This window comes from Meleagris gallopavo, chromosome 3, assembly GCF_905368555.1.
Source record: "Meleagris gallopavo chromosome 3, MGAL_WU_HG_1.1, whole genome shotgun sequence".
Classification (NCBI taxonomy): Eukaryota; Metazoa; Chordata; class Aves; order Galliformes; family Phasianidae; genus Meleagris; species Meleagris gallopavo.
The window spans coordinates 7,624,766-7,696,854 of NC_139406.1; the positions used below are offsets into that span (position 1 = coordinate 7,624,766).

The window sequence follows — 72,089 nt, forward strand, 5'->3', positions numbered from 1 at the left end:
GAGTGATATAAAATGAGAAAAAGAATTGTATTAAAGCTGGATTCAAGCTCATTTGCCTAGGAAAGGCTTACAGAAAAGAGTATTACTAATGCACTGGCAAAGCTAATGCACATGACCAAAGCATGGTAACACCCTGCAGCAGCAGAATCTGTGGTAAGAGACTACCATGTTGCACAGCAACACCAGTGATCCTACTGCACTTGCCAACACTCACCTTAGAAGCACCTGACAAACACCATACGTTGTTATCACCCAGGCTGCCTAATATTTTCTGGTGCAGAAGAAGCAAGGCAATGCTGCTCCTGGCACCCTCTCTGCACGACTAGACAATGCTTTCATGGTGGCACTACTTCTGATTGCCCCAGTGTTGCTATCAGTGCCAGTGGTACAATAGCAGGAGTTTTCTCAAGCAGTATTATTCCACTATTCAACCTCCAGAATCTCTGTTTTCTTCAATGCAAGGGTTCATACCGTGAGATTATTTTTTTTTTCTCCTCGTTCTTATTTATTTTTTAACTGAATTAGCATTTAATAAAACATCCCCTAGAGCTGTTGGGTGAAGAATAGGTATTTTGGCTCTGGCTGGAGATAATGCTTTGACCACTGTGGAAAGGAAGTGTGCATTGAGCCTGACATCTGTCACAGGCTGTAGCCCTCTGCTTGCCTTAGCCAGGAAATGCAGCCCAATTTCTACGCTCCTGTGGTCTAACTGACAAGCTGATTTCTCAAGCCCCTTCATAAGTCCTGATTGCTAACATCCTTCTTTCTCAGGGACCTTTCTTACAAATAAATGTGATATCGCAACTCTGAGGCTGTTGTTGTAAAGATGATAGCGGTTCTCTTTCTGATCTTTTTGTCCAGTTGTTTTTTTTTTTTTTTCAAAACAATAGCAGCATTGGGGATGTGGGCACACGTTGCTACTGCTGCTTCTCTCACTTGCATGGCAATCAGAAAATAGCTGGGGTTGGGTGGCACCATAGTAAAAATCAGACTGCCCTGATGACCTCAGGCCTCTGAGCGCCACTGCCATCCACACATCTAGATGGGAATTAATGGAGTAGTCAGAAATGAATATATGTGTTCATTGTATTGTATTGTATAACATTAGTGCACAAATTGCCCAAGTGACCTCGCTGAGCATTCGTGTGATGAGAACACCCTTGTGAAGTTACAGCTGTTTTGAACTATTAAGCGTTCATAAGCCAGACATGATTTTCCTGCAATGCTGCTGCTAAATGAGCGGCTGCGTATTGCATTAGCATTCCCAGATGTCCTACCTCAGCTCAAAAAGCCTGGGGGTAAAAAGACAGGAAGGCTCTGAGATGCACTTCTGTGCCTGAGAACGATGGCGCAAATCACCCTAATTGTTTGTTAGATGAACAATGATCACTAATTAACATTGTTAAAATGTCATCAATGATCACTAATTAACATTGTTAAAATTTGTTAACAAAGGAAATTTAACAATATCTTAATTAGGAAGGATTTCCAATTTGCGATACAGAACATGTTAGACAAACAAGGCACAAGTCTCCCTTTGTTTTTCAGCTCTGCAGCAGGAGATATTACACGATACGACACAACGCCTTCTGCATTCGCCATTTATCATTCTACGTCCTCGGCACAACTCTGCTGTATAATTACAGCTGGGGCTAATTTTACCTGTGTTATTGTTTGCCCTGTAATTTAGAGAGAACGGGCCGTGTTGACGCTACGTGATGTAGTCTAGGGCGATCAGCTGGCTCTCTGCCACAGGACTACCGCTCACATGCTCCTGTAATGAAGGCGCATGTGTTGCGAAATAAAAAGAACCTTTCAGTGTTTTAATTTACTTAATGATATGGTGCGAGGGTAAGCAGCTTTCTTTGGGTTTTCTTTTTCTAAACGTAATTTATCAGCCGCTAACCTTTCGGGGCTGTACTCTGCTTCAAAGCTGCCGTACATTGTTGGGAAAAGTCCCCTCCTATTATCTATTACTTAATTATTAAAAAGCTTCTACTCTGTTTTCATAAATTATCTATGTATCAGGGAGGTTGGCATACGAGGAAGAAAGACGTGCACGCACACATGCATGGAGGCTTGCAGAGGCTGTGAAGTTAATTATTTCTGATGGGAAAATAATAAATAAATAAATAACTGAAGAGATTTCATACGGTCCTGGAGTCAGGCACCAAAAAGATTTTGAGAACTTCCATAGCAAATTGCCTTTAAAAATAGCGGAGAGAAACTGGGACAGTCTCCTCGGTTACGCTCTGCCTGGCAGAGTGCTCCAGAAGGCTGAACTGTCTTGAAGGGAGCCCGAGCGTATCTCTACTCAACTCCTGTCACTCGATCAGAGGGAACATCATTTGCCTATTTGTTTTGGTGGAACTGATGCACAAACCTTTCCCGTAAGGAAATACAGCCTGTTGGTTAAGTCTCTGCTCGTTTTCAAACCTAGCGATATAAACACATCCTACTTCAGCAAGAGCCTGCCAGTCTGGGCTCTAATTCGGAGTCCTATGTGGTAATCATCTGGTAAGGGTGATGGATCATCTTTTCTATTTTGCTTTTTTCATGTGCTCCTGTGTGCTTTCATCCTCTAAACTCCTTTTTTTGAAGGACAAGGAAGATTGGGATTCAGGTTTGCACAGAAATAGTCTTCAGGCTCCTGTCTTCTCCCACACACTCAGCAACTCTTATTCCCAAAAGCAACCCAACAGGGCGTCAAGAGACATTACTTTTCCTCAAATCCACTTCTCACATTCAGATAGCCCTGGAAGGCCAGGAAAAGCTGTTTTCTTCCTCGGAGAACCCCTTTGTATTCATTCTGGTTCTCAACCATGGAGGCAGGATGTGCAGCTTATGCTGGGTGTCGCTTGGGAGGTTTCGGGATGGAAAGGTTTCTTCAGCCTCTCCATGAACACATGCAGACACAAGAGTGTCTCACCCCCCACACCAGTTCTTTTTTCATTCCCTACTCGCTTTGGGAATAAAATTATCAGAAGTAATTGCTGTCAAGGTCTTGTCTTGTGTTCCAAAAGCATTACTGGAAATCCAATAACATTTATTTTCTTAGGAATGACATTGTTTGGCCCATGTTATCTAAGGACACTTACTTCATCCCTCCTCTCTGTTCTCAATACACTCTTACAAAATGCATCACCTTAATGCAGAGCTTCATGAAGCCATTCTGACATTTGTTCTCAGTGTTTCTAAAAAAGATCCTGCTTTTTTTTTTCTTTTTTCTTTTTTTCTTTTTTTTTTTTTAAATCAGTATTGCAGTTTTTAAGACTGATTTATTTTCTTTGGATGTTTCATTTATTCAGACTCAGGTACCACATTATAATCAGAGGTTCTTCTAAAATGATACTCATGCATGAGACAAAATGTGTTTTTAGTCCTATTAGAGTCACCACCTGCTTCTCAGAACATTCTATCCAATTTTGAGAGCTCTCCTCTGACTCCCTGCATTTTGGTTTGTGACTTCTTCTGACTCTACCACACGTTCTCCATTGTGTTCTGTAGCTGGGACTGTCACCTCTCTCACCATACACATGATGGAGATGTTCATCTCTCCAACTTAATGTGCTACCTTTATTTAAACCCAAAGATCCTCCTCAAATTGAGTTATTTTTTTTTTCCACAACACTTTGTATTAAGTCATTCCAACTCCTGTGTACTACAGATGAAGTTTAGTGCTGGCTCTTGATCTGCTGCTACATTCAGTACAACACACAAATGTGCATAGAGGCATCTGTGAATGTCACACTGATTTTCCAGAACTCTGCTGTAGAAAGGAAATAGTTTACAGCAGCTGCATGACTAGCTTACTGCAATACAACTTTGCTTTTCGTTTACAAATGAACCATTCTATTTCCAGAATTTTACTTGGTCTCTTTAGTGGCCAAAAATACACCTAGATTATGTTAGTGCATAAAGCAGCAGTCTCTAAGAGTAGGCATCTCTGATCTATACAAAAGTAATAGAGTGATGCACATAGCTAAAACTGCATAATGCAGTTCAGATTCTTAAGAATTCAGATAAAATAATAGTAACAATAATAATTTAAAAAGTAACTACTGAAGCTCTCAATTATCTCTACCCCTGTCCAAACAGGCAGTGAAATGGGACAGCCACAACGGATTTTTTTCCTTCCACATTGTTAACTTTTCCAGGAATTTTAAATAACTGCAGTTTACCAGGAAGAGGTGGACGAGGGCACTGGGTAAAGGTGAATTGTACTCAGAAAGGCTGCAATGAGCACACTGCGGTCCCCCTCCAATGCCAATACATGCCTTTGGAAGAGAAGTCCATAGTAGCAAAGTCAGCATTGGCAAACTTTCTTCAACAGAAAAAAAAATGGGAATATGTTTCAACACCTTTCACCAAACACTCTAGTACCTCAAAACATATTTATATTCATAGGGGTGTACTGAAATACAAGAAAGCATGAAGACAAAGGTTAATTATAAGATGATGAAATTACATAAAAATAAATGTAATTTATTTTTATTTAGAGTATGCATGTGTTGCAGACAGATGGGAAAAAAAACATTGTAAATAATGGAAGTGGTGTAGGTTGGCAATAAAAGATCACTGAGGTCATCTTCAGGCACAGATGGTAAAGAAATAGGGAGGCAAAGGAGATTCAGGTGCAATGGACTGAATTCCACTGAAGCAGGAAAGACAACAACAGAGACCAGTAGGCTCTTAAGAAATCACAAGAATTAATGACTTCATTTGCTTTTTTGTTTATACATTTCTTAATGAACTGCAACAATCTTAGTAGTATTTGTTTTCAAGCTTCAGTTCATGTTCAGGCCTGTTTCTAACATAAAAGGAATTAGCTATATACCTTCTCTAATAATTAAGACAGACTTCTGTTAACTGTCATTCCATGTTTTTATTGCCTCTCTCTCTTCTCTCTCGGCCCTCCTTCAGTACATTCAGCTGCATGTAAATCTCTTGAATACCTGTCTCTTCTGTTTTGCCAAACCCAAGGCTTACATCATCTTTTTCCCCAAACTCCTAAGAGCTGTGATTGCACCCCTTCCACACTGCTTTCCAAACACCAATAATTGCCTTGAGTTATCAAGTCCTACGCAGCAAGAATGTTTTCCAAGGCATGTCGGATGTTGAAACTCTTCCAAAAGCCACTCAACCTGCAACTTATTTGCTTTGCCCATCAAGCCAACTAATTGCATCAATGTTTGTCATAAATAAAACATTTGAGAATTAGCAATCAATCCTTGGGCTCTTGGTTGCGTAACTGAGGTGGTGGTGGAAAAAAAGCAGCTGGAACATTTGGGTGCAGATCAGCCAGAGGAGATAGGCAGATAAATAAGAGTGTTAGTAAGGATCAGCAAGACTTAAATGCCAGCTTACCTGCACGACAGTACTGTTCATGACTAACGCTCACTGTTAATCAATTTTTGGGGAATCACCTGTGCCCTTTTATTTGAAAGCTGGTGAACATCTAGCCTTCAATACTTTTTGGACCAGTTATCTTCACAGATAAACCACTTGTGTTTTGCATTGTTTTTAATGTGTCCGCGTTTCTGTTTATTGATCTTACACTAGATTCCTCCACTTCAACACAACCACAAGCTGATGCAAATTCACTGTTTGACAATGTTGATTGTATTTCCATCTTTTTTCTAAGGATAGTCATTTTCTTGTACTTTTAATTGATATTTTCTGTTAGGGCTAAAGCACTCTTTTTGTGTGCTGCTGGTCTTTTACAGAAGTTGTGTGCTGAAAGACTGCAAAGCAAAAGAAATCTCTTAGGCTGCACAAGCACATGATTTGAACACCAGTAGCCCTTACAAATTCGTATTTCAACCACAACCTGTCTTGCACTGCTGCCAAAGTAATTTGGTGTGCAGTCCCATGCTATTGCAATTCTTAGCATTTTGTTGATTGTCTTTTTTCCTGGATGACTCCTAAATTCTACCTACTGCTTGCAAATTTGGTAGCAGGGTAGGAAGGGAAAAGGGATTAGAAAGTAAATTGTACGGGTGTGAAATCAGCAATTTGGAGAGACATTTTTTGGAGACATTTCTTCGGGAGCTGCAGGGATGTGAGTGATATGCTGGGTTTGCTGAGCACATAGCTGCTGTGTGCTGTTAGGATAGATTGCTGAATGTGCAGGGTAAGTTAATGGACAAAGAGCAGAAGTGTAACTGCCTCATTTCCCAGAATGCCCCCAAACTAATCCTGAATGGAAACTTCTTCCAAGCCAAGACTTCTCCCCAAGCTAAACAAGAAATAAACCTAATGGCGAGTCTGTGTGAGAGGTCATCTTCTCTACTTGATTCTGATCCTTATAAATCAGCTAAAGTTTGACTTCTAAGCGGAAGATGGAAGTGGACTTTGAAAGATGACTGCTATTAGAAGAAATATCTGAATTCTTAGAGGACTTTCCAAACTCTTTAAAAATAACTATTTTCTGATGATTCAGCAACCTGTCCGTATGGGACAATTTATAGGCGCTTCTTCTGAGCAAGGTAGAGGCACAGAGGAAATACTACTAAGAAAATAAAGTATGTCTCCTGCACTTTACATGTTGAAAAGGTTTGACTGTAAATTCCATTTTTGACTTTCATCCCAGAGCCACTTTAAAAGCAACCCAGACTCAACAGGGAGACAGTAAACACTAAATCATAATTACCTCATAAAAGGGGAGCTTGTTTCCCTGAATGCCTGAAATCTGGTTTTTCTGCACAAAAATATCATAAATCTATTGTTCTACTCTGTTTTATTTAAGGCCAATTAGTGTGTGTGTTAAAAGAAAAAGAAAGAAATACAGAAACAACACTTTCCCAACTTTATTGTCATTCATCAACTGTGAAACTCTGATTCTCTGCTCTCATTAAGGAATTGTTCATTAGAAGACAGCATATTCCGTGAGAGCTGAGGTCTTACACTAACAGTGAACTATGGAAAATCTCTCCCATTTGGCAGCCCGCATTAACATTTCTTCAGCAAAGACATTTCTTTTTACTGCAATCTAGTGCTGTATGTGTTACTGGACAGACAAAAACAATATTTTTCAACAAATCTTGACTTGGTTTTAATATCCTACAGGGTGACATCTGACACTGTACTGAGAGAATAACACCTCTCTGGGTAATCCTTCCAACAGAGCCTGAAAATGAGCAGTCTGTGCCATTAATATGGCCAATGTAATTAGCAGAGCAGTATGACTGATCTTTTCTCTTTTTTGAACCAACATTTCCTAAAGCCATTTCTCCAGCTGAAGTGACTTCAGCCTGTGGAGTCAGGGGAAGCTAAAGTTGAGCATCCTCAAATGGGTCTCGGTGTCAAAGCATAGGTATGGAGGTCAAAGATAACAAAGCTGTCAGCCTTGGACATGATTTCTGAAGAAAGATCATCATCCAGTTACTAAAAATTTTTTTAAAATTGTTTCTAGGTGAAATCAGATGAAATTTTTCATGCCACAATGATGTTTCATGTCAAGGAAGCTTTTTATTATATGGGGGGGGGGGGAAGGGGAACAACTGAAAGGAGATTGAGGAGAGCCAAAATTCTGGGGGACAAGTATCCGAATTATATGCTCATGTACACTGGAACTCCAGTAATGACTAGCTTTGATACAGTCACAGGATAATCTTACCTCTACTCATTCTGCTTGTGTAGGAAAGGCTCCTATCCTTGCAGATGATCAGAAAAACCAGAACCAGCATTACAGATGTGAAGTCACCAGAAATGCTTTTGAGAAGGTCTGATATCCACCAACTCATGGCCCTGCTGCAGTGAAGGCAGACAGGTTTTGATCTCGTCTCCTGGGAGAACAAAGAACTGTCAACAATACCTCCTGGCATGCTGAAACCACACTGGCTCTTTGCTAACAACAGAGACCCACTTCCCCACAAACCACAGAAGCAGTGTTGCGGGGTCCTCTCTCCTCAGAAAATGCTCAAGCCTCTGGGGTTTGCACTGTCCTTCCACATGCAGTGTAGTTGATTCAAGGCTAACAGGTCTGTATTTGGAAGTACGGAGGTGCAAAGTTATTTTTGAAATATAGCTAATGAAAGACAACAAACTCACCCAAACGAATGAAAAAGTCTTGACTCGAAAGCACCCCATCACAGCAAAAGACACAGCTGTTAAGAAAAACCTAGTAAACATCCTAGTATACATTACTAATAGTCACTTTATCTTTCAGCCGGCAGAAATGATCATAAATAGGTTCTATGTTGCACATAAACAGGGCAAAGAGGCAAAAGGAGCAACATCATTAGGACTGTGCTGATCATTAAGTCTTAGTACTGTTCTGCAGGAGCATTATATCAAGGCACCTGATTTAGCCGTAGTGTGAAGCATTGAATAAAAGCTCAGAAAAGGAAAAGATCAGTTGTTGAAAATAGTTGCATACAAGATGGATTTAAAAAGCAGGCTGGATTTGACACTGGCACAATAATAGGGAAGTTTCAGCATGCCACGGAGAACAAACAGATAGCAACAAACAAGGCTGAAGCCCCTCCAGCAGAGTGGCAGCAACGTATGGTGGGCCCAGGCTGGGATGAACAGAAGTGAAGTTCTGAGGTCCAATAGACTGGTCCCAGAGGCAAAGTCAAGGGAGGTATTTCTTCTGAATTCCCAACAGTAGATGGATTTGGATCTACTTCTAGTTCTACTTTTGAAAAATGTAGGAAGGTAGGAAAATTCATTTACCCACTCTGTAAAATCAGTGTTGTTCTTGTCACATATCTAATATTTTACCATTCAAGGTGTGGTTTCTATTGAGTTCTGGATGAAAAATATAGAAGGAATACCATCTGCTTTGATTTCTTATTACTGCAGTTCTTGGCCCAAAATAGCCTCCCAGAAAACAGAGTATTACAGTTAGACTGAAATCAACTTCTCTCTCTTTATCTGCCTTTCTCAAATAAATAAATAAATAAATGTGTGTCAACTTCGATTCCTTAATTCAGCAATGGTGCAATAAAGCAAGCTCTATTTAAGCCATACTGAAGGCCATATTCCTATGTTTCCTCCTTTATCACTCCTTAAAAGAGCGCACTGGAGAGGGAAAACTCTTATAATTTTCCTCAGCAGTCTTATAAATCTTTATCAGTTAATGTTTTAATGTTTATCAGTTAATTATAGATCTTTATCCACATAATCTTTTAAAATTAAGCATTCTAAATGCAAAAAGTATTACCACATATTCAAACCACTGAGTGTTAATATGTAAAATTCCCCTAAAAGATTTATTTTTAACATTTTCATTTAAAAAAATAGTATATTCGCAAACACCATCAATATCATTTTTGCTCACACAATGGCATCATGCTGTGATTAAAGTCCTTGGTTTGAAACACCCAAGGAACTGACAGCAGCCTTAGAGCTGTCATCCTGGCATTGAAGGTATTCAGAGGAGGGAAGGTAAGGAGGAGGAAGGATGAGGAGAAAATACACATCTCTGAAGAAGGAAAACCACGTCATTCAGTAAGACAAAAAAGGCTATGCAAATACACGCTTATCAGCAGAGGAAAAAAACCAAACCAAAACAAAACATGCATTGCTGTATTCAGCCACCATTGGAAGTGTGACTGATCAGTGAGTAATGACTTAACTGAGCTTAAAGAAAAAGTGCTAGGCTATTAACAAACAATACTAAAACCAAACATGAACAATTACAGTTGACTTGCCATGGTCACTAAGATGCAGGTGAGAAGAGAGCCAGATTGTCTACGATAACAGCATCCTTCAGAAGTCCCAGAACAAGAGAAAATGCCATCAACGACTTAGCTGGTATCTGCCTACAAATTAGAGAGAGCAGTCTATTTTTAACATAAAAACTCAAAAAAGCAGATCAAGTTCATAGGACAATTCAGTGTGTAAGGAACCCAGGAGGCCTCTAGTCTTAGCATTGCTCAAGAAGGGCAGCTATGCTATCAGGCCAGGCTGCTCACGGCATTTTCAGTCTAGTCTGAAAGCCTACAAAGATGGAGACTGCACACTCCCTGTGAGTAAGATCTTCCTCTCCTTGCCCATCCTTGTGAGGAAAAAGCTATCCCCATGGGATCTAAGCTCTATGGGCCATTGTTTTTTTAAATGTCTAGCATAATGGTGTACTTGTCTACATCCAAAAGCTACAGTAATCATAGTAAAACAAGGCAGAATACAATCAGTGAAGATAGCAGAAAAGTACACCAGTAATACTACAACACTGTGGAGCTGAGTGCTCATCCTGTTAGCAGGAACATGAAAAAGCCAGCAAACCTTGTTTAGACAGAAGTTTTGAGTGTGAGGATGAGAGCCTGGAGGCCACAGTGCAGCTCCTCTGCTCTTCTTCTGGCATGTCCAATGAACTTGCTCTGGATGTTCAATCCTCTCTCCCTTGCTCTCTTCCAACCACGGCTACATCTCATCTTCTTCCTCTTTCTTCTCTTGAGGACAACCTGGGAAGAAATACACACCCAACATAGATGGTGCTACAGAAGTTATCTTAAGGTCCTGCAGGTCACAGCTCAGTAACATCCATTTGGAGAAGACGTTGTGGATATGGAAGCTTAATTATAATGGTGGCTAATTACGTCACTGCTGAAATAATAAACCTCTCATAAGCCTTCATTGAAACTGAGTATCTTAAAGACTAGAGGAAGATGTTACCCCAGTGGGTATATGCCTGCTATCTCTGATAGATTTTTCCAGAATTGTGCTTGCTTCAAGATTAAACTATTTCAAGCAATTAAGTTCCATGCGTTGTCTTTCAGTGGTAAAAGTTCTCCCAGCAATAAATTGATTTTTCTACTACTTTTCTTGCTAAAGGTCGTAATCGGGATTGATAATCATTCTACTAGACACCACACAACTTCCAGGAGTTATCTTGTCTGGAGATTTGTGCAATCCACACTAGCATTTAACAAACGTAAACAGCCATGCTAGAGACCGTGCAAAAAGAGCCAAGTAGTGAGCAGGGCTGCCTCTCTTGCTGGCAAAACCAGTGTCCCACCTGTCCTTATTCAGAAATGTGATGAGCACAAGGAGTACCTTCATTTGCTGATGGAGGACAACAGAATCACAAGCTGCAGGAGTACAACCCACCAACATAATTAGCCCACTTGTAGGTGCCCCTTGATTTCACTGTTGCCCGCAGCAATAGCCACTGGCCCCACGCAACTCTGCAAGGACAAAGCAGCCACCAAGGCTGATTCTCAAGCCCTGTCCCCACTTGGCAAGTAGCAGCATTCTGCTCTGCTGTTCCTCCACAGTGCCCTGGTCCCATGGCCCCCATGGCTCCCACAGGCCCAGCATGCCCTCCCAGCCCTGCTGTCCGGCAGGCATCCTTCGCCACTCCTTCTCTGCCCCTGGGTGAGGCTGACAGGCCAGGCGTGCTGCCAGCAGTTGAGGCACGATTACGGTCACAGATGCTAGAAGTTGAGAGAAAGCATGTGGGATTTATTTTATTTTAGGGGGTGGGAGAGGGGGGAGAGGCACTGGAAGGCTTTTAAGCAGTCAAGGCCTCTGACAGAACAGGATTGAAAGCTATGCACCATATTTCACATAATTCAAGGCTGGACTGCATGCATGTGTTATTAGTTCTCAAAACCATTGTGTATGGCAATTTCTCCATCCCCAGTGAGCTTTTCTGACTGCAAAGCCAAAGGAATAGTTGGTACCAAGCCAGAGGAGTTCAAGAATTTTTCCTGACGGAGGGAGGGAGGGAGGGAGAAAAGGGGGAGAATGTGGGGTAGAAAGCAAGAAAGGCTCTTCTAAGAGGGCACTGTGATGATATTTTCTAAGGTTTCCAGTGCCTTGCCCTCCAAACTGCATCTCCCCCCACCCTGTCTCGCCAGGTCAGGGACAAGTTCACACTAGGACAGCATGGTCTGTCCCATGATGGTGCCCGTCCTCAGCTTCCCAGGGACAGCGATTGCACAGCCATGGGGCAGCAGCAGCCAGGGATGCTCTGACAGACTCCTGGGGTCCTCACAAATCAAGATAAATTCATTACCACAGCTTTGACAGATGTCTTACACTCATCTCTAGAGCTTAGAAAGGAGGTGAGGGAGGAGGAGAAAAGAGGAGAGCTGAAAGATTTTTCAAAGACTATTCAAACAGAGGCTTTTTTTTCTTTTTCTTAAACAAGGCAACAAATCAAGGTGGGGAAAATATTTCATACCAAAACGTTTTTAAATTTATAACTTTGCTTTAACCACAGCTTTATTTCTCTGTTCGTCTCACACATGTTTCCATTATTGTCAAGAGAATGAACTACATGCATGCCAAATCAGGTCATTCACAAATATAGAACGAACGTCTGTCATTACAGATTTACCACTCTGACTACGGCATATCCCTTCTGTCTATAAAAATCCTGATCCATTAGCAGGGCAAGCTCTTTACATGTCAACCTTTTAGCACTGCCTGCACCTCAGCAAACAGGAGGTGCTGCCTTCCTTCGATAGGCAAGCTTATGCATTTGGTTAAAAATGATGTCAGGGTGTGTGAGTCACGTCCATCTGCTCTACAACAAAACCAGATTTCTTCATGTGGATATTTACAGCGGGCTGAATCTTGGGTCAGCTCTTCACAAATTCTGGGTAAGACCCAAAGCCAGATCATCACCGCTCTCATCTTCCTTGAAGATGACATAACATCTCCAGATCACCAACTCTCTGCTTTAGCCTTGGACCAGCCAGTGCCTGAACTCAGCCTAGCAGTTAGATGATTCTTCCTACCTGTTCAGCTTCAAACTTATAGCTTGAAGAAAAGAAGGCTCCAGGTGGCCTTGCAGTACTTAAAGGGAGCATATAAACAGGAGGAGGAACAGATGTTTTCGAGAGTGGATAGCAATAGGACAAGGAGGAATGGTTTTAAACTGAGATGGGAGATTCAGATTAGATATTAGGAGGAAGTTTTTCAGACAGAGGGTGGTGAAGCACTGGAACAGGTTGCCCAAGGAGGTTGTGGATGCCCCATCCAGGGAGACATTCAAGGCCAGGCTGGATGTGGCTCTGGGCAGCCTGGTCTGGTGGTTGGCAACCCTGCACATAGCAGTGGGTTGGAACTAGATGATCATTGTGGTCCTTTTCAACGCAGGCCATTCTATGATTGTATGAAGAAATACCTGCACTGTCTAAATGCAGTCTTGCCAACCGCTCTGCCACCACACATAACTTCAAAATGACAATAAAACAGCAACAACCTCAGTACAGGATCTGATTTTCACTGTTGAAACACTGACAGTCAGGAATCAAATTCAGTCTGGACAAAGCAAGTTTTCATGTGGAGAACATACGCAAGGAGAGACTAATGTCCAAATTTCCAGACTTCTTGGGAACTTGACCTGTATCTTACTGAACTGCCTGAGGATACTTGATAAACAAGGGATTTTTTCCTATTCACATAGGAAATCTGAATTAGAGCACATCTTCCAACATGTCCTGGTGATTAAACAGGCTTCTCCTCTGTGGTCACGCCAACTTCTCAAAGCAATACCCTAGTGTACAGTACCTGCTCTCTATATTACAACACACAGTATTCTATCAACAATTGCTCTAGTTACAGAAGACAAATAAATACATATCAATTAAAAAGGGTAATGCATTGTTTTGTCCATGAAATAAAATTATTTCACAAAGAAATGGATGCATATACAAGCCTGTATTGTGGAGACAATGCTTTGCAGTGTATAACATGGCTAGCTCAAAATCCGAATTTTAACTTGAAAGCCTATCTGGATTTATTTGCCATCATGGAGAGCAATTAGACTTTTACCAGCAGACAAAGCATCACTGTTAGATTGTCACAAATGCTAGTATTCACAGTTCAAACAGTGCTGTGGATAAAGTACCTGTTTAAAGCACCACAGTTAAACCTTTGTGCATTTGTAGTTTTATTTCACAGCTTCAAGGGATTTTTCATTTTTAAAAGGAAAAAGAAGAAAGCAAGAAGCCTGGGTAAAGTGTGCATTTACTGATGACAATGCAGCTGACAATGTACAAGATTCCTACTAAAGCTAAGCCCCTTTACAAATCACTTATAATCTAATAGGCAGACGTGCAGAATACTGAAGGGGAAGGGGGTGGGCAGAAGACTCAAGAATTTACTAAGTTTTTCCCATTTCCTGAGGAAATCACAGAAGAGCTGACTCTTTAATCGGGATTAAAAAGGAAAGGACAGTAGCATGGCAACTAAGGAGGGAGGCAAATATTGCCCATGGAGAGAGTATTACAGGAAAAGGCAAGGGGAAGGCAAACAGTCATGGTGCTGCCCGCATAGCAACATCTTTTATGGCCATGTGTACACAATGTGAAGAAGGTCTTTGGGTTTCCTCCTTCCCTTTTGTTCCTCAGTGCCAGGGATTAACAGTGTGGCTGCTCACAGGCACGTTGCCCTCTCACCAGCTGATTCTTAAAGTGATGGGTTTCAGGCAGGCTGCATTTGGTAGGTGAAATGCTCAGTGTCAGGGAGGGGAAAGGAGGGCAGAAAGGTTGTTGCAATGGGCCCTGGAAGGATACTTTCCCATCCTGATGCTTGCCAGAAGAGAAGGGAATCCAAATACATGCACTTCGTAGAAATTAAATTAACGTGTCCTTAAATGTAATAAGGTCATGTAATACAACCACCTAAGCTGAAGAATTCAAAGGCTGCTCTGTATTCCAGAGGAGAAAACACAATGATAAGGGTAAGAGCGAAGGACAGAGCTGTCAGCTGAATCATTGCAAGCCTTGATTTAGTACTTCCATGCCAATGCCACTCTTCCATGAAAGGCTTTGGAAAGCCACTAAATTTGAGATTGCTTATCATTATCCCAGTTAAATAGCAAAGTACAGTAAACAATATTAACAAGCTAGTTAAGCCAGCTGCAGCTCTGGTAGGCTTGTGAATGTAAACAGGCCACTAAACCAACTGTCAGGGCTGCTCCACCAAGATGAATGGGTGCTGCCTGGAGCTGATGACAGATGGTTTTAGAGCAGGTCAGGCATGTGGTATCTATGTAGTGCCTTGTATCATATGGATAGCAAATTCTCTTACACACAGTTTGCTCCAGCTGAAGAAAAAAGAATAGTTTTGATTTTATCACCACATCATCTTCTGAATATGAAAGGTGACAATGAACCGGTGTCCCGTTTCCTCTCAGTTTACATACCCTTCCTCAGAAAGGCAGGAATGGATGGTGAAAGTCTAAAGTCTTTTGCCATATTGGTCATAAATATTGGGGCCAGACTCTTCAGTGGAGTGCAGCAGTAGAACAAGGGGCAGTGGGCCCCTTGGGGAAGTTTCATACGGACATGAGGAAGAACATCTTTACTGCGAGAGTCACAAAGCACTGGAACAGTCTGCCCAGAGAGGCTGAGGAGTCTCCTTCCCTGGAGATATTCAAGACCCACCTGGACATCTTCCTGTGCAATATGCTATAGGGAACCTGCAAGGGGGGTGGTCTCGATGGTCTCCAGAGGTCCCTTCCTAGGCTATAATTCTCAAATTCCCAAATTCCGTGATTTTAATTAACTTGCAAATATCTTTACTTATGAACAACCCTCTCACTCTGGCATGCTCTCCCACTCTGTAATGTCCCTCAGTAATGCCAATAAGAGGCTTTTTCCATGCCTCTGGGCCACACAGGTAGCTTTGTTGCAGGTGACAAATAGTGAAAAAAAAGTGGAGGACAGCCTGTGCACTAAGCTCACACTACTTGGCCAGTCTGCCTTGACACTGTCTCTGAAAGGACATTTTCTAGCTTTGAGTGTCTTCAAAGCCGCTTCAGAAATTGCCTAGAAAACCAACATTTTGTGCTGGGGAGAAAAGGGACATGTTTGCCAGAGACAGGAAAGAAGATGCCCAGCACAATTCAGATACTAATGTTTAGCCAGTATTTGCTCAGGTCAGCAATGAACTGTTGATCTAGAGGGCAAAGGCTCTGCAGCCCTTTTTCAATCCTCTGAGCTGCTCAATCCCATGATAATGTCATTTCTGAAACAGCGCCAATGGAGCATAAAGCAGCAGGCAAGACAGAAGGCATCAAATGTTAATAGCCGCTCCTTCACAGAAGAAAGCGCCTAATCCCTGGCTTTGAAAAGCACTCAGCCCCCGCATGCTAAAATGAGGTATGCCAGAGAGCTCTACCCATGTGTGCCAGAGGACATAGGACAGCAAATACATATGTACCTGCAAATATCCATTTTCTGAGTGCATGAGGAAACCGTATGTTCCCTACATTTCAGAGGCACAATTGAACCAGACCTTTGTTTCAAGGGCATTGCCAAATAAGTGGCTTGTTTGAACTCAACCCAATCGGGGATTGAAAACAAGGAAAAGAAAATAGGAGTAAGCAACCGGATGAGACTCTGCAAGAGAACTGAAGTCTGACAGATTTATGGAAGCCTTGTTTCCATATGGATCGACACTGCTGCCTCCAGAGCTCCAGCAGCAGCAATCAATGAAAACAATGCTAGCTCCGGCGGATGTCTGCATGTTTAAAAAAATACGTATATGTGTTTTTACATAAAGGCTAAGTAAACAGAAGTGCAGACCTCCGGTAGCTTCTTTGCTCATTTGCCACGGCAGGCATCCCACGCCGGGAGACATGGGACCCTGCATGTACAGCTGTGCTGGTGGGAGGAATCAAAAGAGCGGGCTGATTTACACAGTTATGAGATGGGGACATACTCTGCATGAAAATGAAAGGAAATGTATCCGGGTAGGCAGAGAGCATTGGGAGTGAGTGGGAAAAGGTGGCATCATTGGATGTGCAGTTATACAGTTATAAATCCAAAAGGATTTACACCATGGTCTAGAACTCTATAGTATGAAACGTACTGTAACTTCAACACCTGGCAGTAAGTGGAGCCATTAAACACTACTGTCTCTATAAATCACTCTGCATGTGTGCTTATGCACACATATGTACATCTGAGAAATGCTGATCTTTGTCAAAGAACCACAGTGAGGCTGAATTTGTGCGTGGAACAAATACTGATGATGCTGGTGGAGTAATACTGAGAACAAAGCTGAAGAGGGTCATGGTATTCTTCTCCGTCATCCACACTAGGAGGGACAAACCATGCCCCAAATGGCATGGCCTGCACTCTTCCTTCAATTGCCCTTTTCTGAATCTAGCATCTGCAAGCATCAAAGAGGAAGGAAATTGCATTTCTCCTGACTGGACTGCTGAGTAAGATGGAAAATCTGCAACTGAAGCAGAAGATAAAAAAAAGAAAGGGTGGAACTGATGAGTTCCAAGCAGTGTAAGAAATCAAGTTTTAGAAAAATGCTTCATCTTTACAGGGAAAAGTTCTTCCTCCTGTATTTGGGCCTTTAATTATGCCCCCATTCCCTACCCTTGGCATCTGGCCATGTCTTATCCTGCAGAGGAGGAAGTGCCATGTCTTCCAAGAACAGTTCTTCCTTCTGATTAATTCAACAATGCATCCATGGCTTTCCCTAGAGTTTTTCCACAGTAACAGACGAGCTGTGCTCAGAGATAACCTGGTACATCTCTGCTCCATACTAATCAGAAGCTGGCATCCACAGCTGCATTAGACAATAAGCAAATCTGACAGTAAACGAAGGACAGGGAATGATGCACGTAACACAAAGCATACATTAAGCACGAAGACTGAGCATACGTTTGTTCAAGTTGTTACAAAATGCAAACTAAACCAAATGAATCTGACCAGTCAATATCCCTGGACAGGGATGGAGATATTAAAACCTGTGACACATCCCTTGCCTGGTACCAGTAGGCAAATTTCATTTGCAGCAGAAGGGGAGGCAAAAGCTGAGTGGGACATGGTGAACATAGCACCATCCCTCAAGAAAAGAGTACAGGTCTCATGCAAGGCCAATGCTTACAGCTGGAGTTACGGAAGCCAAGATGGGATATGCAGGCTTCCGTTGGTTAAGTGTTTGACAGGAGATATTTTACATACTTTAGAGTAACAGGAGTCCAACAGATGACAAAGTCTGGGACTTCTGAGAGCCAGAATGAACTTCTTTAGGTATGGGGAAACTATCTTGTGTCCTCCAGATCTTTTTTTTGTCATGAGAAAAATGGGAATAATTGCAATTCTCTTCCTCAAAAGCATGATGACATGCTATAAATTGGGATACGATTATGTTTATGAGGGCCATATGATAGGCAGGCACTCTATATATCTTTCTAGCTTATATAAATGGATCCCTGAGGCCAGTGAGCATGAATAACTTATGAACTGTCGATGCATCTGCTCCATGAAGAGAAAATAGCATGAGTTTGCCTCACTGTAACCTTCCGCAGTCAATATTCCATTTGCAGCACGGATGATCCAGTTCATAATGGGGAAATTAGCTTGTAGGTGTACATATGACTGTGGGAGATGTTTAAGTATGGGGAGAGGAAAATAGGAATTCCCACCTAAAAGAGAGAAGCCTAGATTCCCTATTCCCTACCTTACATGGTGCTACAGGATGCAGCGTTATGACTGTTTGTCCCGAAAGTGAGTTCTGATAAGTGTGTGACAGCAACACATGCATATAAATACACAAACTGACAAGAAAGGAGGAAGATAAACCATATTTTTGAAGGATCCTCCTTCTCGCCCCCACAATTACATTTACATATGGTGGTTTTGCATTCATCTAAGTCAAACATTTGCAAATGGGTAGACCCTAAGGCTCTAAAATAACCCACGTGGAACAAAAACATATGAATGCACATGCAAATGCTATGGTAAGTAGCATATGTTTTAGATACCAGCGAGATCATATGCTGATATGAACTAACAAACCTCTGCTATCTATCATAGACTGTACTCACTACACATAGGTAGTCTAGATAAAAATATGGCATGGTTTGGATCTGTATGAAATGCATATCATCTGCACATGGCAAGTATTCAGGAGGGCAAAGGTTAAAGACAGAACATATGTGGAATCACTGCTACAAAATGGTTTTCCCTTTGTAGCAGTCTCTCTCACCTTCCCTTCGTCTCGCAGAGCACATCAGGTTCTGCTATCTCATGTAATGTTCCAGTTGCTTTTTTAGAAAAGCTTATTTACTTATTAATGATTGGCTCTAGGATAACACATTTCTCCAGAAGCCTCGGAGCAGAAAAGATGGTGGCAAATCACCGAACAGAGACTTGTAAACTAGTGCTAAGAAAGGGAGAGAGGAAATGCAGCTGAGGAATCTGATCTAGCTATACATGTCTGTGTTCATTGCAGGGGAGCTGAACTAGATGATGCTTCAAAGTCCCTTCCAACTCAAATGATTCTGTGATTCTGTGACTCTGTGATGTGAAAACAGCATCATTTCCTCACACAGGACTGCATGCTGCCTGTCTCACTGTGTGCATGTAGTTCAGTGCAGTCAGTGCAAGTTGCTCTAGTCCAGAGAGTGGAATTTAGCACAGAGACTTTTCCTGCAAGGAAGTTTTTTTCTTCTCTGCATGGTGTAGAAAATTGCCAAAATAAATTGAGTTGATCTCAACTGAATACCTGAAGGGGGCCTACAGGAAATCTAGAGAGAGACTTCCTACAAGGAAACGTAGCAATAAGATGAGTGGAAATGGATATAAACTGGAAGAGGGTAAATTTAAACTAGATGTAAAGAAGGAATCCTGTGAAGGTGGTGAGACAGTGGAACAGGCTGCCCAGAGAAGCTGTGGGTGCCCTGCTCCTTGGAGGTGTTCAAGACCAGGCTGGATGGGGCATTAGGCAAGCTGGCCTAATGGGAAATGCCCTTGCCCATTGCAGGGGGTTGGAATTAGATGATATTTAAGTTCCCTTCCAAATCAAATTATTCTATGATTCAATGATTCCACGATTCTATGATCTCAAGCAGAATTTAGATGCCAAATCCAAGCTTCTCCATCCTCTGTAGATATTTTAATCCATCTCCAAATCTTTTGTATTAGTCTGTGCTATGGTCAGAGTAAGAGAATGAAATTGAGTCACCTGATTTGTAAGAAGTCCTATTTCAATGGAATATGAAGCTCTGCAAAATGAAAATATTTCTAGAAATCAAATATTTTTTTGAAGTTAACATTAGGAAGAAACATAAGAAAATATGTGACAGAATTCAAGGAAGTCATTTAGACATCTTTGAGGAAACTGTTACCTTCAGGCACCCTCAACTTGCTTTTTATAGGGTTTTCAGGTTTTCTTGCTCTGGAGAACAACATTAAACTCAAAATCCTTAGTGAAACAGCATATGCATCTTCTAGCCACTTCTAAGAGTAGAATAAATAAAATACTGCAAAGAACACGTTTGTGTATACTTGTGTAATACACAAAACTCTTAGAACTCAGAACATGATAAATTAATGTGACACTACTGGAATTGAATGAAAGGTCTTATACTGCTTTGAAGTTAGTAAGAGCTTATATGCATTTTTTTAGCAGAGGTTATGTTACATAAAACCATGTTAAAGCATTACTTCAAATACTCATTTTTCATTTAGGAGAGATGGATATAGGCTTCCTGAAGTGACTTTCAGAACACCACTTTTCCAAAATATCATGCTCAGATAATTCCAACTGCACTTTGCTAACCCCTACTATTCAAGTAGGCCAGCTCATCTACAGATGTGCAGTGTATGTGACAGCACTCTAGACTGCTTTCAACATCCTTTTAGAACTACACACAGTACTCTCAGCCTCAACTGTAATATTTGCTTACTGTTCTCCAATCAAGTCTTCAAAACTGTTTTTTTTTTCAGTGAACAAGCAGGAACAGAACTTCAACTAGTGTAAAACAGCACTGCTTTTTTAGTCTTCAGTCATTTTCATATTTTGGCACCCCAAAAACGTTCCAGTAGAGGCACAGGTCCCTGTATTGGCAATTTAAGCCTATTGGTAGCGGAGTCTGCTTTTCTCAGTTACATTTTGCAGACTCTTTTGAAGCACTCCACAAAACCTCTGGGGACCTACAGACCACAGTCTGAAAACCACATTTCAGTAGAGCAGCACCAATTTGCAGCTGATTAAAACCCCAGGTTTTCAAGCTGGCCAATGGCAACCAAACTGAATAGTTGAACAGGAAGCGCTGCAAGAGAACTGCACGGCCAGCATAGAGAGGGCTTTGCCCAATTCAGGTTTACACTGGAAGAGTGAAACGTCATTCCACCTCTCTTTTTGCCTGAGGCAATAAAGAGTTCTTGAAAAATTGAAGCTTTAATTTAAAACAAATTTGATGTGCAGTCATTTCTGGCTCACACTAATGCCTACCATCTCCAACACAGTTGCAAAAAGTAGCCCAGTACAGGTAACGTTCTTAGGTTTATGGCTCTTCGTGCCGTGAAGGAAGCCTTTGAAAACATGAGCCAGAGCATGGCATAGTGCTGAAGCTTCATGACAGCAAATGAAAAGATAGTGATGTCTAGAGCGGAGGAGCAGATTCTCTCACTGCCCAAAAGCTTCACAAAAAGTATATGCAGTGTTTGGTGGTGGGTTTGCATGTTGTGTTGATACTTCTTTTCACACTGACTGATTCTGTGGGGCTGGCTTCATAATTCCTTGTCGTAACTCTCATCCTTCCTGCCTTTTGCCTGTCTTTGGCTCCAGTCTGGCTTTTGGGGCTCTAAATTCATTTGCTTAGACTCTGCTCGTGGAGGTATGTGATCATCTTCAAGGAGGACCTGAAGTGCCCCAATGAAAACCCAAATGAAGATGAAGCAAGAGGAGAAAGAAATAATGGGAATGCAAGTGGGAAAGGTGAAGCATCTTTGGAGGAAGGAGATTTAGCTGCAAGAAAGGTATGAAAAAGCCATTGCTAGTGGAAGTAGAACAGCAGCTGTCACAGGAGCATTGAAGCCTTCCCTATTCAGAAGGGAGAGACCTGATGGGACAAGGAAGGAGACACCTGGCTAGGGAGGAAGTGGACGGGTGTGAGAAGTAATCTGATGGGAAGAGTGGGGATCTGTGGGGAATTGGTGCTAATGAATGGGGAAAGGTGGTCGCTAAGGGACTGGGGGCAGAGGGGCACACTGTGATCATGTCCCCAGTGTGTGAGTGGGGAGGAAAGCACTAGGCATCCCTTGCCAAAATACATAGCCAAGGCTGAGCCATCTTGGTGCAGCTGCTTCCTTGGGGAAGTCCTGTCTCAAGCAGATGACCACCAGCTTTCCTGAAAAAGCTGCCAGCCTTCTTAGCCCTGTGCAGTGTAAAAGGATTTCCTAGTAACTGCACAAATTCAAGAGACAAATATCGCACCATTATTCTAGCATTTTTCACACCCAAGAGGATCTTTAGCTGGGGACCAACGGTGGCGTGGACTCTCGCTTTTTGATTAATCTTTTATACCATCTGCTCTCCCCCCACCTATCCATCATCTGTAGCCCGAGTGATGATTACTTCAGAGTGCAAATGACCTAACATCTTTCTGGTTGATAAATTATATATGAAAGACAGGACTTGGTGACTAAGACTGAACCCAGTGACGCTGGTGTGAGTCTGGGGAGAAGTGAGGGTGCTTAGATACCCTAATGCCTCACACACTTGAGAATAGACAGATTAGATTAAATGGATGGACTCCAATGGAGTTAGTCCACGTTTACACAGGTGTAAGTGAGATCAGAATTGGCCTTCGATCTGTGGAAAAACTTCACCAGTTTATTAAAGGAAATTTAATGTGCATGGAAAACAGTCTATCCTTAATTAATCACATGGAAAATACTAAAAATATAGACAAACCAGCAACATTGGCAGCTTCTCTCTACACTAGTATCATCTCTGAGGTATACACCTGCTTGGCAACTACTAGTGTTGGTTAATCAACACTCTATCTTGGGAAAAAGAATCTAATTCATTTGTTTAGGTTCTTTTTTCTTTTTACCTGCATCAGTGACAAAAACAAGTGAAAGAATAGCTTTAGCTGAACTACACACCGAGGCAGAGAATTGCTGCAACAAGAAGTGAAGGTGCTCCTTGCATAGCAGTGATAAATGCCAGTCTTTCCTGGCTGTCTGCAGGAGCTGAAAAGTGATGTTGTGGGTAGCAGGCTGAAGGTAAATACCCAGATAGACTCCAGAGTTGTGACTTTCATCTAGAAGGTAAAGACAATAACAAAAGATACTATGCTATGTTTTTCATCTGCTTGACATCGCCCTGTTGCCAACTACAGAGGTAGAAGATGGAAGTGGGAAGAACCAGTTACTCTACCTCTGGGAGGGCAGCTGGAAGCAGGGACTGAACAAACTTGTTACCACTGCTAACGCCTCTGTTCTGTACCATGCCACAGGCAATCTTGACAAAGCCTGCCAAGATGTCTCTCCTCTTGATTTGTGTGTTCTCCCCACGTCAAGACTAACCTTTATTTTGTTTTAAATGCTTTCTAACCTTTTTTTCTCCTTTGGAAATAGCCTACAGAGTGTAAAACCAATTAGAGTGGCAGAAAATTATCATTACAAGATTCCCCAGAGACATAAAGCAAAGCACATTCCCCACCATCTCCACCTGCAGCTGACCCTTGAGGACAGCAGAAGGGCTGACCAAGGGCAGGTAGCCCATTACACATTGCAGGGAGCCAGGCAACAGCATGACAGCACATGGCCACCGCTAGCTCACCTGCTGCGTGCAGGTGACCAGGCTGGCCCCTCCAGCTCTGTGCATGGCTGGCTGAGCCAGTAGCAAATTCAGGAGGTTTTGGGATTCTGCACTGACTGCTGTGTTCACGCTGAGAAGTGCAAATGACATGCCTTTGCCATTGAACACACATGTATTGTGGTTGATCACAGACCTACTGACCTATTGGAAAACACAGCTTGTGTAAAATGTTATAGCACCTTTTCCTTACCAGTACTGGTCAGGGGATGTGACCAAACCTGCCAGCTAGTCTGTAAAGTCACATGCTGTAAAATAGCTAATCAAACCTGACATAAACATTAACAAGAGGAAAAAAAAAAAGGCATAAGGATAAAACATGCCAAGTCTCTTTTCCTCTCTATCCCCAAAGCAAAACCCACCCTCTACCCATGCAGCTCTCCCACAGGGGGAAAGGATGAAAGGAAAGCATATCACAGCTGTGACCACATCATTTAATGCATTAGGGGAAGAAATTCAGAAAAACAAGAGCTCTGAGAAGTATCTGGAAACACGTTCTGGAAGGGAACAACACTAATAATCACTGTGCATAAGTACAAGCCACTTTTGAGGGGCAGCAGTGGGGACAGAAGCTCAAAATTAGGCCAATTATTTAAAACACTGTATCCTTCTGAACTCCAGGGAGATACAGAGAGAAAGGGAGAAGGATAGACCAGGACAACAGAGCTTATTTCTGCCTCTCCTGAAATCAAAGAAGCACCCCTGGATGCCTGCACTCTGGCATTACTGTTCTCTGGGAAGGAAAAGTGTGTGTATAGGGATGCTCTGACAACATCAGGAGTCCATTTTACAGTGCTCAGAGAGAACAAGGGAGGCTTTCTGTGTCTAATCACATGGGAGATATCTGTTCCTACATCTCGAAATGCTTCAAATTGTAGTTGCTTCTAATGGGATACACACAGAGATTAATGTCTCTGATTGCAATGCTTCAGCAACACCCCCCTCAAAGCCGAATTTGTGCCATTTAGACGGGAGCTGTGAATAAGAATAAGAATGAGCCGTTTCTTTCCCTGAGTTGTATTATAACTGTCTTCAGTAAAATGCTGAAATTAAAAAATATGTGCAAAGCCTTGCCATTTGAATATCATGATCGCATTTATTTCGAATAATTAAAAGCAGCATATTAAAAATGTATTTAAACTAAGTGAATCATATTTCAAATCTTGCAGTAGATGAGGTTCTCAATTTATTTTTGTTTTAAATACCACTCGGATGGTTTTATTTTTCCTACTGAAGAAAAAAATATGGACTTCATTATTTAAGTTTTTTTGGTATCCAAAGCTACCATAAAGAGTCAGCTGCTAAGGACTTACACTGCCAGTGGTTTGGGATCTTAGCCAAAATCACAGATTACCAAAGCGTATCGAGCCCTGCATAGGACAGAACAGAACGGATCAGTTCGAGAAAGCATGTCAGTCTTTCATTACATAAAAAGGTAAATATATACATTTTAAGAATCCCTGAATCCCAAGCCCCCCTCCAATTACAAAGTGTCCCCAACAGTCATGTATTTGATTTGAAGAGCTCTGAGATGGGGGCTTGAATGCTCTGTTTGGAGGGAGCAGGTCTTAGCAGATTGTGTTACATCAAATATTTGTATCAGACTTAAGCTGTTAGCCCCATTACATTCAGAATTCTTTCCTCTACTTGTTTGTAGCTATACACAGGATAGAGTTTCTCAAAGCCTATGCTTTAATAGGAAAAAGACTCATATTATATCAAGTTACAGGGCATGAAAGAGTGAGGCTAACTCTGGGGTTTTCCGATTTACTCTTATCTACCAAGAGCAACCTACAGCATCCTAGTGCTTTCCTGAAGAAATGAATGCAAACACATCTGGCATTTTCCAGCCCTCGAGAAGAAAGAAGCTTGCCTGTGGGATGCTTTCTTTTTGAGAATAGTGCTGCTGCTAGGGTGACTGCTGAAGGAGAGAGCCAGAGGTGTGTTTTCCATTAAGCACTTGGTCTGGCCAGGATAGGGATCACTTCATTTTGCCTGACTTTGCATCCCATGGCCATGGCCCAGCTCATGTAGACAGCTGTCTTCTCCTCCTTGCTGACAGCTTTATTCCTCCAGTGAAGCAAAGCTGTCATGGGCAGCCATTGCCAGGAAGGAGTGTTGACCTCTCAGGTGGCTGGGATCAACACCAGGCAGAGTGAGACAGGCGCTGTCTGCTTCCCCCTCACATGGGAGGCAGTCCCAGGGGTACCACACACTGAATTAGCAGAGACCTCATCTTTCAGTTCATGTTGTCTAATGCAAGATCAGTGGGGCATAAAGTTTCTATTATCTATGTTTTAATAATGGATGAAGCTCCCCTCCTCCTAGTCCAAAAGCCCCACATTTAACCCTGCTCTAGGCAGATGACGCAGCTGGCCCTTTGTCTGCTCAGCTCCTTCCAGATGGGCAACCAGCGCCACCTGAGCTGAGTGGGCTCAGGGAACATTTTGTTACTTGCCATTTATTTCAGACACCAAAGGCTTCCCCTTTACTTAAGAGAGTTAGTTTTGCATTTGTGTCAGCCCTTAAGATGTCCAGGGGATAAAAAGTGTGCTCCTAAAGCTCTGAATTTTCAACTTTACTACCTTAGTTATTGCTTACTTATTGACAAACTATCAAAGATGCCACTTTCTGGGTTACAAAATTGTATTTAGACAATAGCTTCTCAGATTTGGATCTCCAAATCTGGCTTGATCCAAATGCCTTCCTGCAAGGTTGCAGAATGACGAACACCGAAGCTGAACATGAGAAATTGGTCACCCTGTATGACTGTTTTTGTCAGCACTGAGACACACTTTCCCCTGACAGTCAGTTTGGAAGTCCAGGTTATCAGCAGTGTTAGGAAAATGCTAGAAACAGTTGAGTGATTCATCATTGTTTCATGAAAAGACTCACACTACCAAAAATATCGTGATTTTTTTTAACTGAAGCAAGTAATATCAAACTCAAAACAGCATGGATATATAGAGAATTGTATTAGAAGTGTTAAGGCTGGCCTGTGAAGAACAAGGGGGAACAGTGTGGCAGAAAGGCATCAGAAGGAACAACAGAAGGTTTAGGTGATATCTAGCTCTGCAAATCATCCTTATCACAGCACATCTACATTCAGCTTCTGAGGAGACCTCAGTGGGAAAACAAAGGACTGCCTAGAATGAGGGACACAGCTAAGGTATGATGATGAAGAAGATGAAGAACGAGGTCGGAGCTTTGAAACACCCAAAGACTGAGATGAAAGACAGTGAGTAAACCCTAGTGACTCACAGAGACAGGAAAGGATGGAGAGAGGAAAGTTCCTGTTCGCTGAATGCTTCTGAAGAGTTCAAAAGGCTAGTGAACATGTGAGAAAGGGAGCTTGTTTTACAACACAGCAACCTTCCTCTTCTGGAAAGTCAGATTCTGATCTTTGTCACAATTGCAGTGATATTTACTAGAAAATATCAGCTAATACACTTGCTGCTAAGGCAAACCTCAAGACAAGATAACATGGTGCACTGGGTACATTTAAAGAACCATCTCTGGAGGTTTAAAGCTTGTTCAGGTATCTGTGCAGTACTGTTTCAGCTCCATCACTCAAATTTTTCAGGAAAACGAAGTCAAGCAAAACCAAAGCCACAATAAGTGTGTAAAGCATGCATGGATGTTGCAATCCTCAATTGACAGAGTGACTCAACATTGAAACCAAGAGGTGATCTCTGTTCCCCATGCCAACCACTGCTGGTGTTGTACCCCTCAGCTGGTTAGCATCAGATGGATAGCTTCATGCAGTGCTAACAATGGCTTCTGTGCTCAGGTTCTGAATTTGTTTTCAGTTATGCTTGATGGGACTGAGTCATAAATGTCATAATTTTGTGGCTCCAAATTCACTTATTTAGCTCAGGCCACGTTTCACTTAAACAAAAATACTTTAACTGCTGTACTAACAGCTGTGGATTTCTAGTTCTTTGCCTAGGGAAAACACCAGGACATTTTCTACTTACAGTTCATCTCCAAAATATACAACTCACAAATATAAGTCATTTATTTAGTTCAGAGTTGTCAGTCAAGAGAAGAATTATAGACCTGTCTTGTTTTCAAATACCATCTGTATGACAGAAAACTAATCAATAACCTACCATTCACAAAGCACACTGCAGAAATCATGTCCAATTTTCTTACGCTCAGACCAAAAAGTATACAGTCAAATTTAATAGTGAAATGGCTATACTTATCACTTCCAAACAAGATTATATTATCAGAAGAACTCAGAGAAGACAAAAACTGAACTCCTCTCAAGCAAAGCAGGACAGAAGGGAAATGGCACATGAACAGCAGAAAATATTAGAGCCTTATCCCATCTGTGGTCATGAAAGTGACCTCCTTCCTTGGGATATTGGATGTGTCCCACAGAGACTGTCAATAATAAGGTTTAGACAGAAATCCTCCTTGGAAAACACCTCTTTCTTTCATTCATAGTTTCAATTTGCAATGAAGAGAATGTGACAACTGTTGGATAAAGGGTAAGATGGCTCTAGTATAAAGTGCAAAGCCAGGTTATCCCTTCCACCTTCTGCTGGAAAACCCCACACAACTGTTCAGAGGGAATTAAAAACTTCACCTGTCTGACAAAGAAGGCACAGCACCTTAGATTTCCAGTGTATCTTGGAACCTACAATCTACAGCACTGGAAGAGGTCAGATGCTGTTTGTATCTCTAGCAGCAGTGCTGGTACTAAAACGGTGGAAGAATGCAGCTTAATGGAGCAGTAGAAATCATTAATACCCCAAATGTATCACCACTAGTTCAAGGAGAAACATCCATAGAACCACAAAGTCATATAATCTTAGAACTGTGCAGGTTGGAAAAGACCTTAAAGATCATCGAGTCCAACCACAACCTAATCAGACTACCCTAACTCTAACAACTCATCACTAAATCACGTCCCTGAGCACCACATCCAAAAGGTTGTTAAACACATCTAGGGATGGTGACTCAACCACTTCCTGGGGGAGCCTATTGCAGTGCTTAACAACCTTTTCTGTAAAGAAGTCTTTCCTGATATCCAATCTAAACCTTCCCTGGAGCAACTTGAGGCCATTTCCCCTCAGTCGTGTTTTCTAAGCAAATCAGCTGCAAATACACTTAGGAAGAGTAAAGTCAAGCAGTCCTTCTGCCTCATCCATCACCCACATTATGTTCTTATTTAGTAGTCCAGCTTACTGGGAATTGTATATACATTTTAATTGATTTTCATTTGTGTGCTTTCACAAGGTGCGCCCACGCTCTGGAGTTGGATGCCAGTGGCTGAACAAGATTTTCACCCATTTTTCTAACCACTTATTTTTAACAGCTGAGCAGGTTCAGGTTTTCACTTTGACCAGATAAATGAGGCCAGATGAAATGGTTTAGAATGACAAACCAGAGCAAAGATCTCTTTGGTTTCTCTTTATTATTTTTCTTGCAACACTGAATGACATTGTAAAAAAGACTCATATTTTGTTGTCTTTACACTACAGCATTAACAGGGAGAATGTAGTTATCATTTAAGAAGTTCATTGAGGAAAACCTCTCTGTTAGGAGGTGATGAGTCTAATGGGTGCATTTTCACAAGTTAGACAGAAGTTAGTATTACAGTCAATCATAATCTCAAATTTATCCCTTTTCATCTAAGTGAATGAAAAGGTAAGTAAGTTTGATCATCTCTTTATTTACATGATCAAACCTAGTTGAATTTGTCTGTGTCTTATAGGAGACATGTCTTACTCTAATGTTGCAGAACTAAGTACCACCAAAATTGACTCAGAATCAGATGCTTGGAAATGATACATTCCGAGCACTTACACAAATTAGAAACTGCCAAAGCAAAATTATGAAGTTGGAATTTTTTCCAGATAATTACTCAAGCCCCCAACTCTCCAGGCTTTATGTGCACTGTTTGGTTTGGTACATCAGTGGCTTCAGATAAGAGTAAGTATAATGGATCAGACTTTCATGGTGTAACTTAACTCCAAGAACCTCAGTATTGTAACATAGGCTTGGCCCTGTTACTGCAAATGTCCTTCTAACTCAGGTATGTCAATTAACAACCTAGAATTTTTAAGAATTCTGCCTCTGAAGTTAATGGAAATTCTCATTAGGAATTGGAAGGAACTGTGGTTGGCTCTTTCATTTCTTAGCAGTGCAGGAAAAGGAGGACAATTTCTCAATTTCCTCACTCAACACAGTACAGCTCTCCAGAAAGTCTATGGGAGTTATGAGTGCACAATAATTACATGGCTGGGACTTTATAAAGAGAGCAATAACATTAGTAAAACAGCATGGCTAATTTGCCATTCAGACTTTTTTTTCCTAAGTCATATTTAATTACTATCCTCGTTTCCTTGCCCACTGCCCTTCCCAGCCCCCTCCCTTCCTCTCTGAAGAACTGTGGAATGTTGATGCTGAAGGAGAAGCTGATTATGCTGCACACTGGCACCAAGTTGTCCAGGCTGAACACAAAAGATCATGAATAGGCAGGCGTGTACTTGCTGCAAATATAGTTCAGACACTACTTAGGCATTTAGAATCAAAGATCTGCTACTAGCAACAAGTCCTCCAAAAGTGTGCGATTTGGCATGCCTGAAGCTGTTAAGTGGATGCAGGCAAAAAAATGCTGAAGTTATGGGGAAAGAGTATGAAGGGTGCTAATTGCCATCTGCCAATGCCTCAGAAAAAAAGTCTTTGCGATAGACATTCAGCATGGGAAAATGTAATAGCAGCAACAAAGTGTTTACAGGAGAATACAGCTAACAAAGCAGGAGGTGCCTAGGTTTAGGAGACACCTGGCAGCAGAGGAAAATGCTTCTATGCTATAAATCAAACATTAATGCTTCTGCTCCAGTGTGCATCTGTTACTTTTTTTTCTTGAGAATCCATAGTTATATGGTCTCCTATCTGAAATAATAATTGGCAAAATAACAACAACAACAAAAAAGGCTGATTTCTATAACATCTTGTGCTGGCATTTCCTCTATAACTACATTTTTTGTGGACAACTGGACCTGAATATAATGTTGAATGCAAGATGCTCTGTGCCCATCATACACCTCAGCTCTGGCAACCTTGTAATGAACTGGACAGCTTGTACATCTCTCCCTGCTTTTGCTCAGTGAAATCAGAATATTTTAAGCCATGCGAATATACTGTTGATTGATCTTTAAAATAACCAATAGAGATATTACCCATTCCATGCAGGAGTGTTTGTGTGAAACAAAGCAAAGATTAAGAGATCAACTGGAGAAGTTTGCTGGACCTTTTCCCTCTTAAAAGGTTAGGAAGTGTCTTGGCTTACTGCATGACAAAATGTCCTAAAAAATACGGGACTACCATCTCAGCTTTTGCCCTTGACTTCCAGAAATGTTTGTGTGGCTTTTGCCATACATTACAAGAGGGTATATCTTCATCTCCAAAAATACAAGGAATTTCCCAGGTGGAAAATACGATCATGATGTCAGTAACATAAACATACTGATTCCTACAGTTTTGGGGCTGTCAGGCTGACGCACATATAAGTGTGATCCTTTTTTATTGACTGACAAGCAAAGTAGGCATTTGTCAGGACAACTACCTGACAGATGGCCCGCTTCTAGGCAAGCACCATTTGCATCTAGGCAGAAACCTTACTCTTTCTGAGGCTGGCTACTTGAGAAGCTGTACCTCCGTTGCAGTAAGGAATTGCATGGTCATAATCACAAGCATTAAAGCACCAAAAGACTTTGTGAGCTCCATCCTTGACTGGAGTGCCATTCAGCAAGCCAGCAGCTGCCTGTTGTCCACATATGCAACCAGCTGAAGCTCTGGAGCAGCAGGCCCAGCCTTCACCCCTGGAGCATATGGGGTGGCCCCAGAGCAAACCCAGATCCAGCAGACCACCAGAGGGAGATAAGCTCACACACTTGGCCAAATACAGTCCTTTCTGTGAGGGGAAATTGTAGGTGTTCCAGTGGGGCATGTGGTTGATGGCAAATGTGTGATGGTGGAGAAGAGAAGGCCATTGCAGCAGATCTTACAGCCTGCTTGCTGCCCCAATTCCCAGCAGCAGCTGGGCCATGTGAGAACTTTGCCGAAAGAAACGGAGGACACAAAGACTGCCTTTTTTTCTAGACCCAACTTGAAAGGCGTTTTTCTCCATCGAGCTGCAGGACAGGATGATTACACAGGAATTATCAGGCAAAGCCGGATTTGTTGGTCTTATCTGATGGTTGTCCCAGGTTTTTCTTGACTGAAGGAGTGGAACTCATGGGGAAAGAAAGGCAACAAAGGCAGGCTGTTGGGACACTGAAGCACTGTGGGGATAACTGCAGCATAAAGATAGATCAGATTAGGTAAAACAGGCTGGATCACAAACTGCTGTAGAAAAGAGAGGATCTGAGGCAGGTCTGTGAAAACAGCTGAGAAAACAGCCCAGCCATGCTCTATCTGCACAGAAAAGTACTCCACATAAAAGAAAATTGTCTTGCAATTCTCTTAAATTTATGAAAAATGTTTAGGTTACTACTGAACCATCAGAAAATACATTAGCTAGACTGAAGACAAACAAGTGTAGACAAATCTACAAATACAAATACAAAGTGTAGACATCCAAATACTTCTCCCTTTCTCATCACTGAGTTTTTAATGAATCATGAAATACATCCAAATGATGTGGCTGCCACATGAAACCCATGCTTAGAACATTTTAAACCCATTTTTCCTAGGAGCAATTCTCACTATCAACAACCAGGATCTTGAATTTTGGGATTATTTTAGACAGGGCTAAACTTTCTGATGTAAGTCCACTGTCTCACTATTAGGAAAATAGCATGTTTTTATATGTCCTTAACATTAGAAAACAGAAAAGTCAAGCTACTGAATCCACATTAAAATATTCTTTCCTTAAAAAAAAAAAAGGGGGGGGGTTGTAGGGTTGTCTTAAATCTCATCAAATCCAACCCCTCTGCAAAGCAGGCTCCTTACAGCGGGCTGCACAGGTAGGTGTCCAGGCAGGTCTTACTATCTCCAGAGAAGGAAAATCCACAACCTCCCTGGGCAGTCTGTTCCAGTGCTCCATCACCCTTACTATGAAGAAGTTCCTTTGCATATTGGTGCAGAACTTCCTATGCTCAATTTTATGGCTATTTCTCCTTTTCTCCTGAAAAGAGGTTGGTCATGTCCCTTTGACTCCCACACTTAAGATATTCATAACTTTAATAAGATCACCTCTCAGTCTTCTTTTCTCAAGGCTGAACAGACTCCGTTTGCTCAGCCTTTCCTCGTAAGAGAGATGCTCCAGCCCTTTATCATCTTTGTGGCCCTCTGCTGGACTCTCACCGGGAGATCCTTGCCCTTTTTGTACTAGGGAGCCCAGAACTGGATGCAGTGGAGGCCTGACCAGGGCAAAGTAGAGGGGGAGGATCACATCCTTGATCTGCTGGCCACGCTACTTTTAATGCACCCCAGAATTCCATTGGCCTTCTTGGCCACCAGGGCACACTGCTGGCTCATGGCCAATCTGTCATCCACCAGGACAACAGGACCAGGTGAAAAACAACGCATGCATCATCGGAACTCATGATTCTTGAGTCCTCTCCAGCTCAGAGAGGCTGAGAGGAAAGCCTGGTGCAAGGACAGGAACAGTTATGCCTTGCATATGAAATTGGCACTGTCCTACACCTAACTCATCTGGCAGATGCAGCAGAAAAACATTGCCAGTACCCATACAAGACAATTTTGCACAAGGCCCAAACCACACAGAGCAGAAGTTAAATCTGTAGTTGGAGAAAGAAACTGCTACGAGATGTTGCCACACTCCTCATGGGAATGTCTGATGCATTTGTTAAGGTCACGACACAGGGGTTTTCCTACTCCAATACTGAAGTTTCCACTCCAGGTGAAGCTGTATTTCTACACCTGGCTTAGCAAGCAGGTGTGATTTTTTTTTTTATCAGTGTCATGACACTTAATCAATGTCACTGTCACCTGCAGATTAAGCAAGTATAATAATACATCATAAAAAGTTGTTAAATTCAGTCATTGTTCAGAAACATCTTTTAGTACCTGATACTGTCATGTGGCCTTGTTTCACACGAGCAACATATTGTTCAGTCATGGTCTGAGGGCTCTCTTGGTGTCTGGCAGCAGTCCCCTATGTCAACATACAAGCAGTTAAGTGGGATGTGTCTACCAAAGACTCTGACACTTGCCTTCCCTAAACTTCATTTGCTAGTGTAGCAGCTGTCACCTATACCAGTAAATACAAACAGGCCAGGGACCTGTGTGACACACACAGGTCCCATGGGGCTTCTGGGCACCATGTGGAGCTCTGCTGACACTGGAAGGTAATTACTTTGGTGCGTGTGGGGGGGGGGGGGAGCAGGACTGCTCGAAAATGTCTGCAGCACTGGGAGAATTGCTGCCTCCCACAGCAGGTTTTTCACAGCCTTTTGGTGCTGCATACAGAGCAGTACAGCACCAAGCATGTCAGAGCAGAGTTTTAAGACTGAAAGGATAGCACTGGAGGACACATGAGCCAGCATGGCACAGCTCACCCATATTATCTGGATTCTGGAGGTGCTGACACTGGCAGACCTCTTGTTCAAGATGACATCAATTTCCTAAGAGATGCTCTCATCTTCAGGGAAAAGCAGAACCCTGTGATCCAACAGAAACTTATTCTCTTCCATATGGTGGGATAGTATAAAGGGGATTTGATTAAGAGTTTACAGAATATTAATGCAGTACAAATTTTAAAGAAGCTTTGTTACAGTGAGGAAGGTTAGACAGAAAGAAAGTTAAGACTGTGCCAGTACTAGAAAATGGTAAATTAATTGAGCCAGGTAACTATAATCCCGACAGCCTGGATAAAATAATGGAGAAACAAATATAGGATTGAATTAATAAAGACAAATGGGATGGCAATTAAAAATTCCAATCGAGTTTATGAAACGGACCTTGTCTGACTAACCTAGTATTTTGTTTGGATGAAACTGTAATTTTGGCTTATGAAAGTAACACTATTTGTATAATATAACATATTACAGCTTCTGCGAGACTTAACATCAAACCAGTATTTTCATTAGGAATTTAGAACAATTGAAATTATTATGATTCATTCAAAATGTGAGATAAATATGGCTCATGAGCAGCAGTAAATGGAGATAACATCAGTGAGTGGGTTTGTTTCTACTGAAATCCATATGGAATCCCATCCCTGTCCTATTAGACTTTTGCCAGATAGGCTAGACAACAAAAGATGGCAACAAAACTTACCCAAAAAGCTTGCAGATAAGAGGAGGTTTTAGGGAAAATTATGCACAAATGTAGATTATAAGATTCTCAGCAGCTCTGCAAAATTGTTGTATTTAAAAATGACCAAAAAATCCAGTTACAGGCACAGAGAATGAAGGACAAGTCCTATGTGAATGCTCATACCGATAAACTGAGATGGGTTCAAAGAGAAATCAAGAAAATAAACATGCTAGTATCAAAAATATTTTTCTTCTTAAAAGACACATGGGGCTCAATCTATCCACTCAGAATACATGGAGGGAGTGAAAACAGTCCATAGCCAAACAGAAATTTGTTAAGAGATTTCCACAGGCAGGATCAAAATCTAATGGGTGTGGGTAGACAGTGGCACTAAAACCAAGACCCAAACTTTAAAGGCAATATTCCTTTAATTTCTAAAAAATATTTTAAAGACAAAACAGACTATTTTGCAAATTTACAAAACAATTCAAAATGAGTCTTGAACTCAGCCTAGATTACAACACTAAACCTGCATCTGACCGTGTAATCTAGGGATGGCTTAGAGTGAACTAGCACTGACAAACTCTCGTAAAGCAAATCAGCAGTGCCTGTTACACTACTGTAGGCACCCTGAGTCGGACTTCTGACAGTACCCATATCCATACCTGAACCTAGGGCTCAAATTACTGCTTTGAAGAGATGCAAATGATGCATACTTAGAAGGTAAAGAGATGCACTGATGCATAATCACTGGACAAAATCACTTTCCCTGCTACTATGGTATGAAGAAATACCAAATGAGATGATGGTCCTAATGTATCAGGCATCATCTGTGAGGTCTGTAAGAGATGAGATGAGCTGATGAGGGTCCGAAACAAGAGGACAGATGGACTTCCCATTGTAGCACAACCTCCGGGCAAGGCCAAAGACAAAGTATGCAGCAGATGCCGGAATCCAGTGCAGACTTCTCCATCATGTCAGCACCCATGCCAATGTCATGCTTGTGCTGGCCTGCTGCTGCAGGCTGATAAGACAACTTGCATTCCTACCTAGCAAGACCTTGTGAGGAGAGAGATTTATCACTCCTCCTCTGTCTGATGCTAACAGTCCCTTGTAAACCCTCAGGTCCGTAGCACTGGCCTCACACAAGAGATTGCAAAGCACAACTAGGTACTGCTCCTTCACTGCACCCCAGTGCCCTTAGAGTGCTTTCCCCCTGCTCTCGAGCCTGATCTTATTTCTACTTTGTTATTCTGAATCACAGAAATGCACTTGATCTCCCCCTCCCACACCTTCCGTTGCAAACTCCTTAAACACTTTTGTTAATGCAAGTGGCATCTTTAGAATTACTTGTATTGTGCTCCTCCAGTGCATGAGCTGCTTATCAATCATTTAATTGGGATGTCTTGGTCTTCACCCAGATGGTCCCTTTCAGCAGATACCATTGTGTTTTAAAACTTCGATAATTATAGCCCTGTAAAGGGAGAGTGCAAGATTTGTTGGTTGCAGCCAGCTCATCTTTCTTCTGTAACAGCCTCATTGTCTAGTCATTGCTTTATTGACAATGGGAAGAGATCTGTGCAAATGGAGACGCCCTCCTCAGCTGGGTAAACAGAAGCAGGAGCCTCGCTGATAGTGAGTCCAGGAAGGATTAAAATCTATCAGTAAGTGTGACTCTGCTGTTTTTCTTTCCCTCCTTCCCTGGGCACACAAGCATCTATGCTGCTCTGTTAGCTGATTTAAAACATATTTCAATCCTGTCTACACTGGCAAACAATACTCTGTCAGCACTCTGTTCTTTTTTTTTTTTTTTTCTTTTTTAACAAAACCAATTAAGCAGATTCCTGAGGGAAATGGGCCCGTTGCTTCTCTGTTGTTACCCTGCACAATGCTGTGGTGAAAATGCAGCTCCAAGGAGAACCTGGGCACTTTTACCCCTCCACTAAGGAGTCTTGTCTAGGGGTATGCAGGCAGCTCTGCTGTCCCTGGGCAATGCCACCCTTCTCTCCTGGCCTGTGGGCACCTCTTTTTTGGAGCCACCGCTTCTCTGTGCCAACCCACATCCTCTACAGCACGTCACAGCGCCGGGGGACTGCTCGGCTCTGAAGTTAAAAAATTACCTATGTCAAGAGGAAAGATTAACCTCTAAACAAATTGATGGAAGACAATGGTAAAGAGCTGACACAGCCTGTGTCTTTCAAAGACAGAGTTAATGCATACAAGTCAAAACAACTGCTATTGAGATCCCGCGGTGCCCTTCAGCAAGGGAGGTCTAACACCCTGGGTGTATCCTGGACACAGGGAGCCCGGATTCAAGGACACCTCCGTTAAAGTGAGACAGTAGCACAAAAATCTCAAAAACAAAATGCCTTTTGAAAAATATGAATTCCTCTTTCTTTCATAGTTCTGATAGGTCAATAAATAAATAAAATGGATATGCTACTCCTTATTACTTTGCAAATCAGATTCTCTGATCTCCTATAAGAATCTGTGGATGGCTGGAGAAGAGGTTGCACCATAGGCATCAGAGTGAAAGCAATTTTTTTGTCAAATTCCATTTCTGTTTACAATTTAACTTGTTCAGTAGAACACCTTTCTGTAAAAGCATCTGCATACAAGATTTAACACTCCACTTGATTATGAGAAAAAAAAGCCTGAAGCTCGCCTCTGCAACCTTAGTTCAGCCACAGAACATCAGCACCAGCGCAGGTATTTTTAAAGGTGAGATTAAATACAGGAAAACTTTGGATAAAACCTTTGCTACCTTCTCCATGTACTTTTTTTTTTTTTTTTTTTTGGAGGACTTACAACATTTGCTTACCACATAAGGTTTAACAAGCATAACATTTATCACCTCCCACTCAAAGCTTCATGAGAAAAGATTATTTAATTAAGGAGATGAATTATTAAAGAACTTGCAGAGTAAGCTACGAGTTCTCTACAGTGTTTACATGGTAATAAGATATTATAAGATAATGGACTTAGAAATGATACACTGAGGCTGAGCATCCTCACCAAACTTTAGCAGTACTTTCTGTTCAAATTTCTTACATCAAAACCTTCTCAGAAGTGCAACAATTAACAATAGGTGGTTTTTAGGGCAACAACTCAGAAGTTTGCCAAAGAGGTAACAACTTAGAAAAGGCTTAAGCACGTGAGTAACTCCTCCGAGTGAGTCTTGTCATACAATGCACTGTGTCAAATTTAGGCAGGAACTGGGCTACAGACTACAGATTTTCAAGGAGTTTCAGGTCAATCTGTTTCTATTGCTAACGTCACAATAAGTGACCATGCTTGTCTTGCACGGCTCTGATGAAATGCTGGAAGCAAAACTTAAGAGGACTGCTCAAATCCATTGGTTTCTGCCCTGCATTTATCTGAGTGGCATCTTGTTGCCTCCCATCAGTGTATTAAGCAACATGCTAACATCTGTCATGTATCTACTCTAGCATCTTTTCCCCGAGGTAGAATTGCACATAGGAGAATGCTTTGGTTTGGGCTACGTGTGTGTGTGCACGCACTCACTCTCATGAATGGCAACAGCTAACCAGTGCTGCTTAGGTTAGAGAGGGAAAACCAAAGAAGCTGGAACAGAGTGCAATGTCAGTTGTGATTTCTCAATTCTGCCATGGATTTCAGAGCAGCAAGCCTGCAATGCCTATCTACTGCTGTTCTGAGTTCAGATGGGCTGCTCACCTCACTTCAGTCTTTGAGAAATTGCAACCTGGCATTTGTGCTTTGTGACTCATGCCAGATTTCTAAAACTGAAAATAATCACAACATTATCTTTGCACGGTATTGTTTCACAATCACGGTAGCATATTACATATGTTATTTATTTTCCACTGATAGCGGAAAAAGGAAAACTGAGATTCTCCACTATTGTTCCTGATTAAGCTATTTGTTTACACAACACTGGAAAATTGTAACAAAATCACCTTGAAAAAACATGCTGCTCCAAATGGAATATAGCTGCTTCCTACTTAATCTCAGGAATTATGTTTAATTATTTACTTGACTTAAACAGATGTGCTTTACTGGGAGTAACACAGTGAATTTTGTTCATGGCACACGTTAAATAAAATGCTTTCCTTGCAGAAGAAAAAATGTTTATCTAGAAACCAAGGGTTTTACTACTGTTGCTTGGTCACATCAAACAGTAGTGAGTTTGAACAAACACAGCACAGACATCATTTGCTACTTATAAAATGTTGAAGTCTGTGCTAATAGCCAATTAATAAAATAAAATCCTGTGTTCTCCTGATCACTCAGGGTCAATCGGCACATTCTCAAGCTTCTTTCCTTAGTGATTAGGTTGCTTCTTCACTAATGGAACTGTTTTATTACATTTTGAACAGAATAATGTTAGACTAATAATGTCAGTAATTGAGAGCAGCAACTGAGGATATTGGAGGGTACCATGCAATTAAATAAATTCTTAATATATCAGAATTTTATCAGTAGTAGCGTATGTTTTATTTAATCTTATTCTGATTGGTTTGATTTCTCCTTAAACATACAAAACAAGCTTTTAGGGGAGATTACTACTGTTTTCAAGTATACAAGTGCTTTTGCAGACTGCAAATTCACAGATATTCTCTAAAACAGCTCATTTCTTACACAGATTTTGGCTTGGTCTATATTCATTCAAAACTGATACAGTTCTGACACTGTGTCTGAAAGCAAAGAGATCCCAAGAAGCATCACAGGAAACACCCTGAAATAAAAAGAAAACTTAGAAAATGTAGCAAACACTTGATATTCTTCTGCACTAATGACACTAATTAATCTCCTCCTGATTAATAAGTAACAGTTGGCTGTCTGGAAAACAGGGTAGAGAAAAGTGGAGACAGCAGCTGCTTTTCTTTACCAGGCTGAGTGGAACAGGCCAACCACTATTTTGCAGAGGTGTGTAAAAGCTGACAGCTCTGACCTTAACCCCTTCATGTTTTGCAGGAGAATGCTTGTCTGAAACTTCAGCTACACCCACTCCTCCCTTCTTGATTTAAACATCCTCCCACTTGTTAGTTTAACCTTCAAATTCCTAAATTAAAAATGCCTAAGGAACCCATGAGCTTTATAAAGCCTTTTGCAATCAGGAGATCTGCAGGATACGTACAATCAGACTGATCATTAACTCAGGCAAAGCAAGCTGCTGGTGGGTACAGTTGGAGGTGGGGGTACCACCACCATCACCTGCAGCACCAGCAGAGCCTATCAGGGTTCCTCTGGCTCTTCATTGCACTCTTGCCCTCAGCTGCCCTCCCGTGACTCACCCAAACAGGAGACTCTCGTAAACAGAGATAAGAAAACTTCAAAAGTCCAGATTCTGTTTGGGTAAGTGCCCAGAAGTTCAGAAATGGGCTTGACAACACAGTGAGAATAGGCTTTCCTGGGGGATGGCCAAACATTTTCCAGTGAGGCTGGACTATAAACACTTCAAGAATAGCCTCTCTTGTAGTATTTTGATGGTATTTGTTTCTCATCCTGTCTGGCTGGGAAAGTAAAGCATCATAAAAACAAAAGGACACAAGAATAAATCTGCAGGCCTGCTTCTCTCCTGATGAGCCCTCTGTGAATGTGGAGCTGCATCTGTGCCTTCTGCCCCCTTTGCCTACATCATGTGCAGCACGTGGGGAGCAGAGAGCAATAGCACCGTGCATGTTACTGCTATGGCAGCTGAAATCTGCCTGCACCCCTTCACCCTACTCCTCATCCTAAGCCTACTGAAAATAAAGAGGAAGGGAATATTTTTCCCTGGTGATCTTCCCTCTGTCAGTTTGCTATGGGTGTCAGACACACTCCAGAGCTACTGAGAAGGTTGGGGCAGGACTTTCTAAGGCTGAGGACAGAAGAGAGGGAGGGGGACCAACCTTGCTCAGCAGTAGCCAGCTATAAATGGAAAACCACAGCTGGAGACCTTGAACATTAAGTTAAAGCTATCCTTGTTGTATGGAAACTTACTTCCCTGCTTTTAGGAACTGAGATGAGTCACCAAGCTGCAGCAGAAATGAGTCCTCTTTTCTTAAGTTCACCCGTAACACCATCTAGGGCATCGGATTGAATGGTGTGAGCACTGAAGTGAGAGAGTGTAACCACACTGTTCCACATGGGGACAAGTTCCCCCATGGCCCCTGCACACATTCACCATCAGAAGGTGTTCCAGGGCTGGTGGGAAGGACGCAGCTGCCATTGCAAATGAGGCCCAAGCAGGACTGCAAAATAAGCAGAGCAGGTGGAGCAAACAACAGTTCTGGATAACACCACAAACAATTTCAGGAGCCAGGGAGTATATGAAACCTACATGGTGTGTCTCAAGGTTGAGTGGCATCAGAAGCTGAGCAGGTGGTCAGTGAAGCAGCCTCCACTCCTGTTGGAGTGGCTGCTGGGCTTCTCAGTGCCTGCAGAGATTCAGGGAGAGTGGAGAATGTGTGGGGAAACATAGATCTTGCACCAAGTCCCCGAAAAGTGGGGGCTGCCTCCCCTCTTCTCATCTATCCCAATGCAAGACCAAAGGCTTATCTGAGCCTCTCTTCAGAGCCAGTCTGACATGGCAATCCAGGAGAAAACTAAAAAAGTCCCAGGAAGTGAGGATCTCCCTGACAGGTTGAATTTTCAGATCTCCGCAATCAGGCAGGGTACACATAAGGCCATCTCCTCCCCTGTACACCTATCTCCACAGCTTCTACTAATTGCATCCTTCCTGAGGAAGAATCCTTCCAGTCTTGTGACTGGAGCAATGGCTTCAAGGATCACTGCAGGGACATAGAGAATAGGGGCAGGAAGGTACAGGCGAACAATTGTACTAATTCCGCCCAGCTTTGGACTGACAATGAGTGGGCAATGGCTGCCCTCATCCTCACCCTGCAGGTGCTGTGCATGTGGTTTCACACGGCCAGGCTGGTGGCTGCTGACAGGAAGCCACAGGGGAGCTCAGGCCTACAGGTTGCAAGCGCCTGGTGGCAGCCACTTGCCACCTCTGCTGGGAGACTCCCTGCTTCAAAACAGGCATCCTTGATCCTAATCTGGCCTGGTGAACCAGCTTCCCCCCTCAGCCCCGCACTGGCGGCTCCCCAAGCGAGTACTAGGCCTGGTGGAGGAGAGGAGCTGGCGGTGAAGTTATTTATAGCTGCCACAGCTTCCGCAACAGAAAACGGCAACAGTGCAAGATGAAACCCAGCCAAGGAAATGTAGTTTTTCATTGAAAAACAGATGACAGCTTGTTTATACTGTCACAGGAGAAAGGACTGTGAAAACGAGCAGTGACAGCAGCATGTTTGGAGAGTAGCATCCTGGGTTGGTTGTTCACCTTCCAGAGGCTGCCCACCCACCCTCAGATGCTCTTCTACTGCATGTGGCAGCTGCCACAGCTTGGCCTGCCATTGCTGCCCCTCTGCTATCTCTAGGTGATATCTCTGGTGCTCCAGCCTCTATCGACTCCTTCCTTAAATTAGGCTGATTAGGGTTGCAGCTTTGGGATGCTTTGAGACCTGTGGTTGCATGTGCTACTCAGGAAGTCACTGGGGGTTCTTTCATTACTTACTCCTGTTTTGATGTAAGAACTTGCTCTTGATTTGCAGTCATGGTGCTCAAAAATGTCTCACAGGGCCAGCTAATGAGGCACATAGCCAGCCAACCAAAAGTTATCACCTCAGCACTTCTCCTTCCCTCTCTCTTACGTGTCTCAAGGCCATATGAAAGGAGGCCAGGTTACTCTTTCCCATTCTGGGTGCATCAAGCTTCTCAGAATCTATCAAATCTAGCAGTGTGAGGGGAATCTAATTTTCTGTTATGTCATGGTGTTCAGAGGTCTGTCATACCAAAACTATGTCTGGCCTCAGGAAGAGGAAAGGCTGGTGCCAGAGTCAGGGTAAGAGCATCTGGAGAGCAAGAGCACGTCTTCCTGCTGCTTGGTAGCTGGCAGGTGAACTGATGGATCTTTTTCGGTGGCTGTTAAGGGAGTTCACAGAAAGGAGATGCAACTGATGAGGGTGCCCTTTTTTACTTTTCCCTATGGCAGTCATCCTTGTTGAGTGAGACTGCTTTGAAAATATATTTCATGTCATACTGCTCTGTAGAGTGAGAGAGTATTTATTATCCTCACTTTACAGTCAGGAGCAGGAGGAAGTAAAATATTATCTTGCTTTCTCTGTTTTTTTATTTTAGTTGAATATTTATTGTGGACATCTCAATTCTGAGGACCTGCCACCATGTTGTGGTTCTCCCCTAAGGAAAGGAGTTTTCTGTAGGTATATCTGATAGGTGTGCCTGAGGTCCTTCACATTCACCCACCATTTAGCCTGCACAAGGATACTGGACAATGACTCTCCACCATCCCCTGGTCCCCTGAAATCTCGTGAGGCTGTGCATGGCTGAGACATAAGGATCCATCCTGGAGGATGGATGCCATAGGATAGACACTTCTAGACTCTAGCATAGAACCTGATGCAGCTCTTCCTTAAGAACCTTGCTGGATGCTTTAGAGGCTCTGCAGGATGCTACAAATGTGGATGTTCCCCCTTGCTCTCACATCTAAATGCATGTAAGAGTTGCTTGGATTGCTGTTCTCAAAATCACTTCTCATGTTCTCACAGAGAGTAATTGCTGTGACAGCCAGAGAGGAGCTCTGTGTTAAAGATCAAGGGTCCTCCTAAGCCAGCAAGCCTTTCAGGCTGGCACGATTTATGGCATGCTCAGCCCACATCCCTTCCAGTCCCTTTGACTCCAGTTCCAAACAATCAGACACCTACATACAGCTGGGTCACGTCCAGGGCTTCAGCTGGAGTCCTCGGCTGTCTGGAACACCCAGCTCAGAACCTGTGGGTCTTACTTTAAACACTCTGCCACCACACTTCATTTATGGGAGAGGTGGGAAGGTGATACATGCTGCCTGGAACAAAAAGGGTGAGGGACTGTGAGTCATTCAAAGCCAGCACATGCTGCAAAAGAGTTTGAAAACCTTCTGACCCCCAGCATTTATTATCCATTACAGTCTCTCATTCACTCCCACTGGGAAAACTCCTCTGACATAAAACACTCCTATATTTTGGATAGACACACGCAAAACAACAGCTTACCCTGCCCCGAAATTGCTCTTTTTTGTCCTGCAATCTTACAAGCCTTTATTTCTGAAGCCAGATTTGCCCTCAGAGTGATTGTATTTTCAGAGCAGGTGAGATGTTGGTTTGAATTATTGACTCATACCTTTATGAAGCACTCAGGATTGGAAGAGCTGCTAGAAATTTCACAAGCTGAGCTCTGTGTACAGCTCTGCCACTTCCAGCAAAATGCAGTTCAGGTTTCATTATACATGTTCACAGCCTGATGAGTCATTATGGTACAGGGATAATATAAAATCAAACCACAAAGTGATAAACAGTAGAGTAATATAAGTAACTCCGAAGAAGAATGATATATATATATCAAGAATAAGGCCACTTTAATGAAAGATCCTCAATAAGGGAAATGACCTGGGAGCTGGCCTATAATCTCTGCACATCTGTGCTCTTCAGAAGTGCAGGAGAGGCCCAGGATCAGTTCTGGTTTCTCCATTCCCAGGTTAACACACATCATCTGCATGGACAAACCACAGAGGGAAACAGGCCAAACAACTCTACAGTGGCTAACATCTGAGCTGCAGGAATAGCCATATACCACAGCTGAGTGACAACTGTATCATTAGCCCCACTAGAATTGCTGTCATATTTAACACTTATCCCACCTTATAAAACAACAAAAAGAAAATCAACAAGTGAAAGTTTGAGGATGGAGAAGAGGAAAAAAGAGAAGTCAGAGCTGCTCAACCAAAATGCCTGTGTGATTTCCAAGTGTTTTGCCTCAAGTTTAACAGCTGGACACATTTACTTTACTGTAAATTAACTTGGAATGCGAAGTGAAAATTTCCAAACTGGAGAATTTTTAACTTAGTTTTGAAATGAGGCATGTAGTGATTAAAAAAACCTCAACCTTTCCTTTCTCTGGTGTTTTCTTCCATGATAAAGGGAACTCAGATGGGCATTGAGGGTGAATTTGTCCTTTTCCTATGACCTGGCTCTTTTTCCAATGAATTTCTGATGACAAATGCCTTTCAAGAGATGTTGAAGACACGACAGTCTGCTATCTCTTCACTTGTAGCACCTTGACGTCTCTCCTCTTTCGTATCATGGGCCAGATGGGAAATTTCCATCAGCCACCTAATCCCTCTCTGAAAATGAGCAAGCAGAGACCCTGGAGCTGTCATTGCAGACTACCATGAAATCTTCAGAGACAAGGCACCAGGCAGCTGCTTCTCCACCTTGAGATGCGGCTGTGATTGCAAAGATTACTATAGGGAACAGCTTGCAAACAGAAGAGGGAATAGCTGCCCTCTACATTAAAGGGTATGGATTGCCCTGGCTCCAGAATAGGACTTGGTGGCCATAGACTATCAAAAAACTTCCTAGCTTGTGGTACCATCAACAAACTAGCAAGTACTAATCCCTGGGTTGCCAAGATTTTGATGCTAGCATCACTGGTGATTGATAAGGAATTAAGCAAAATGCAGCTTGCACAGGGTGGCCTTGATGCAGGAGCAGGAGATAAAAGATATCAGTGTTTGCCCACTAACAGGAAGGGGCTGGGGGAGAGAGATATTTTTGCAATGTGGTCATGTGAAAGGCAAATTTCACATGGATTTTCATGCAGACCTATAAATCAGTCCATGTTCACTCTAAAAGTTCACGGTCCTTAGCAAACCTCTCAGTGAACTGGGGCTGAGCTTAGAGATTGTAAAGAAACCTGAAACCAGGCAAGTTTCAACTAATTTCATATTTTGCCGTGAACATTTTGCTCAGGTCTAACTTGTTTGCTTAGGAGTTTAGGCAAGTACAACCGTGTCCTCTGGGAGAAAAAAAATGCTCTGAGAAATCAAATACACCACACAAAAAAGTAATTAAAAAGCATCTTTACCTGAAATTGTTCCTTGCACTGTGTTCACTGTATTACTTGCAAAGGTTTCAGTTAGGGTGAAGATTCAGCTCTCATTTCAACACCTGAGTTTTGTTTGTTCATGATTTCTCCCCCTTAGGAAACACAGTGTGCTGGCCTTAGCCTTTGCAGGGCTTACTTTCTTTTGTTCAGAGAGGCGTAATGGTTTCAGATGTGCTAGCCAAGTGATTGGAGGAAAACCTCTCTTCTTGTTGGAGAATAAAAATAAAATTAAAATCTGTTAGATCTTGAAAACATATTCCTACTGTTTCCCTTTCTGACTATGACTACCTCACCCTTCTGGTCTTAAAATTATCCTGGGAGTTCTTTGAAGTAGGAACTGCTTTAAAGGTGCTCAAACACAGGAATACCGCCTATACCCGCAGCCGCAGCCGCATCTGAACTTCCAAGGCTGATGGCCATCAGGCTGAAATCCCAGCAGTGTTTGGCCAGGCAGGTGTACGCTGCCAGCCCTGACACCTGCAGCACAGCAGGCTGCAGCCCTGCAGTATGTGGGCAGGCTGCTGCACGCCTGCCCAATGCAGCTGCAGTGCCTTTAGGGAGGTCTGGGGAAACATCATGGCTAGGAAGCAATGAGGAGAAGGGAGCTAGAGCATGTCTGGTGCTCCCGGCGCTGCGACAGCTCCTTCAGGTGCTGAGCAGGAGGGTCAAGATCGAGGTGCAACAGCAATGGGTAATGCCCCCATACTCCCCTGCCCCTGAGTTCCACCAGCCCAGAGTCAGTGTGGCCTTTCTGTCCCACTGCTACTACTGCCCTTCACACAGCACATGAGGACCACTGGGGAAACAACTCAGCACCTCTGCTGAGATGGTGCTTTTGTGTGCTGAGCATGATAATGGGTGGGTTTTCCCAAACCTCTGCAAAAGTTGGTTTTGCAAAAGCTGCTTTTCTTAGCCCAACATTTAAAAGCAGAAGTTATCAGGGCATAAATCATTCTGGGGCTTGTTGTGAAGCTTGTGAGAAGAGATAAAGGAGAGGTGGTTTGACAAACCGTTGGAAGTAGGGAGAAGGCTGCAGGGGGCACGAGGGCATGGAGGAGGGAGCTGCAGCAGTGACCCTCCTCAGATTATGTCACAGATCATCCAAAAGGATCCAAATAAAACTGAGACATTTTCTGGGGCTAGATACGTGGGGCTAGATACAACCCCATGTGCCCACTGAAAACTAGGTGCAATAAATATCACACTCACAGAGAGCATTACATCACATAAAAGGGAAAAGCCAGCAGATGAACTCACACCATAAAACCTTGACTTAGTATCTAGCCAAGCCCAAGCAGACAGCCACGCTATTGCAGACGCTACAGAGCCCGGCACATTGCCACAGCATTTACCTTTCACTTCCCACTGCTGCCACCATCCTCTGAGCAGATTCCACTGAATTTCCCATCGAGACCCAAGATGTTGATGGATAACGTGACAGAAAATTCTATGGGACTCAGATTCCAGCACCTCCTGTCCCCCTTTCCAGGGCCTTGGTGCAGATACAGAACTGAGAGGCACAGCAGCACCTCCCCCTACTACTGGCACACACAGAAGCAAGCACTGCAGTGATCAGACCAGCTCAGCCTCGACATCTTATGGTGCTGTGACACAGTTTTCTCCTGGGGTCTTCCGAGAGCAGATGAAATATCGGGATCAGGATGAGCCAAACTGTCCCGCTGGGGCATTTTCTTTCTAATATCTTCATTCTGTCAAAATTATACTTGATCGTGTTTCGTTATTGTTGTTTCTAAGTTTCACCTCTGCCTCAGCAATTCCATCTGGTAGGTCGTATTCCTCTCTCCGATTGCTTTTTGGATAAAAGCATGCTCACTGGGACCTGCTTGGAATTAGTTTTTCTTTTTATTTCCACTAGATGCTAAGCTCAGCCCCTGACTTAATGCAGACAAGGTCACCCCACTTTTGCTTTTCTGGTGCATGCATTCAAGTACTGATTCCCATGTGCTACAATAACCCCATTACATTTTTAACAGTCTCCAAGGGGGAGTCATTCACAGGGACTTGAACTGAAAAGCACAAGTTTCGTATCATCCTCTTGCATGTGCACTTGTGCAGATATTAAATCAGCAATGATAGGAGAAAAAAAAATACTGTCTTGGCTATGTCCCCAGGACATTCTTCGAAGACTGATGATGTACATCTGCCTTAACTGTCTGGGTCTGAAATAATTAAAGACCACTCTTCTTTCCCTTCCATTAATTTCGCTGAGTATCTGGGAACATATTTTTTTTTTTTTTTTTGTTTAGAATTTTATGTCTGTCTTGTAAGAACATGATCCCCAATAACCTCCCTTCCATTTCCTTATTATAGCATCTTGACCACTAAGGTGTAACGAGTGCCTGAACCACTACTGCCTACTGCACAATTGTCATTTATACCCACTGGTGCTCTTTTATGTCACGACAGACATAAAGATGTCCCATCTCTAAAAGACTGCAAAAAACAAACAGAACAAAACAAAACAAAACAAAACAAAAAACCTCTTTCAGGTTACATCTCCAGCTTTCTGTGTGTGATAGCAATATACAAACGCAACGCAATTAAGGATTTCCAAAGAGTGTACTGGCAGGGCTGCACACAAACTGGTCATGAAGATGACAGTCTGACCTGAGGAAAGGAGGACTCAAGTAAGCAACTGATGCTGATGGGTGAATTACAGGTGGTAGTCCAGGCACACTTTGCAGAGCTCCTAAGAAGGTGGAGGAAAACAGCACAAAGCAGGAATTGTCTTAAAGATGTTTTTAGCTAGCTAGATGATGTGTGGCAACCACGCATGATAGTGGCAGGCCTCAGGGGGATAAGACTTGTCATCTGTACAGAAGAAGAGCCAATAGCTAGTGCGATCAGCACAGCCCCACATCCCTTAGTCCCGCATCTGTCCGTGAGCCAAGGCCAAGCAATGCAATGACAAAGTATCAGGGCAGTCTTCTCTTCCACAGATATTCCTCTGGACATTATTTCTGTCTGTGGTCTCAAAAGCTGGGAAGAAACTCTGACTCTCATACAAACAGTTTGGGGAAACAGTACTACACACCTCCAAACATTTAAAACCTTCTATTTTAACTAAAAAATATTACCTCCTTTCCCAAAGCAGGACGGCAAGTAAATGTAGATTTTTTTCAAGCAATAACCTGAAAAATAGCAATCCTCAACCCATTTTTTATTTTTACCCAACTTCTGTTTCCTTGCTTGTATATGTCAATATTTACAAGCTCTACCGCTTCTTGGATTATTTATTTTCCCTGGTCTATTTCACTCAATGAAAAATCTCTCCAGCTCAGGACTTGACAGTTTGTTGCTGATATCCATCTTTATTAAGTTCACTGCTGCAAAAAGAAAAAAAAGAAAAAAAAAAGCCAACAACAACATACAGTCATATTAAAACCGCAAACAAACAAACTCAAGATGATGCTCAAATCTGGTGGGGAAAAATTCTCCAAAAATAGCCAGTCATTTTCAGTGACATATTTCTTTTTTTTTTTTAATGCATTTCAGTGAAAGACACTTCTCCGTCCGCTTCGTTAGCAGTCAGTAAATTCACTGACAATCAGAAAGAGAGCTCCTGTCACCTCACCTAAGGGAACGATGCGGGCAGTCGCTCTTCCCCTTCTCCTCTTTGCACTGGAATTTTCTGCTTAGGGACAGGATCGAAAAGATTAAGAGCTGACAGCATTCCCCTTGTCATCCTGAATAAACTCTAAAATAGCAACAATCATTCCGGATCGCTTTTAAATATGGCCTTTGAAGCACAATGAGACACACTCTTTCAAAAAGTTCTCCGTAACATATAATGCAGGATGATTAAAAAGGTTTCTCCCTCTCCTTTAGACAGAGCAGGGCTCAGGCACACCTCCATTTCCTAGCCCCACCACCAAAGGGCACTTTGACATAATCTGAAGTTCCCCCAGACGCTTTTAGCACTTCTCTGATGGAAATATTGCTTTTTAAGTGGAGCTGCCAGAACAGTCTGTGCTTGTGGGTCTCATCCTCTTCAGCATAGCATCCGCTGCCTTTGCAACAAAATGAATCAGAGTCCACCCCCGTTTACATCCATCGTGGAGGCACATGTGGGGGCAGAGATGCCTTTAATCAATCTGGCTAGATCAAACCTATCCCTTTGCATTGTCCCTGTCCCATGTTGTCAGATCCGAGCATATGCAAGATGGCCTGGCATCAGAGAGCCCTTTAGGCTGGTTCTTTTCATCCCTCTGTCCAGATTCTACTGGGTAATCTAAAAACAAACAAAGCCTCTGGCCCCAGTGGTGATAACCTGCCCGCTGTGAGCCACCTTCCTGCCACACAGTCAGGGCCCTGGTGCGTGGGGGAGCTGGCTTGGTTCTGTGAACTCATGCCCTGACAAGATCAAGAACCACTCAGCCACACCTCAGCAACTGACTCAGCCCACAGTGTCAACGAACATGACATGTCATGAGGAAACTGCTTCAAACTGCTTGCTGCTTGGCCAAAAAGGTCTCAAAGATGTGTCTCATCCCAAGAGCAGAGATCAGCAGATCAACAGCAAGCCAGGATGCTGTGTAGAAACAGCACAGTAGTTATCCATGGTGGTTTGCTAATGCAGGAGTGTGTGCTCCTCCATTATTCCTTTGCAGCAGTGTTGCCTGCACTGTGTGGGAGTGTGGGACAGAAAGCCAAAAGGGCTGGCTTGCACCCCAGAAGCATGGGCTTACATGGACTGACAAACCATAACACAATGCATACAATTTGCATACAATTTCCAGCTTGGCAGACACTCGCTCCAGAGGGGTTTCCAAATTTCCTCTCTGGCCTCCTGTGACAGCCTTGGGTTCATTTTGTCTGGAACAGAAGATTTATTGCCTTTGAGTCACTGCAGTTCACTTATCTGCTCTACATCTTGAACCCAAAGTCCACATGGCTTTCAGCTATCACCCCTCTATCAAGTCTCAGTGGGAAAACCCTGATGGGACCCTATTTCTTCCTGCCAGCTGCCCATCACTTCTTATCACCTGGACTTTCTTTTTCGGTAGCTCTACTGGGGAACCCTTGGCTGTGGTTGTGCTGGCTGTAGGATGTTAACAGTGTGGGCAGCGAGATCCACAGCAATTCTGTGCATTTGAGGTATGCTAGAACTGAAATATCAAAACAAGAATCTCGATGTTTTTGAATGAGGTCAGCCCAACACCCAGGGGTCTGATCCTGCCCTGGTAGCTTCAGCTCTGATTGCAGCCAGAGTGGTTTGTTTTGCAGTTCCCACTTAGATGTAGCTGAAATCCCAGTGGAACGGTCCATCCTGGGACTTGATGTTGGCCCAGATGGCAGCAGTGCTGTGAGAGCAGCTGCTCCTGCACGGTTCTCAACGCTTTGGGCAGGGGTTAGCTTGCAAGATCTGGCATCTTCAGGCCCAGACACGTGGTTCAATGAAGACTCAAACCCATTGCCTAAGCCCAGGTGAGGTCTAATTGCAAATAGCTCTGATGAGTGTGGGACATTTTTTCCTCCTACAGCAGACACAGAAGGGACGAGCAGCACCCAGAGCTCAGCTGCTGGTGCTTTGTGAGTGGCAGCAGCCACACCATGAACGCCAGCAAGGAACTTGTGGCAGCTACGCAATCGGTTGTAGTAATTTATAGTTTTAAATGAAGGGTTTATTTCAGGAACTCAGAGTTTTATTCCCTGTCCTTTATGACTCATTAAGTCAGGTGAGTCACCTCTATTATTTACTTTTATATTTCAAGGGCAAGTCCGAGACTGATATTTGTATCATCTGAGCACCTTCTGAGGCCAGGCTCCCTCATTTATCTGCCTGCTCAGCTATGGATTTATCTTGCATCCATACCCATGCCATGTGAGTGCCTCCTGGCCAGTCTGTTCTAGCAGGTTTTTGGTAATTTGCTTCGCAGAAAGCCTCCAGCTTCTGTATTTGTGCTTGTCAATAGCTATCAGTACACTAATGTAAAAGAAAATCACTTTGTACACTGAGAAAACAGAGAAAATGACAAATATTGAAAACATTTAAGACAGTGACAAAATGACGTCTAAAAAAAGACTGGCTGAGCCATATTTCAACTTTCCCGTTTCCAAAAAATCATTTGAGAGGAAAGCAGGGGTTTCAGATATGATATTCCTCCCCCCACCCCCCCTTGAAAGCACTTAATCAGAAATTTACAAACCATTAAATCAAAGGAGACTGTGAAATTCCAGCCCAAGAAGCGAACAGTGAGATTAAGTGGATTAGCCTACTGTACTGGAATTCAAGGAATGCAGCCTGCATGTGCTTTTGTTGTGGATTACTCAGCAGCAACACTATACTTTTACATCTCTCAGGAACATACGGGCATGTGCACTTGTGCAAAGCAACAAGAAATAGCAGTCTGTAGCAAGCCGCTTCACTGAGTCGGGAGTGCTGATTTCAGCAGATACAGTATTTTCTAGGGAGAGGAGGAGAACAGCCAAACATTTCTCTCTATGGGTAGAAAATGAAGCAGCAAATAAGCTACTTCTAGCAGAAAGAGACACGTGCACTGGGTTAGTTCACAGGTAAAGGCATTCGCTTTTAACCATTAACTCTACTCCTGCTAGTGGCCCAGTAAAATCCCACAGTTCAGCCACTACAGAACTTTGGAGAAGTTGGGTCCCAACTGCAATTTAGCAGTGCAGACTGACTAACAGCTCGGATTTTGTCTTTACTGGGGAAGCATTCTATGTAGCTTTATAGCCTGAGCAGACAGTAGAACGGGGGTGGCTGAAAACACAGGAAAGAAGCAGTAAGTAATGGATAAATGAACTATTACTAGCCAGAGTTAACTGTTTGTATTAGCAGCCAGTGATAAATAATTAATATAGCCCTAGGAGATGTAAAGCCACTGACATGGTATCTCTCATTTGGCTCTAAATGGAAGTCAAGATAACCTACTTTGAACAGTAATGTGTTCACAGTATGTGGGAATTAACTGCTCAATGTAATAAGTACTATTGAATTTCCCATTTCTGTACAGATAAAGGGCAACTACCACCAAAAACACAGCAATAACAGTAACCAAATGATAAAAAAAAGCAAACAAACCTGCTTTTCATTACATCCTTAAAATGTTATAGGTTAAAATAATCTTAAAATGGCTTAAAAAACAGCAATTAAATCTTTCCATTTCTGCTTTCCAAGACTGCAGCTGAGAAAACGAAAGAGGCCTAAGTGCCATACCGTGCTAGCCTTGCTAATAACTCTCTGTGAAAAATCTCATTAATTCAGTCTGGCTCTTCAGATCAGCCGCTAAGACCTTGTATTGTCAGTCATCCTCTGGCCTTTTCAGGATTTCCATAGCCTAACTAGCAGAGTCGCCATGGAAACCATGCAGTCATGCTTTGCACATCCCCAGAACTTTTTGTTCCTGACAAAGCTTGAAAAATCACATGCAGCATGGAGAGTTTAACACAGTGAACTAAACCCTGACCCACACTTATAAATGATAAACCCCAGCAAACCAGCTTTATTATAAATGATTTCCTTACAAGATACTTAGCCAAGCTGGCAAAATGCTGTACCATACAACATGCGAGAAACAGAACTCTGGAGAGAAGAAACAAACAAACTGAAGTGAAACACAGAGTTTTGGGCTAGTTCTCACTCCTTTGAAAGCACTAGACACATGCTGGTACAGAAACCAGCCATTCTGAAGTTGCATTTCTCCAAAAATATCATCGGAGGAGGCAGAGCTCATGATTACATGCCATGACAGCAGTAATGGACCTGGGACAGTCAAAGGTCACCTGCCCTGCTGGCTCGATAGCACATGCTTGGGTTGATTCAGCAAAACCATCACTAAAGGCAGCAGCGGTGCTGCCCTTATAATGGTACTGTCTGGTGTGCAGCCAGGAATCAGCATGCTCAGAATGTCCGCGTGTGTACAGAATGAGAAAAGGTTGGTGAGCACCCACAGCCTGGATGCTCACCACTGCACTCTGCCAACACAGCTACAGCACAGACTTCCCCCATCCCTGTCCACACCAACACTGCTGAGATATACAAAACATTGATTACAGCCAGCAGGACACAGGCAAGCAGGTAGTCCCTGTGTTGAGAAACAAGCTCAGGGAAAGCCCCACTGCATGGCCAGTACCTGGCTGATGCTTCTCTTTTTGGCACTGCAAGAGCCCCACAGCATTTCTCCTCTCTCCTCCCCAGCAGTACTGCTGATTCATGCCCAAGGAGATGTTCTTGGAGGAAAGACAAGTGAGAACTCACTGAGAAGGAGCCACCGCAGGCCAGACCTGCTTTGCCGCAGTAAATTCTCAGTGCTGGTGCAGATGAGCAGCCACTCACTCAGCGCAGTGTCTGGGCTTGTGAGAAAAGAAGTGACTCATTGCCAAGGTCATGCTGTAGTCTGGGAGGACTGCCAGGGAAGGGAGAAAGCTGCACTTGGCCTGGCCTGTGGTGAGTTCACTCCTTGTGTGGGGCGGAAGACACAACCCACCTCAAGAGGATCGGAGAGCCCTGTGTGGGCTGAATTGGTTATCTGGGAGCTGGCAGGCATGCGCTCCCACTCCTGAGCTGCAAATAATGAGTCTGGGAGTAGGAAGTCAGCCTCACATGGGATGGCTCCAGAGGTTTTTAGCGCATTCTGTTCCTCCCTGGTGGGATGTAGGAAGTCAGAGCAGGCTTTGTTTCCATGGGGTTCCCCTGGTGCGTCACCACAATGGACGGAAAACATTTCCCCACCTTCTCTTCCCACAGCGAGGAGTGGTGACTAGCCGGAGGAAGCCTTGTTTCTCCAGGGCCTGACACCACAGGCATCAGAGCCAGCACAGCGTGGGACGCTAAGGCCTGAGAGATGTTGCCTGAGTGGGCTGGGATCCTCTGGGGCTGGCCCTACTCGAGTCAGAAGAACAATCTCGCCTCTGCTGTTACTCCATGAGCGGCATATGCCAATGCTTTCTCCCAAAGACATTCACCACCAGTGCCAGCCATCTGCTTTGCTCACATGCCTGAGCAGCTGCCATCTTGTCTACCTGCATGGTGGCAACCAGGCTTCACCTGCAGGTAACATCCAGCTCCTCTCCATGGCAAAGGCCTGTCTGGCCTGGCTGAGCTCTGAATGCTCTTTGGAAGACCAGGGGAAGCAGATGGTATGGGGCTGGGGCTGGGGCCCAGGTGGAATGACAGCAGCCGCTCGTGGCAGCTTCTGTTTATTCATTTGCCCGTGAGGACTGAGAGGACCAGGCCACATGGGATGTCCCTGGGAGACGACTTTATGCAAAAGCCTTGATTGCTGCTTGCTGTGCTGTGAAATTGTACATGTGTTGGATTAAAAACAGTAAAACATCTTCTTTGCATCTTTTGCCCCAATCTCTTATTTTCATCAGGTTTGCCTCTCTCACAGGCAGGGCCGAGAGCCTCTGGCAGCCCAGGGACCATCAATGCCTGAAGCACTGCCTTGAAGCCCCAGAAATCGTAATGGCTGCTCACTTGCTAAATACAGAGGGAAACACAACCCCTCACCCAAGAGGACAAAATTAATAAAGTACAACAGGATGACGAAACATGCCACTTCAAAACTTAAGAAAATGTGGGGATGGGTAGAAAGCCATATTTGTTGCTATAATCATCAAGGTCCCCTCAATGGGTGCTAGACTCTTACCAGCTGCACTTGGTTCCTATTCCACCTCCTGGTCCACCTGGGTGCTAGCAAATCAATTAAAGTAATACCTGAGTTCAGTAAATACCTCCAGACTACATTCTGTAGTGCCCCCACGTGATCCCCAGTCCAGGATGGAGCAAGCATGAAGAGGCAAAACACTCTTCAACTCAGTTTCAATGCTTTTTCTACTATGTATTAGTCACATCCTCTCTGCTGTAGGCCACATCTCTGTGGATTGAGGCCTTATCTGTTTACTCTCTTAAGAATACCCCAAATGAGTTGCGGTTTTTCCGCTAGACAGACAAGTAACTTCCCTTTGCTACATCACGGGTCCCTCTCCTGTTGCCTGATCCAGAACAAAGCGGTGGTAGGTTTGATGTGCAGGCTCCTGGTACGACAAGCCTTGCTGGCACAGTCACCAAAGTCATAGGGCCAGGAGAATCAGCCAGAGCTGACAGTCCTGCCAGTTCCACCACTTACTGCTTTGACTCTTCCCAGACAACCCCTCCATCTGACAGTAGGACACTGGACTGCATCACACCAGGTCTGCAAAATTGCTTCCGAGCCCAAAATATGGAGTCCAGGCCCACGTACGCTAGCCCCATTACTGCAAAACATATTCACACACAATGAAGTCTTGAAAAAAAGCAACAGATTCTGATGGATCTGATCTCCACTCCATTAATATCTGAGGTGACAATTCATTATCCTCAAGTTCGGCTCTATAACTATGGTACTAGCCAAGATTCAACTGATGGTTATTGAAAGGACCATCACCACTGTCCTCTACCTCCTTTTGAAACTTGCGCCCTTAACACTGGCTCTGAATGGCTATGAATCTCCATGGTGTCTCTTATAAGGCATTAGCACAGAAATAACATGATAGATCATGTCAATCCAGGCACTTTCAGTCAGGGCCTGCTGAATAAAAGCCTTTTTCTATATGGTCTTAGACGTTCATGCAGGCTCAGTTTGGATTATGGTAGACAGCTTAGGGAAACTGGCCACTACTTTCATGCTTTCTTAATTAAAGCCCGCTCAGCTCAGTAACAAAATCAGGCTGTAATATTCCTACATATAGAAAGGAACATCTGAGACATGGTGTTCATATGAACTTCAGTGAAAAAAGAGACTGTCATAGAGATTTGAATCTACATAAAACAAAGAGGGGGGGACGGACGATGACAGTATGTCTGGTGCATCCTGGAATAGAGATTATTCTTTGGATCTACAGGAGAAAAATAGAGGCATGAATGGATAGGTGAGGCCCACTCTGGCTTTGCTGAAGGGTTTTGAACTCTTCTTTACATGTTTAAATGAGTATAAGCCTCATGGTGTAACACAAGACTCAGAGGCTCTCCTTGAATCTAGTCCAGCCTGTAGGACTAGCTGTGAGGTTCATAGTGAAGGACTAGTACAGGCAGCACCATAGAGATGACACAATCCAGATAAAAATTACATCTTCAGAATCCTTTCAACGCATTTAAACCGGAGACATACATGAACACTGGGTCACCATTTTTCACCACAGGATATCTGTATTTTACGTCTGGTGGTAGGTACTCTACAGTCTTGCAGAAGCAGAGACATTTCCTGTAGATATAGGCAGCCCATTTTACCTTTTCTCTGACTTCACTTTCTCCTTCTTGGCAACATTAATAGCAGACACTTTATCAAGTCTTTCATAAAAGCTATTTATCAGTAAAGTACTCGAAGAGAAATGTATTATGGCCATCCCTCTCTGTTTCCCCATGGAAACAACAGGAGTTACCAATTTTGAAGTTAAAATTCAATCAATGGTCAGGTTCTATCAGAGTTATATATTACCCTAAATTGAACCAGCAGCTAAGCAAACAGATGATAATCTGTTAGTGAACTCAGTAGTAATACGAAAAAGTCAACCCTCCCATGTACTTCGTCTACAGGTGTGCAGTGTTTATTCTCTCCCAGTAAGCTGTAACTAAACTTTGCAGTTGGCTTCACAGTGATTCAGTTATTGTGAGATTTTATCAGGAGTGCAGTTTGGCTCCTATCTGGCTATGCAAAAGTCAGATATGTCTACTGAAAACCCAGCTTGAGCTGTCTAGTTTTCCTAAGTTCTGTTGGTGGTAAAAATCTGTATCATACTTTGTTTTAAAAAGTCCACTACAGTCATGCCTGGCCCATCTCTACTACAAATAAAATCTGAATACATTCTAATTTTAGTAGAAAAGTACTTTCCTTAGGTACTTTGCAGATATTTTTATTAGAAGGAAGTGAAGTAAAATTCTTCATTATCGATCCAAGGAGAGCCTCTGGGTCTCGTGTAACATCTTAAGGCTCATACTCAATTACAAATGCCTTCTAAATATGAAGAATTGAAATTCCATCAGCAAGGCCACAGCGGCACTTCAGGTCAGATCCATACATCTTAGATCATAGAATCCTAGAATCATAAAATGGTTTGGGTTGAAAGGGATCTCCAAGATCATCCAGGTCCAACCCCCCTGCTATAGGCAGAGACACCTCCCACTAGGCCATGTTGCTCAAAGCCCCATCCAGCCTGGCCTTGAATGCTTCCAGGGAGGGGGCGTTCACAACCTTGTTCTCACTCACAGTAAAGAATTTTTTCCTAATTTCTAGTCTAAGTCTACATTCTTCCAGTTGAAAACCATTTCCCTCATCCTGTCACTACATGCCCTTGTAAAAGTCCCTCCCCAGCTTTCCTGTAGCCCCCTTTCAAGTGTTGGAAGGCCACTATAAGGTCTCTCCAGAGCCTTTTCTTCTCCAAAGTGCAGAGCCCCAACTCTTAGACTGTCCTCATAGGGGAGGTGCTACAGCCTTCTGACCATCTATGGCCTTCCTCTGGACCTCCTCCAGCAGCTCCACGTTCTTCTGTTAGGGGCCCCAGAACTGGATGCAGTAGTCCAGGTGGGGCCTCATGAGAGCTTAGTAGAAGGGCAGAATCACCTCCCTCGACCTGCTGGTCACACTTGTTTGATGCAACCCAGGATAGTTGCCCTTCTGGGCTGCAAGCACACATTGCCAGTTCATGTTCAGTCTTTCTTCAATTGACACTCCCAAATACTTCGCAGCGCTTCTCTTAAGCCATTCCTCTATGCAACCTGTATGTGTGCTTTGGATTGCCCCAACCCAGATGCAAGGACCTTGCACTTGTCCTTATTGAACTTCATGAAGTTGGTATGGGTCCCCTCTCATGCCTGACCAGGGCCTTCTGGATAGCATCCTTTTCCTCTAGCATATCAACTGCACCACTCAGTTTGATGTCATCTACCATCCACCTGCACTTGGCCTCGCTAGTGCCTATGTGTAAAAGATCTTGTCAGCAGGGCATACGCAGGAGATATATATACTGCTGGGACATTGCGAAGGGTATCTTCGCATCCTATTTCTGCACTAAAAAGTGGTTTGCTACTTTCTAAATATTATTAAAAGCCTAGCATTTCAAGCAGTATGTAGTCAAAATTCAGAAGTACAGAATTCATTTTCAGCTCTCTGAAAATCCCATTAAAAACCGTATCTCCAGAGTCTGAGACGTCTCTTCGTGTCTTCTTTGAGGACAGGCTCTAGGACAGAAAGAACTACCTTTCTGGTAAGTTTTCTTGTTACCATAACATTAATGTGCATCCCTCTACTAGTTGCATGTTCCTTTTTCAGCATCAGGCCGGATGTCAGGGTTTTAAATTGAAGATACTGATATGACTTTTATGTCAAGGAGAAGCGTGGATCCAAGCTTGAGATTAACACTGAGCACCTTCTGAGCTGGGTATGGGACGCATGTTCTGTAGCTGGCATGTTGGACTGACAGCTGAAAATTGGGCCTCAGCATTCAGGCACTCAGCCCCTAAGGAAATGTAGCGTTAAGAGACTTTGAAGACAGGTCTGGACTTCAGTCAGGAAAGACGGTCTTCATAAGAAGCAAGGGAAAGCAAAGAAACCAAAAGGGGTGGGGGTGGGACAGAGAGAATCTTAAAAAGTCATGTATCTTTTTGCATTTCACACAGAGCAGGTTTCTTGTGGATTTCAACACCCAGCTGCTTCCAGGAACAGAACAGACATGCACGTGCCTGCAAAGCAAAACACAGCTGGAGAGCTAATTTTAGGCCTACCAGCCTTGGCAATGTCCCTTGAACAAATGAAGAATGTATGATTTTCATACGTATGTACAAACATCAAATTCTTTCAGTTTTAGATGGCTGTTCATGCAGTTTGGCCCAGGTACCACCAGGTGTGCTTGTCATCCTAAAATGTGTTACTTTTACCTGGATGGTAATATCACCTCTTCCTGTTCACAGTGCAGTTCTTGTGCCTGCCTTGACTGAATCTCTCAGATAGCTATTTCCCAGCAGAAAGGAAAAGCTGGGTTTCAGAAATATTTTCTGATGAGTTTTCATTAACATTCATCCATCGTGGGGCTGCCAGCTTTTTTCTCTAATGCATGGTCTTTCACTTTCCTTCACAGAAGCAAATGCTAACATTTAAGGAGAGCAATACAATGTAGTATTTTTGTAGCTAGAACTGGATTTTGGAAGGAACAAGACCACCTTTTGCTGCCAACATTTACAAGGGAAGACATTATCAATGTTGCATTAAAAACTTCCCAGCCCAATTCTGTTTGTACTGGAGATCAGAAGACTTGTTTTAGACTTGATTTGAGGATTACAGAAAACAAGAGCGATCTAGGTTTTAACCTTTTACAGTGGAGATGTTTTAGAGGATTTGCTCATAGTAGACTAACTAACCCTCAGAGTTTGCTAAATGTTCCAACATCTAGAATTGCTAGGGAAACATGAGGTCCCAAGCTTCAGGAGAGGATAAAGTAAACTTACAAAAAGCATCCTGTTTTGCCTGTCTTCAGTCTGTTGATATTTTCCGACCCTGCCAAAATCAAACCATCCTATAAACCTTGCATATGCAAACCAGCCTTGCTATACCGTGGGGATCTTTTCAAAGAAAGTCTTCCTATGTTTGCCACCAAAACAAAATCACAGACTTTATTTTCTCTATTTCTCTCAGTTCATCAAATGTGATGGACATTCTCTGTTTGCAATGGTGTGAAAAAGGCAATAGATTTACGCATTTATAGCTGAAATATGGAACAAGTCCAATGACTGCACTGACAAGCTATGATCCAGTACTCTAAACATTATGCAGAAAAGATAACACAGTGCTTTTTGTCTGCTCAACACAAATTAAACTAATAAAGTGACGGGGAAATAATGGATTTCTGCCATGAATGATATGGGTAAAATCAAAAGCTAGATGTGCAACTCTACTGTCTGCTCTACTACTTCCAGTTCAGGCTTGTTCCAAACATATTTATCAGACTCTTCTGTAAACTCTGCTCAGACTGCTAGGTAATAACTTGCATGACAAAAAAGGTAATCTCAAATATATCTTTCCTTCCCTTTTTATTTTACTTAATACTAGAGGCATCCTTCCCATCATTTATATGAGACGCAGATTGGATAATTTATGGAAACAAAAATAGTCTACTCAATTGAAATAAAACGTTTCACAGTGTGGCAATACAAAAGAATGAAATAAATTCTGTCATCACACAGACCCAGAGTTTTACAAAAAGTGTGCTTACATCCAGAGCAAATGAAAATATTATTTCCATAGAAAACTGCCCCTCCAACAAATGAGACAGAAAAAGCAGACCTTTTTGATGGTCCACGTGTTAAGAGATTTCAGGATTAGGTAGTGCCTTCATCCTTTGCAAAACACTGTTTCCCAATTCACTCCTAATAGAGGTAAGGGTTTCACACAACTACATGTTCTCTATCAGGTGAAACAATACTTAAAATAACCTCAGGTGTTCATTCTAATAAAAGTTGCATTTCAGCTCTGTTTCCAGCATTCAATCAAACAAAAACAAAATCACAAAATGATTAAATGCTGGATTTCTGCAGCTGTGGCCATTAATCTGGCAATATTTTAGATAGAGCAAATATTGAAAAGTGTCTCTTATTATTTCTAACTCCCCTGAGGTGCAATCTCCCAAACTTGATCCAGCTTGCAATAGACACATTTCTTTTCAAAGGGAGAGCTAACACAGGTATGTATGCAAAACCTTTCTGCTAATGAACTAGTCAGACTGTTCTTCAGAACAAAGAGCTTTCAAAATTTCTTTCAAAAATCTGATTAGCACTGACATTTAGAGATATGTTCTTTTATACTTTAGTTCAAATCAGCCCAAGGTAATGTTATATTCCCAAGTTAGTGTGAACTATCTACAGCAGAATGAACATGCTGATCTGAAATTATCTGCACCAGTTTAACAGAGAAGCCTGATCCAAAACTCAGATCAAAAAATTTAAATATGCCAGCTTCTTGGGTGGTTGTTCTTAATAATTTGATCTAGACTATTGGAAGACTATTCCTAAACCTAGATGTGGCTTAGTTTGGATCTGACAGCTAGGCTGCCCCACAAGATACAGAGAAAGGTACTGACCGAGCTCAGTAAAGAACAGATTTTTACACTTATTGAGCACCCTGAAAAGGCAGTAAAAAGGAGTTACAGCTGAACTTTATTTCATTAAAAACTAAAACGTACATATCTTTTGGTTTGACTTCAATCATTTCACTCAAACAAAAAGAAATCTCTGGTATACTTTTTGGCTTGACTTATAAAAGAACAGAGCTTATTTTAGCATAAGAATGCTGAGTCAAAAATGAAAATTGAACATTTCTGTTTCAAAGTATGTAAGGAGGAAACATTTTGTATTTAAAATATTGAAATAAAAATTTATGATAAGTTATTACTTGGAGTCAAAGAGCTTCCTTTTCTTTCTTACCACTCCCCGCCCTTGCCTGCTCTGTCCTGCTCAAGCAGTAGTGAAGTGTGTCAGTTCCTTCTGGCAGACAGATCACAGTTGGATGGAGCCAGTAGGGAACATTATTCCTATTTTGAACATATTTGCTCCAAATAACCACCCCACTAGAGGCACTTCGAAGTTTAGCTCAGTGCCTAATGATACCGCCCTCATTGATGGTGTCCTTTTCTAAAAACAATCACTTAACCTAAGTTATTTTTTCACAAGTATGAATGAAGCATATGCAGCAAGCTTCTGACCAAATAAATGTTCAGATTTTACTAATTGTGTTATTCTGATGCCTGGTCTCTGTAATTATGAAGCGTGCCTGGCAGAGGACAATTTCAACAAGATTGGCATGAGATGTCTGAAAGCAAGTAGCTGGTTTAGGCTCGAGACAGAAAGATGATGAGTAGGCAAGGGACGGGTGGAACAGAGCCCTTATGGATCTGGGCCTGACTGCTACAGGAGTATCCTCAGGCTCTCATGTAATATCTTGTTACCACAGAATTTGCTTTGCATCCCAACAGAGCAGCCAAACCGTACTTTGGCTCCTCAGATTTGATCTGACAAATTGCAAGGATTCCATGTATCTGAAGGAGGCCTCCAAACATGAGTGAAGTGTAAGCCTGCATGCACTATGCCTGAAACTCCAGTGTCAGAGGTATGCATCACCCATGTACTTGCACAGATGGGTTATTAACTTCAAGGACCTAATTATGTTGATTTAAATGTCAACATTGTTGTTGATGTCACTGCCCATTACTTTAGAAGGAAAAAAAATCAGCCTCTCTGACTTGGGAATTCAGGATTGCATGTCTCTCATTTTGATTTTAGTCCTGGAGGACAGCGGTGACATCTTCAACTGCCAAAATTTCCAACTTCCACTTCCGAATTTGGCATCCCTCCATCATGCATTTTCATTTATTTCTCAGCCCACTGGAAACCATCAGTTCAGAAGAGGCATAAAATTAATGTCAATTAGACAACAAAGAAAGCCACAGCATTTGTCTGCTCCTCCTCTGCTCATCCACTGAATGAAGCCACACAGCTTATTGTCTGCTGTAGTAGAGGTTCCTCAAGTCCCTGAACCTTGCTGAAGAAGGCACCTTGCCTCCAGATAAAAGGGGAAATGTTTTTTTAGCTTACAGAAATTCTTAGTGAATTCTGGTCATGTCGGTAGAGACTTCTTTCCTAAATCAGTATTTTTTTAATGTGTGTAATTTTTCCCATTCCTAGGTTATGGCTCTGCCTTTCTGTTTTTATAACCTGCAGGAAGCATATTTCAAAAATATTTATTAGCTTATTAAATCAAATTACCCTTGCTCCTGCTGGACCGAGTTTTATAGAGTGCCCACAAAAATCAAAAAGCCTGTGCTGCAGCAACAATTTGTAGTGAAGGAAGAGAAAACTATTCTGTAATCTTTTTTTAATTAGCAACAGCAAAACTTCAATTTACTAACTCAGAAAATCCTGGCAAGAACTGTTCTGTCCAAATTTCATGGCCCAAGTCTGGAAAGGTAAGCAACTGCAGGGAAGACTGGCTACATGAATAAGTGCGTTTGTTGAAAATTAACGTGGTCAGCAATGAAATGGTTAACAGTATTAACACTACGCTTCAGTTTTAAAAGATCATTCTGGGAAATATGAGAATTTCACAATTCTCCTTCTGCCATTTCTTGTCTGTCCCTGGACCTCGTGAGTTTGGAAAAGATGAAAAGCCTACCACAACAGCCACTAGGTCAGCCTGTCATATGGTAAGCTGCCTCCAGCCCCTGCTACCCTCACAGCTGAGCTGAGCTATCTTGCTGTGTTTTAATTTGGTAACTAGGGAATGCTTTTGTTGTGTCAGCAAACTCAACTTTTCCAGCATCTTTTTTGTAGTTCAGATTAACATTTACATGATGGAGCACATTATATATATATATTATATGTATTTGTACATATATATATATATACATGTAGGTATGTGTGTGAAATCAAAGGATTTCCAGGAGCCCTGTACAATAGCAATAAGAAAAGCAGATTTGCTAACACTGCAAGTTTTTCACTCAAATTCAGCACTGCCAAAATGTTTGGGAGAACGGTACCTGCATGTTTATGGAGCTGATTACAGACAGAGTTTGTTTTAATTTTGCAAAATTAAAAAGATTTACCAAGACGTTTATACCTGCACCCACTCAGAATTTGAAAAAAAGGGCTGCAGGGCTCTAAGTTATATTTACCTCCAGAAATAAAACAGGAAGATTTGGGGAGGGTGGAGGTTCCATTCTGTTGGGCTTTGTTTTGTCCTTTTTGTTCATTTTAGTTTGGTTTTTGGTTGGTTTTGTTTTTGTTTTTTTTTACTACTAATTTTCATGTTAACAGTTCAGGTGTTGCATGCTTGCTTTGCGAATGTCCCTTGGTGCTCAATAGACAAAAGTTGGTTCAATAAAGGGTTTTGTAAACTTTTAATAATGAAAATTGGACTTTCAGAGAAAGACTTCCTCCTCTTCATTTTCCTCCCCCTATCTGTTAATGCATTTTGGTCGTTAGCTGCTTTATAACCCATTGAAAATCATAGATGACACTCTTGATTTGAAAAGTCAGCAGTTTGACAAAGAACATAAGCAGATCCTCTCTTTAGCTCAGGCATTAGAAACAAGGATGAGAAGCCATTTCACCCCCACCTTTCCTTGTCATTGCGACCACAGAGGAAGTTGGGATTGCCCTTGCTACACCTGGGGCAGATGGCTGAAGCACTTATCACTGGTACTGGGAGATGCAGGGGAAAGGACAAAGGGGAGAAACAGGTGCAGGCACTCAGCAATGCTCTCCCTCCTACCTGCTTCTCCCGTGCTTCTGAGCGGTTTGCATGACAGGCTGCTCCTGAGAGACGAGCACCTTGGGAACAGGAGGTTTCCTCTGGCTCCAAGGGTTGAAGTTGGGCACAACCAGCGCAGGAAGCAAAATTAAAGCTGACACCAGGCAGTCTGGTGTTACAGCTGTCTGCATTCCTATTGATCTGAAGGCTTAGTCTGCATTCTGGCTTTATCAGCCAGTGGCATCGTGACTGCCATCTCTTCCCTCTCATCCTCCTAACCTGGAAAACACTTCTGAGGGTGCTGAGAGACAGTTATCAAAGATCCACTGCCTAAGAAAAGAACAACATGCCTCAGAAGAAACAGCTGCCTGGCACCTTTGATGAAAGTTTCTTGACACTTTTTCTATTTAATTAAAAAAAAAAAAAAAAAAGCCAACCTCAATATTACATGATGTTTCGCCTTGCAGATCATTTCAAAACTGCGTCTGACAGTGGTGGATTATAATGAACCTCTTATCAAGACATTGCCAGCTCGAGACAGACAATGCGTGTATGTATATGTGCAGATTCCAGTCTTGTTAACATCAGAGAGTGAAAGGGATAGTGTGCAGGAAGATTTATGGCAGGGAATTATCCACACACACACACACGAAAAAAAGAAAACCCAAAGCAAAACAAGCCTGCATCTCCCACATGGAGTTTTTGCTGCTGATTGGCTCGGAAACTGGCAGCGCTGACCCAATGAGCAGGAGTTTGCTGCGTTTGATTTAATTGTTCCTCTGCTGTGGCCTTCACACAAAAAACATCTCAAGGAATAAAGGAAAAATCGCCCCACCACAGAAGGAGCGGTTGAGTAAGAGCCAAACGACTACGTCAAAAAAGGCCAAGAAAGAGCTCTCATGTTCTCAGATGTCTATTATAGTTTTTAAGCATTACAAACATATTTTTGTTTGGGGAGAGAGTGTTTAAATAACGGTATTATTTTGGAGCACAGCTGTGAACCGTCTCTTACATTGCTCTATGGTGGCTAAAGGATGCCCTGTTGGGGATATCAAAACTACCTTGCACTTTCCTAAGTGGTGAAAAGGGAGCACGTTCTTTAAATTTGTGCTCTCACCACAGCTTCTTTCCAGGATCTCGGAGAAAAGCTGTAATTAAGCCTCAAATGCTAGAACTACTCTCATCTGAACGGTTGACATTTCAGTTCTGTGGCATAGGATTTTGATGCTACTAAAGTTGGTCCATCACAGCAAAAGAACTGGAAGCACAGCCATCATATTGCTGCTATTCCTTGCTGATAATTCCAATTAAGGTGTATTGTTTACAAAAATGGTAAAATTCAGATATTATCATGAACCCCATAACTGTTGGATAGGTTCAGATAACATAGAAAACCAAACAATCTATGGATCAGAAAGGTTTTACCTAGCCAAATGTAAGCTCCTCAGCTAAATTATAATATTTATGATAGGCTTAATCCAGTAAACAGATAAATTGGTATAAGCGTGAAAGACCACACAGCCACATGTAAGCAATAAAGACCACACACATACCTCTTTTCAGGCATAGGACACTGAGAAAATAAGGACGTGCTAAAAAAAATTCAGACTATTGGACTGAACAAATAAATAGTGGTCATTAGAGTTGAATAATGGACCATGAATCCAAACAAATAGTCAAACCTACCAGGCAAAAGCTTCCACAGTTTATCTTAGCATTGCTTTAACATCACTTTCATGCTAACATAATGAGTGAAATTGTAATTCCTTTCCAATCTATAGAAGGTTTTGTCATTGATTTCTCTGGGGCAAGGCTTTGACCCTATTATTTATAGCATGCAAGATTCACAGCACCTCTTAATATCCTTTGTGAATCTACTCTAGAGGAGGACAAACGTAGTTCGAGTAATAAAACTCTAGAAGTATAACTGAAAAAGACAAGTCCATACTAAATACATAAACTCTGGAAAAAAAAATAGATTGGAATCATTGCAGGGCAAGAAGGCAGGCATTGGAAAGCTTAGATTTCTCTTCCTAAACCTTTGTGTTAGCAATACAGTCCAAAGTCTTGCTGACTTGATAAGTGTTCACTGGCTTTAATCACAGAAGTTTACTTTTGAAATCAAGGCAAAACGTTCTTCTAAATGATATGTTTGAATAAAATGGATTCAAACCTGTGGCCCAAGGGTTAGCAACAGATAATTAAGAAGAGCAAATCAATTACCAGAGAGATTAAAATCTGCTGTTCTGCCACTATGTAGAGGTGTTTTTCCTTCCTTTCTTGTAAACAAACAAACAAAAAGGTTTCAAAGCACTGAAATAATTTAAACAGGAAAAAAAAAAAACAGAACAGTCCTGTGGCTTAGGACTTAGGTAGCCAAACAAGATTATTGTAACAGTAGTTACTGGCCTCATCACTTACACGTAGTACAGTGATACACTAGATATACAATATCCTGCTATTATTGCATTATTTCCATCTCTAACTAAACCTTATATATCTAAAGGGCTCCTACATTACTGGATATATGTAAGCGAGCAACTTGATATTTGCATAGAGCTTTATACATTCAAAAAGCTTTGCAAACAATAACAAAGTAAGCCCCAAGAATACTGTGGGAAGCAAAGAATTCAAGAACCCCACTTCTACAGATAAGAAAATTGAAGCCAAGACTTTGAGGCTCATGGCCATGCAGATATCCACAAAAAGACAGAAGCTGCTGATCTGTCCTGTACAGTAATTCATGTCAACTGTCCATTCCTCCTCTTAGCAGAAAGTTGTCACACACAGCAGCACAATATTATGTATTTTAGTTGCATAAAGGCACAGAAAAGAGGCATCCTAAAATCCTAGGTGATTTAGATGATCACATGCAGCAGCAGTAATTACTTAGAAAGTGCAGCACCTATCCCATTTGTGTAATGGCAAATCAAGGTGTGTATTCTTTTTAAAGATCTAGCGATTTCTGATACTTCACCTTTGGTTTTAATTAAGCCATACCTTGAACCACGCCGTGCTTTTAGGGCTGACGGTCAGCACTTCCTTAAAGGAACTCATTCCTCTTGAATTCTCGAGGACAGCACTCAAAAACATACATTTGGGAACACGGGCAGCTTTAAAACATCAATTTCCACAGTACAAAACAGATTTGACAACTATCCATAGAGATATCTGTTAATGATCAGAGAAGCTTCCTGAAGTGAAAAGGAGAAAATTAATAACCGAAAAACAACTAACATTCTTTATTGAAATGTCAATTCTTTGCTCTTAGGTGATACTTTCCATGGCATTGCCAGTTCTCATTACATGATTATGTATTGCAAGGAAATCGAGTGTTTGTTTTTATTGTTTGTTTTGTTGCGGTTTGTTTGTTTTTAAAGGATTCTTGTTATTCTAATATGAATATCTGCTACCATGTTAAATTGTCATTCTCCTTCTGCAATGGTTGCCACCTCCTTAAATGGACAGTGGAGTGGAAACCATGCTTTGGTCTCACTGTGCACAGTTTCACCCTCATAAACCTTTGTAGCGGGAAAGGACAGAGTCCTTTGGAAATAGTGTTTATAATTCATGCTGCAACAGTGCCTGGAGGGCCCTTTACAGATAGGGCTCAGGCTGTAGCTGGCAAGCTACATGCATGTAAACAAGACATAGATCTCTGCTTAGCACTCAAGCGTATGGTTAAATTCAGCAGAGGAACAAAAGATGGAGTAACACCATAGTAATTTGGACAAGAAAAAGGAGTCTGCTGTGAGTGTGCAAGTATACTCACATTAATATGAGTACCTATAATATATTTAATGTCAGTTGTAGAATCATAGAATCACTGAATGGTTTGGGTTGAAAGGGACTGTAAGGAGCATCCAGCTCCACCCCCGCTGCAATGGGCAAGGACATCTTCCATTAGACCAGATTGCTTCCAGCCTGACCTAGAACACCTCCAGGGACAGGGCACCCACAGCTTCCCTGGGCAGCCTGTGCCAGTGCTTCACCACCCTCTGAGTGAAGAATTTCTTCCTTAGATCTGATCTAAACTATCTTCTTTTAATTTAAATTCATTATCCCTTGTCTTATCGCTGCAATTCCTGACAAAGAGTCCCTCTCCAGCTTTCCTGTAGGCCCCCTTTAAGTGCTGGAATACTGCAATGATGTCTCCCTGAAGCCTTCTTTGAGCTAAACAAGCCCAGCTCCCTCAGCCTTTCTTCACAGGAAAGGTTCTCCAGCCCTCTAAGCATCCTTGTGGTATCCTCTGGACTGGCTCCAACAGCTCCTTTCTTGTTCTGGGGACCTCAGGCCTGGATGCAGTACTTCAGAGGCTAGCTCACAAGGGCACAGTAGAGTGGGACAACTACCTCCTTCAGTCTGCTGGCTGAATTCTTATAGTCCCTGCCTTTGTGTTTTGTGATGGGCAATGTGGGTAGAGCACATGCCTGTCTTGGCATCCTATGCAGAGAAACAGATGCCAGAAGCAACTTTCAATGCCACAAGTTTCACTCCACTAATACCTCGTGGTAATCACATCATGCGAGTAACCACCTTTAGCTAAACAACTTGCTTCTATATTAAAATCAGTGAGGTCTTTGTCTCTATTGCTCCACTTCTACAAGACAAATCTTCTGGAGCCTCTCTCCAGGACAGCTGGGAAATCTTGTCTAAATTACATCTATGCCCAGTTAGCATCCATTTCTCCTCACATCAGCTCTGTGTTCTTCGTTCGGTGTTGAGCCCTGTATCTTTATAGACAAAACTGGCCTCACATTTTATTTTCCCGGACTGAACAACCTCAGCTCTTCTATTCTCCTCCTGGGAGATAAAGTTCCGTAATTTCCTGATCACCCCAGCAGCCTGTCTCTGCCTCAGTCTGAGTTCAACTTTTGCCATCAGAAGCAACCAGAGCAGAACAAAGCCTCCTAAAAGGGAACTACATGGAAATACTTCCCTTTCCCCCTCTCTTCATTGAAAATCATCTCTCACTTCCACTTTTCTTTTATTTTTTTTTCTTCCTGGCCCCATCATTTCAGAGATTCATTGACATTGTGATTGACTAATAGGCCAGTCTTGTCTTTCTCCTTTTCTGTCATTTACAATTGATGGGTTTCCATTTTAACATAAATTCTTATTAGCCCCTAAGTGATTGCCCATGCCATTACATTCTATCACTCAGCTCCTCAAGATCTCATCTTGTGTTGCTGAAGGATATTCCATTAATCCCTTGCATTAAGGATGCATCCCAAATTTATCATGAGAAGAGGAGAAGCAACGCTTTTTTTTAAGTTATGAGGAGATTACATAGACTGGTGGGGAGGGGGGTTGAAAAACAAAAATAAAAAACAACAGCAACAAAGGGAAGGTCATGAAGAAGATGAAAAAGGTCATCTGACCAACCTTTTAAGCCTTCTATTGCAAAACTGCCTGTTTCCACTTTTCTTTTTTTTTTTTTTTTCTTTTTTGAGTGCCCGAATCTGGCAATACTGTTTCCCTCTGAAGAATCTAAATCCATTTACCAACACTCATCAAATTCTTCTCATACTCAGTTTTGAGAGATCATTCTTCCTGCCTCCCTCTTAGTGGGTGAAATAGAGACAGAGAGATGTTAATCGTTCTGGCCAAGGTTTTCTGAACAGCTCTAGGCAAAGGGTGTTAATATTTGAAGACTCTCCTTTCTCTGGAGAGGCCCTTATCCCATACCTGCCTGCTGAGAGCTGGCCCACTCCTTGCTCTCTCTTCACCCAGCTCCTATTCAGTTTTGACTGTCAATTAACCATTAGAGATACCTGGGCTTGAAAGAGTCAAGGAGAAACAAATTGCCAAGTGTCCTTCAGCATGGCGGGGGAGGAAGACGGGAATATTGTGGCAGATTCAAAGGAACAGCTTGAAAGCAACTGGAGAGCTTTGCAAAAAAAGCCCGTACGCTGCACACACACAAAGCAGCTGCATAGAGGGTGCCATGCTCAATATTAATTCTAAGTGTGGCATGGAAGACAATATTCAACATCTCCAGTGCGAATACCTCAGGATAAGAGCAGGCAGTGACACTATTCTGCACTCCCCTAAGCACCTCCTCCAGGACTTGATTTAACATTAGGGTCCAAGACTGTCAAGCTGTGACAGTTTATATGAGTCGTATTTTGGATGTCTCACTGAAATACACGTTGCAAAAACCCTTCATGGCAAGACACAGAGATTTCAAAGGCTGCCTTGAAAAATGAATAATAAAAGTAAAGGAGTGGCCCTAAAAGAAATCAAACTTGGCAGGGCTAAGTTTCCTTGTGAAATTAATTTTCAGCATCTTCTCTCCAGCGGCCTGCCTCAGCTGTCTCCCTCTGAGCACAGTTAATGATCTTGTTGAGCAGATAACCAATCTCTGGTTGATTTACAGGGCCTTTTATTGTCTGAACTGTCTATAATTTTTTAATAGAGTTTCAGTTGATATTGCAGTAAAACAAGGCTCATTTTACATATTTAATGGAAAAGCGAAAACAAGCCAATAAAGACACCAAAGGACCAATTTGCCAAACTGCTCCACACAGGCTGAAACGTCTTGCGTGCCAAATATTTGCAAAGCAAATGCGCAGGCGCTCTCGGATAAGTCTTATGCTTATGAAGAAAGGAAGAAAACAGCACAGTGCATTTAGCACCTCTTTCATGTTGTGAATTGTTGATATGTTTCCTGCCTTAATATCCCAAACGACATAAGAAGGATTTGTTCTGTCTCTGTTTCTAAGCAAACAGCAATATATGCGCAGCTTGTCAGGGGAGCGTGAAGGTTTTTAATTGTGCTCTGCTCCGAGAGCCCTACCTGAAGGAAGCACAGAAGTGCCGATATTTGAATGAATCCCCCTGAATTGATGCAACTCAGCACAAAATATACCACGCCAGGGAAGCAAGCTGGATATTTTTAAATGATTGATTATTCGCTGTGCAAAAACAAATGAAGTGAGTGCATAGGGAGTACATGTATTCTCAGCATGGCTAAGTTAGGTTACCCACTAGTGGGGAGTAAAACATGCAGGAGCCTGAAGAAAAGCTCAGTTATTTGTTATGAGTCCCAGTGTAATATGCCTGAAAAAGCACTAGTAGGAAAAT

At 42.5% G+C, this 72,089-nt stretch overlaps 1 long non-coding RNA gene across 4 annotated transcripts; it reads right to left on the reverse strand.

The window, feature by feature from the left end:
- Positions 1-6,760: 6,760 nt before the first annotated feature.
- On the reverse strand, positions 6,761-54,073 carry LOC146544586 (uncharacterized). Of its 4 annotated transcripts, XR_014882276.1 has the most exons (5): positions 53,990-54,073; positions 10,234-10,412; positions 8,053-9,770; positions 7,619-7,787; positions 6,761-7,361 (listed from the first exon to the last, which is right to left on the reverse strand). It is a non-coding gene; the product is annotated as an uncharacterized LOC146544586 (long non-coding RNA). The 4 variants fall into 4 exon arrangements; XR_014882273.1 differs by having other exon boundaries at positions 7,619-9,770; XR_014882275.1 differs by lacking the exon at positions 53,990-54,073 and adding an exon at positions 47,103-47,689 and having other exon boundaries at positions 7,619-9,770.
- Between the last annotated feature and the right edge of the window lie 18,016 nt (positions 54,074-72,089).